The sequence below is a fragment of the Citrus sinensis genome, chromosome 2, assembly GCF_022201045.2.
Source record: "Citrus sinensis cultivar Valencia sweet orange chromosome 2, DVS_A1.0, whole genome shotgun sequence".
In the NCBI taxonomy this organism is placed as follows: domain Eukaryota; kingdom Viridiplantae; phylum Streptophyta; class Magnoliopsida; order Sapindales; family Rutaceae; genus Citrus; species Citrus sinensis.
The window spans coordinates 18507568-18578161 of record NC_068557.1 but is presented as its reverse complement, the minus strand read 5'-3'; the positions used below and the strand labels follow the sequence as shown (position 1 = coordinate 18578161).

Here is a 70594-nt window from a genome sequence, read left to right as displayed (position 1 = left end):
ACGTGAGTTCGTGCGATGGGCGCTGTCATCACGCCAATTTCATGCGATGGGCGCTCATCGCACAATTTTGTTGCGATGGGTGCTGCTATCGCGCAAAAAAATGGGTGACTCGGGAATGCACCAAAATTTGCGATGGCTGCTGCTCATCACACTATCCATCACACACACACACATTTAAAACAACACGCTCTCAAAACAACAACTACCACTACAAGGACCACCGCCACCATTATTCTCAAGCTACTACCACTATTATTCTCCAATTTCATTATTAATTAATAAAATATGAATAAAATAGCTAACCTAGGTTTTATTGAAGTTGAACAATGGATCTTGGTGATTTTCTTCGCCGTTGAAAGTGGATCAGACACCGACGATGGGTGGAGCCACCGCCAACAATGGATGTTTTTGGTTGTTGGAGAGATTTGCGTGAGAGAGATTGAATTGGGGGAGAAATGTGAGAGGGTCACTTTGGTCCGAAACTTTTGTTTTAGCTAATGGTGATAGAAATAACTTTGAGGGGTTAAAATTAAAAAAATTTAGAGTTATTTTCGTAAATTTCCCAAGGATGCCAATAATCCAACTCATCAATATGCATATTGGATCTTTTAATTCTTTAAGGTAGTGTTTACTTTTTGGAGTGGGAGTGTGGAGTGTGGATTTCTCCCACTCCAGTGTTTACTTACCTTAAAAAAGGGGGGAGTGGGAGTGGAAATCCGTAGGTCCCACCTAATTTTGGAGTGGGGAGTGGGATTCCCACTCCCATGGGGAGAGGTGGCAGTGGGAATCCACTTCCCCCTCTTCCTATTTTATCCTTATAATTAAAATAAATAAATAATATTTAATAAAATAAATAAATAAATAATATCATATTTAATAAAATAAATAATATCATATTTATTAAAAATAATAATTATATCATATTTATTAAAAATAATAATTATAACATATTTATTTTATTAAATTTAATAAAATAAAAATAAATAAATATTATATTTAAATTAATAATATTAAACATTAATTTTAATAAATATTATTTATTTATTTATTTAATAATAATAAATATTTTATTCTAAAAAATATTAATTTTGTACTATATTATCAATAATAATATTTCATTTGTGTTGCTATTATTAATAATTTTTATTCACATAATTTAAATTAAAATTAATAAAAATTATGATTTACATAATTAAGAATATTAGTAATTATTATTAATTTATAAATATAATAAAATATTTATTTTATTTTTCAAATATATTTTTTTTATTAATTTTTTAATTATAAATTATAATTCTGTACATAAGGATAAAATTGTAATTTAAAAAAATTTACTCCAAATCCAAGACAAAGTAAACAAATAATTGGAATTCTGATTGACAATCCATACTTTCATTTAGTCTAAGTAAACATCATACTCCCACTCTCACTCCACACTCCTAATCCAAGGATTCCCACTCCTCAAAATTTTCACTCCAATCCAAAAAATAAACGCAGCATAAATGTATTTGAAAGGCGAACATAATTTTTTGGACTAAGCCTGTCATTTTGGGCCAGTATGCTGGTTAGAAAAACCTCACAATCATGACTATATACACACATACACAACTGAACTGCCTTACGCACCGAATATTAGACAATTTTAGAAAAATGGGGCAATTCAGATAACGATTTTAATCGATCTCCGCTACTGTTGATGCCATTGCATTGCATACAATGAAAATGAAACAACATTACCAGTGTTTTCATTGCAACGACAAATTAGTACTTTACACATTACTCAGTTTCCATTTCCATTGTTTCATGAACGACTACAATTTATGAAGGAACCAATTGCTTCCACAAGAGTCATTTATACTGTTCCTGTGAAGAGAAAATTCACGAGTCTTGTATTTTTAGATGGCATACATTTGTAATCTTCTATTTCAAACTGCATTTTCTTTTAAATCAGTTTGATCACACTCACAGTCACTTTCATGCATGCCCTTCACGATTGGCCCTCTGCATTAATTTATTTAAAACGTTTAGACAAATTCAAAAGAAACTTGCTATAATCTGCTGGATGAAGATTCATGCATCATAATAAACTTGTATTGCATAAGTGTTACTGAAGCATACAATGGGAATGAAACAACACACACTAGTGTTTTCATAGCAAGGACAACTAGTACTTTACACATCACTCAGTTTGTGGGTTCAAATTGTCACGTCAGTTTGAAAGGAAAGATGAAATCTGGAGTCAATGAATTTCTAAATACCTGATAAAAGTTGTTTGTTTTTTAGCAGTCTTCTATGGGTTTTGTGTCCAGACAAGTACGGAAAGTGGTTGCAAATGGAGAGCCCCATGATTGATATTGGTATCAGAACTATTTTCAATTCCAATGCTTGATGAAATGACGTCAATTTAGGACTGTAGTGTGAAGTGATTGCTTCTGAAAACACGCGTCATTCAATCTCTCATTGTCTCAGGGTGATTGTACTCATGGATGAGACTGAGACTAATTTTTATTCAACGTGAAAACTGAATAATGTTTTTTTGTATATTGAACCAATAATGCACTACTTTCAGATCTGGACGACTTCAATAATCACTCGTTTTCGTTCGCGTTACAAATTACTCTGCAACAGTGTATGTTATAAGAGGTCTTGTTGGCTTCAGGATCTAATGGATACTTTTGAGCACGTGACCGATAATTTGGGAAGTATAACAAAAATTCAGAAATTGTTCTAACATACAATGGTTGTTGTAAGCTAAGCTTGTTGCTTTTCAACTATGTCTAAAGCTTATTATGTTTGTCCAGCCATGTCCATCATAGATAGATTTTACCCTTGGTTTAGTAATACTGGAGAAATGTTTATAGAAATCTGAGAAAGTAAGCTTTGTTATCTGCTAGCTATATTTAGCCAGGTATATGAACCAAGGTGTGGGGTAATGAATTAAACTGACGTGAGGGAAATATATGAATCAGTTCGATAAGAATAATGTGGTGACGAAACTTGAAACATGTAACGTAGGTGAGTTAAGATAGAAAAATTTAGCTTTGATGTATATGTTTGAAACTGATAAGGAGAGATTGAAAGTGAGATGGTCAATGCTAGAGATAGAACCTGGAACACTAATCAGAAAATTTGCTTTTATGATGTATGTGTATCTTTGGCATTTTGGTAAGAAGAAACTTGTTGAGCGACAATAATAGTAGTAGTATCTAAGAGAAGGCTTGCTTAAAATATACAATAGAGGTGCATATTACAACTATTAAATAGGTATACCATAGCTTAGTTAAAAAAATCTATAGTTGAAAAGCTCATTACATGTAGCTGCATCAAAAGCTTAATCCGAAAAATTCACAGAGAATATACTTTCATCGTTTTGTAATTAGCTTGACTTTGAATATAAAATAAGAAGGTGTCCACCTCTTAATCAAAATCATAAAAACAAATTTTGAATTGAAAACTAATAAAAATATTAGTAATTAAGTTTATTCCTACCAAAATCATCTCAGTTACCGCAGGCATCATAATCAGATTTTTTGTAAACAAAAAGAAAAAAGGTAACTAATTAAAAACATGAAATGGGTTTCCCTTTCCTTTTTTATTTATTAAATTCTTATTATTCGTGGCAAAACACAATACACAAGCATGACACAAAATGAGCATTGATGTGTGGCCAGCCATATTCAATTACTTCTTTATAATATATATATATAATGGTGGATTAAAATTCAAGGCACAAACCCTCTTTCGGAGGACAATGAAGTGGACGTCTCATTTTTGCATTGAAATGGATCTTTTAGACAATGATTATAAGCCTGTGCAAACAAACATGCACGGGTTAAATATTCATCAAACCCTCAAGCATTATTCTTTTCCCGAACAACTCAAACTATTTGAACCTGTCAATATTTAATCAGTATCTTATTGGATTCTTTATTTTTCATGTTCACCAGCTATTTTTCTCCATCTAGGACATGAAATTTCTTTTTAGACTTAGCGTTACCAATTCTGGCGAGATTAAATGTGAAAAAAATCATTTTAATTAAACAAATAATACAATCCAGGCCGGCTGAGGACTTGGTAATCTTCACAAAATCATCATCTAGAAAATGGACCACTGATTTATTATGGCCAAATCAACAGGGGTCCGTTCTAGATGTAAAAGTTTTCATTCTTACTTCTCTGAACATCTATGAGTTATAAAGAAAAGTTGAAATTGGATCCTATAATGTGCCACATGTTTCAGTTGAGATACATATAACCAATATTAGATTTAGCCTTATTATCCACAGTATTTTTAATTCGATGTTCAGATTATTATTCACTAACGCGAGACCACGTGAGATCTGACATGATTTTGACACAAATAATTTAATGGTGTTCTGGACAGGTTTATGCACCAGTCTGACAGATTGAGTGGTGATTGACTAAGCTTCATCATAGAGGTAAGTTCAGGCGAATTTGTGATGCAATTAAATTACCAATGTATTTGTAATTGATTTTTTATTCAAAAAAACTGTAAAAGTACGTGTGAGCTGGGTGAGGTCAAAAATTCCCAGAGACAGGCTTCCAGGCTTTAAGGTTAATTACCCACAAGAAAAAACCTACTCAGTTTCATGGGGCCGGTAGCTGGCAAATACCTTTGCTTCTAGTATTATTATCCAATGTCTTCTTTACTTCCAGAAAAAAAGGTTGAGAATGAAGTCAAGTAACTGCATCTGCATTTGGAGTCCGCAACTAAAGCTAGTCTGTGTTCATCTTCAAATACTAGATCTGACCTAAGGTGCATGATTGAATGAGCTCATGTTAAGGCACCTGCCACCAAGCCCATTCCCATTGTCAACTTGGGCTGGTATTTTTTCATTACAAAGACTTGAAGTCTTAGGCTGAGTATGTCAGCAGCTCGCTTTATTGAAGAAGTTGTCCAAAATTTTGTTTTTGATTTCAATAAATATTAAAGACTCATTAATTGTATTTGGTTGAGAGGTAAGTGCAAACAAAGAAAAAAAAATGGCTGCCGGAGTGAAAAATTTTTTAGAATGAAAATCTCACTTTGAACCACAAAGGTCAACTCCCCTTTACTTTTTAACAATTTGTTTTCTTCTCTGCACGTTCTCTCTCTCTCTCTCTCTCTCAATCAGCCTCTTTGCTATTTTCTGAGGCAACTGCTGATTTTTAACTTCCTCAACTTCTCCTTCATTCATGGCCCACATTGGACACACCAAGATTCTACATTATAGCTTCCCTTCAATTTCTTGCATTATTTTATCTTCTCTTTTTCTCTTATAAATAATCTCTCTTCAGAAAAAAATGCTTCTCAAACTTTTTCTTTCTTTCAATATCTTCCTAGTTAGATTATATTTCCGATCATCATATGGAGGACTCTATGTCTATGAATTCATATATGCAGCAGCAAAAAACTGTTGCTACAAAAGCAACAACAATAGGCTCAGGCTCAGGCTCTCCTCATGATGAGCCTGAAGAGGAGAGTGGCTGGACTGCTTACTTTGAAGATTTTTCAAACGATAATATTAATAGAGAAGAATATAGTTATTGCTCTAGCTTTGGTAGCCCTTCTTTGGTTTCCGACGCTGCTTCTTGTGCTGCATGGAAATTATCAAACAAACATCGTGTTGATGTTGCCACCAGCAAGATGCCAAAGAAGTTAAATTTCAAGAAACCAAGAGCCAGACAAATTTGTGATGATGATTCTTTAGAAGATACTGCTAGCTCACCTGTAAATAGCCCCAAGGTCAGGTTAACTAAAAACCAAAACAGTTTCTTGTATCTTCTTTAATTTCTTTGCCTTATAATTTTCTCTCTGGCTTTAACAATTATTGATATATCTATATACAGGTCAGTGATTTTGAACCGGTTGATCATGTAAATCCCAGGAAGCCTGATGATCATATGTATAGTTCTCTGGTATACTTAATACAGATTATTGTTATTTTTTTCTGCTAATATTATTTATTGTTGTATTGTTAATTTGGTTTGGTGTTGATGGCTAGCCTAACAAAAATTACTTGGTCTCTGATGATTTTGTAGGGGAAAGGAACCGCCTCAGAACATTACTCAGAGATGCAGCAGGAACAAAGAAGTATGAATTTCAATGTTGGGAACAATGATTGTACAGATTTGAAGGGAAGAGGGCTATGCTTGGTTCCTTTGTCCATGTTAGTTAATTACCTTGGTTAATTAGTTTTAGTTATTCCATCTCTCTCTTGATCTCTCATGTCTTGTAGAACAACTCTATTGTCAGTCTTGTATAAAGAAAGTTTCTGGCAACGTATGTTAATTATAATATATAATTAACCATATATTCATGATCCCCTCATCCTCATGTTCAAATTTCTTTCTTGTAGAAGAAAATTGAAAACGTAACCTAAACGTTTACGCAAAGCATGTGATAATCTTATAAAATAAGATCAGAATAGGAAGAACATCAAGAGTCTGATGAAATGATTGAATTAGTATAACTATTATATGTAATTTAGGGTAAGCTTTGAATAAATATATGCGAGTGATGACCTTTACATCTCATTACGTGTATGTTACAAGGGCAACCGTTTTCTTTTTGGTCAATTTTTTTTTAAATTTATTTTTGGGTGGTTTAGGGGAGACGAATGAGCCACTTCAACTGCCACTAGATACAGTGAACTTACTATTAAGGAACATTAACGAAGCGGTGAATAAATATTATATAGTTAAGGATACAACGATTGTTTTTGGTTCTTTCAAGTTCCAAACATTCCCAAAGCCAAAACATTTTATAATAATATTTAACTAATTTTATCTCTGTCGTTTCCAACTTCTTGATATAAAAAATGACAGGCATTTCTTCCAATACTAAGCCAATAACCAACTTTAATGAAATAGTCAAAAACAAACGGCTTATCATACTTTGTAAAATGCCCCCCAAAAAAAGGAAAAAGAAAATAGGGATAGTTGATATAGAAAAATGAAAGAGATACGATGTGTGGTGAAGGCGCCTAGATTTATAGATGTTTTATGATAATGAATTAATTAATTAAAGGCAAGAAAAGGTCTCACTGTATGCAAGCAACTAATCAAGCAAATCCCATTTTGTTTAATATTCATCGTCGACCCTACAAAAATAAAAATAGAAACATGCGCAAGTGATAGTGGACATGTATAAGTTAAAATACACACATACAAAATGATACATTATTCAAAAGGGAATGAGAATCACAACCGAATCCAAAGGGATTATAAGTTTCATTTGTACCCTCAAAGTAAACAATATAAAAGTGGCAATGATAAAACGGAAAAGTAGATTGATAGTTTTAAATATTAATTCATCCCCAACCTCTTGCAGGCCATTCATTTAAATTATACAGAAAGGAGCTGCCATGGAAAGACCCCTCCATGTGCAAAAGCATTAAAGACAGGTGAAGCACAGAAGAGCAATAGAGAGAGTTGTTGTTGTTAAGGACATTCATCTGAAATACCACCATTAATTCTCCAGCTGGGTTGACTCTTTCTTCTAGATTTTCTTCATTCTGATTCCTTACCATGGGACAGTAAATACTTCAATACTTTAAGGAAAGTGATTCTCTAATGCAACTGCACTATGTTGCTCTTTAATTAACAGTGTCAATTTATAGAACCAGTCCGTATAATATATAACTTTAAATTCGCATTTTAAAACATCTAAGACTTTTAAACCAAGCTAAAAGTTCTTATTTCAAAGAAATTTAAGCGTGGTTCATATCAATTGTGTTTACATATTTACTACCCTAATTATCAAGGAACTTTATTATCAAATTATTGTACAGAGATAATGTGGTAACGGAGCTACTATTTGCTACGGTCTGTCAATCTTACGAGTCAAGTTTTATTTTCCTGTTTTCTTCAAAATTATAGGTTGATATTAAATAGTAAAAGACTAAAAGAGAGCCCAAACTCGTGTTTAGCTAAAGATATGTACATAATTAAGGCGGCTTTTGACGATATACAGCTACGCAAAGTTGAAACATGCGCACACCAACTTGACATTAATTTCTTACTATTTCAGTGTCCATTAACTGAAGAAGAGGATATAACTCGCATTGTCTCACAATACACAATAAAGCTAAAACAAAGAATTAAAATAAAATAGTTTCTTAAGAAATTATACAAAGCTTAATGATTGTTCAATACAAAACACAAAAGGAAGATCTCTAAATGTCAATAAGTGCAATATAATCCAAGACTCGCAAAATGATTTTAGTTATCCGTGAAAAATTAAAAAGGAAAAATGCCAATTCAATTTGTGGGTTCTTTGTATGTAATTTTTTAAAGTCGGCATCACAATTATATGATTAGAACGTTTATTATATGAAAACGGAAACTAGACCTGTGTTGATGGTGTTTCTGTAGCCACAACGAGATAAAAATGTCACTGCCGGCATAGTTGCATCATATCAATAATACATGCAACCCAATTTAAATCGATAATAATTTGTAGTCCATCCAAAAGCGCAATTAATCTTTTTGTGAACCATTGATTTTAGATTGATTCATTCAAGTTAGGTGACCAATCAAATAATTAACAACCACTAATGATGTGATTTTGATTTTGGAATGGTAGATTGCTTGTCTAATTCAAAATCTGTTCACAACAATAACATCATTAGATTACAAAAAACTCTATTGTACGTTCTCTTTTATTATCCAAATTTATATACTAAAAATGATCTACATAATTATTTTTTAAAATATAAAGGTTACTGTGAACGTATCTCTAAAACGTGGGATGTCAGTCCTGAATACTACTTTTGAATTCGTTAATTAATCATTATTGACCTCATACTTTTAGGTAATTTAGATAGAAATGTATTCTCTAATACCATATCTAATAATCTTATCATCACAATTGTTAAAGAGGATGAGTGATTTAGGCTTTTAAGTTTTAGCTATAAAAATAGCTAGCTAGAATGACCTTTTGTTTCCATTCACTTGAGAAAAGCATGAGAAGAAGCAGATAAACTACTATATTATCGTCACATCATGATCCAATTAAGCAGTCTAAAAGTGTCCACTAAATTGTTTGATTAAAGAATAATATATAATTTTCTAACAACACTTGTCAGCTTTTGTGTTGCAACTTTAGGGTGTATTTACACTGCTTAAACAAAACTCATTGGGGCCATGTCACGCCCAATGTTTCTGCATACAATTTTTAACTCAACTCCTTCAAATTGTGTTTGAACATTTGATTTTAACTAAAATATAACATGCTAGTTAAAGAGTCACACTCCGTTCTATAACTTTGTAAAAAAAATCCCTATTCAGTTGTATACAGTGGTGTTAGTATTTGCTTTAATAATGATATTTAGGTGTTAAAGCAGCCGTAAATAGCTACTAAATAGCGGTATACAGCATCAAATTTAAATTTAAAAATTTAAAAATGTTTGTATCTCAAATGCTTAATTTGAAAGTCTAAATTATTAACAATAACTTTTTAAAATTAAAATACAATAAATATAACATACAAAGAGATATTATTGTAAACTGTCATACATCGAGCAGTCTCTTATATTATCATTTCACTTCCACAACTTTGTAAATAGGATCAATTGTTAGCATTTAAAGTCTAAAATGTCTCTTTGGCTATCACAAGTCATTAAAAAAAAAAGCCTCCAAAAATCAACAGGCTGGCGTAGACGACGGACGTTTTTGCATTATTGACCAGAAATTAAATGGCTTCTCTTTTACACTACACAAAAAATAGTTAATGCTTTCATGAGAACCCATGAGCTCCAGATCATCAATTTGCGTGATTTACGGACAATGGCAAGTCTTCTAAGGAGTGAGCAAAAGAAATTGATGAAATTATGGCCCACAAAAATAAGGTAATTTGATCAGTAATTGGTATCCATGTGCACTTTGTTGAACCTCAAATATTAGTCCATTTTGTATTGACTTTTTCTAAACACTTGATGTTTCTAATAACCCGTGATAAGTGAATTAATAAGATAAATGAATAATAATGATAGCCCATTGAATATTGCCCGTGAAGAAAGTTGGAAGCACTTTCTTGCCGAAGAAAAACTTTTTTTTTTTCGGCAACAAAAATAACCCGTGAATCTACTTTTCTTTGCTTGCAAACATTGCATAAGTATCTTTATATATATATGCCGGCCTCCAACAACCACTATATTAAACAAAATTTAATTAGAGAATAAAATCTTAAACCCTCATCTTGTATATCTATTAACATATAAAAATATTTTTTAAAAAATAAAAGAGAGAGAGGAAAGGGGTGAAGGTACTTCAAAATATTGTCTACATTCAATCATTTGTCACGCTCATTTAAATTAATTCTCTAGATATTAGTTATAGAAAATCAATTAATGTATAATGAATGGGGACTGCGCTAGTAATATGTATGTTCTTCATCTCAAATCCATGAAGATTAATTAATTTAGTTATATTTGTACTTAGTCAACCGACTTAATTTTCTTCATTTTGTTTAAGTAATTTTTATCTAATTAAATCATGACCAATTTTAGAATATTCTCAACTAAAGCAAATAGCTGAACGATTCTTCAATTTGTGAAAATTAGGCATGTAGATTCTAGAGCATTGTATTATTTTATTTCTTTACTGAGCTAAGAAGAAAGTGTGTCTATTCAACTAAATATTCTTGTCTAAAATAATCTTTAATTAATTTCTTCGTCAATAGCCTGTGAAACGTTCTTGTCACTGATGGTAACATAAACCAATTTCTATTCGTGAAAGTGAGTCCACTTAGGCACACTAATTAAAAAGCCTGCTCTATTTTGACAACAACGGAATAAAGGATGTCTCTTCAATCGTACAGCTTTGAAATACTAGAGCAAATTATGTCCAATATTGCACATGGATGTGTTACCAAATCACTCATTTAAATCCCCCACGTACGAAAAATAATTAGTACCTCCACAATTTGGGGCAGACCCCAAAAAAAATCATTTACAATATATTTATGTTTTGAAATTCTAAATTAGATTTTCTCTCACATTTGCCCCCAATAATTTAAAAGGTTTGACACTTTACTCTAAAATTAAGTATTTTTTTCTTTTAATTTGACCCCTCAAAGTTCCATATATATAATTTTTGGCCCTCAATTCCAATTTTAATTTTGCCCACTATGGAACAGTGCCACTAGTGTTTTCACCAAACAATCAATTAATTTCGTACAACCGAGCGTACATAATGTATTAGCATTACTAATTATAAAAACTATCCCAAAATTTGTACCCTGAAAGCAGTTAAAACGACAGGAAAAAAAAGTTGTGAAATTGGGTGTCGAATTTGGTTTCAGCAAAGAAACATCTTTAATGGGTAAATTGATCACTTGTGAGGCATATAAAGATGATTATAATAAATTCACTAGGGAACAGAGTTAAAATTTGAATGGTTTTCGCATTTTTATTGGATTGGTTTATAATCTCTTAATTAATGCATGTTAAGATAAAGGGGTGATGATCATTTGAGCATCACTGTTAAAATTTTCTATGAATGGAAAACGCTTTTTTTTCATTTCGCAAGTACATAGAGGCCCACCAATGACTTCCGTGTCTCCATTTTAAATGCTAGTTAACAACAAGTTACATCAGGTCCTTAATGAACAGATCTTAATTCTATTTTATTATTTTTGTCTGTAATCGAAGTAACCCTTTCAAACTTTCGTTTATTTTATTGTAGTCAAATATTTAGTTGTGAGCAATTTATTGGTTTGGAGACTTCTAATTTGTCAGCTAAGGATGTAACACTAAAAACTTGACCAGAAGGCAACATAGTGGACTATAAATGATTGTTTTCTTGTTAAATTTCTAGCAATTATGAAATAAACAAGCATAGTTTCTTCCTCATCATCATGGGGCTCTGGCAGTATCGCATCGCTTGTCACATTTGACAAAGATTTCAAATTGCTGCTTAAATACCAATCGTTTGGTTTCCTGACCAGTGAATTATATGCTCTCATTAATAATTTATCCCAACAGTAGAAACTAAGATAGCTTCTCTAGATTATTAACTTTCTTTTTTCACAAAAATATAAAAACATATATACGATACCATATTTTTTTAGTGTAGACGTTCGCAGTTTTAGATATTGAAATTTAAAGAATATCATTATACAACAAATTAAAACCAAAGAAAAAAAATTATATTGCTACAGAACACTATTGGATTGTCTAATTAAATCCGCATTTTACCACTAAAAATTTTCACGATGATACGAATAATATGAGGGATAAAAAATAACTCAGTAATGATTATAACTTGATTTTGGACTTACAGTTGGAATCCACCTTTTGGGTTTTGGTCCAAAGTGTGAAATCACAAGTGCTCATTGCCCTTGCATGTAAACTGAGAAACTTAAGCATAGTCACTTCCCCATGCAAGTTGGCTACGGAGGTCAAATTCAAGCTACCAGATTCAATATCACCCAAAAAATAAGGACTCGATAACAATTTATCAGCCATAAGATCTGCAGAAGTTGAAATGTTGATCTTGCCGCGAGCAGGCACCAGGGCTGCCTCAATCGGAACATCAGCAACAATGCCTCCGCGATAATTCACATGAGCTGTTGTGTTCCTGTACTTGAAGCTGCCATAGTTTCTATTGTCAATGGTGACAATCATGCGCAGTGTAGCATTCAATGTTACGTTCGGATAGCCGCCGCCGGTTGTGATGTTTTCAAGCGCCACAGGATGGGCGGTAATCTCAGGTTGCTTAGGCTTGAAGATGGTGAGCGATAATGTTGTGATGAGAATGACAAATATGAATAAAAAAATTGCCGTCACTCCACAACATATTTTTAGTTTTCTAGTGTCCATGTATTTCTCCGATTTGTGAATAATTATTAGCCATGAAAAAAGGTACAGTATTTAAGCATAAAACACATAGAGGAAATTAATGAACTTTGAATGCAAAATTATGCCTATCTTTTGAAGAACGTAATGTTTGTTTTGCTGGAATTGGCAAATTAAGGTTCAAATTAAATTGAGTCAATACTTTGAATGCTAGTCTAAGCAGATAGCTTATTGATACCGATACAGACCGACCCTTGTAATCCATTTTCTTATCCTGCTTTATTAAGGAACTTATTTTATAAATTAATGTGAATTATCAATGTTTATTGAGAGTGATTGCTGATTGGACGCCGATGGTTAAAAACCGAAGGCCCAAAATAATGTAATGGACAAAGACTTTACAAATGACTAAATGGGCCTGATTGTTGTCCAGCCTGTCAGATCAGCAGTAATTTGCTAGCTAGTCCTAGTAACCGTTACTTTCGCTTGCACGTAAGGATATTAAAAATGACTTTGCATTCAAAAGTTACAGTTGTATTAAAATTGAGACGAATGCAATTAAAAAAACTTATTTCTAATTTAATTATTTCTTAATCAGTTACAAAATTCATCGCCGGGAACCCATCATCAATTGGTAATGACTAATGTCCCGCAAAAATCTCACCCCCAAATACAATCAGAAACGCTAAACTTGATCTGCGTGCCAACCACGGCAAGCGATGCAGAATTCAGATTCATCAATGAATTGATCTTGTCAAAGGAAATTGTTTCTTCTTCATTTGGTACTTTTTTAATCTTCACTACTCACTTTGCATTTTCCATTTTAGCAACTTGTTTGATTATGTAACATATAAATTTACTTGGGCGCTTTGCTTGGTATTATGGTGTTACAAAGTCCATGGAAGCTCTAATGTGAAATACAAATTGAAAGTGCTTTATAAAGACATGGTAAAGATCTTGCTGTTTGGACGAACATGCATTGACAAAGGATTCATGATATATTGGTTTGTTTTAGGGCCCTTTTGGTCTTGCCCAGATTAGATTCCTTGTTAAACAAGCAACCCCCAGGCCGGTGGTTTAGTTTCAAACTTTGTTACAGACCTAGAAAGATAGAGAAGAGAGGAATCAACATGGAAGAAGAAATAGTCCTATGTTTTGATCCACATGCACTGGACATGGTAGAAGAGATAAATAAATATAATGATCTGGACACGGAGGAAGAGATAGCAATATGTATTGATGCCTCGATAAGGAAGAAGATATAAGTAGATGTATGGATGTCGTTAAATCTGTTGGTAGACCTGAGAGCATTGAGAATGAAATTGTTAGTAATCTCTCAATTTCATTTGCGACAACTATCGCCCCAAATTGGGCGAACTTGAATTTCTTTTCCCTCACGCGGTCGATTACGTCAGAGTTGTAAGAACTATTGGTCCTGAAGTCATAGAGCCTCGTCCATTTCGAGCGTGATAAGCTTTTTAAAAAAGCCAGACCAGGAAAAAAAAACCTCAAAAATGGCAAACAGTTCAACTGAAAATGGCTATTTCAAAACTTGAGCGTTCACAGTTTGAGAAGATTGTTAAATCAACATGCAGCAGCAGCTGGAAGCCACTCCCAGAGGATGTACTTCAAAAGACAGTTGATTCTTGTGACCGTATGATTGGCCTTTATTAGATTTTTTAGAAAGAAGAGTGGTATATGTGCCGCCAAATTTATGTGCTGTTGTTGGAAGTAGTATTGCAGCGAGGCTAATGGCAGGTGCTGATGTTCTCTCAACATTAGCCAAAATGCCTGCTCATGATGTTGAGGTTCTTGACCGGCATGAGAGTGATAATAATTCATTGAACGATGGTTATCAGGAATCAACAGAAATATTACGAACAGCAATCCCATGTATGAGGAAGCGTACTTGCCAACTGTTGGCAGATAAATTAAAGGAAGCAACAAGTATAGATTTGAAGAGAGAAGATCGTTCAGGGAGTTTTGGAAGACAAGAGAAGATATTCTGAAGATAATTGAGCAAGAGATTTCTCCGGAATATCGAATTCCAGTTGCTGAGCCTCGAAAGAGGACAACAGAGATATGGAAATAAAAGGAAATACTAAGAGACTGGGGGACGTAGTTTAATCAAGTAGCTCTATTTTATTTTCTTTTCAGCTGCAATCAAATTAATATTTTCCTTATTTTTGCTCACTCTTTTTTAAAATTTCTAGATTCTCCATTCTGGTCCTATCATTGATCTTTAAGAATTTTTTCAGCAATCAATCCGCAGATGTTTCTTTTCCATTTCATCAAATTACTTGAAGTAACGCTTCTGATTTCTTTCGATTTATTTTTCAGTTCCTATTGTTAATCTCCTCAAGTACATGCAACTTATTCGTTCAATAATAGTTTGTATAGTTTGCATGGTTTGCTGTGAAATTGACATCAATTTTTCCGTTTCTTTAGGTATCCATCTACTATTTTTGTCTGAGATTTTAACATATTTTAACGGAATGAATATTAGCTTTTGTTGGGATTCAAGGCCAGTTCAGGTATCTTCTCAATCTCTTCTCTTATTTCACTATTTTACAATAGAACATCAATATTTTGAGACAAACTAGTTTAACACATACAAAACTACGGTTTTATCCCTTGCTAGAAATCTTTAATAGTGGATTAAATTCTAAACTCGGTATCTTGTCCTGTGCTTACATCTCTACTTTTTTGTTTGAGTTCAAGTTGGGATTTCAACCTGAGTGTTTGTCTAACGATATGCAAGCCAAACTTTGTTTTACTTAATTATTCATATTAAGACACAAAAAAACTTTAATCAAAGATAAAAAAAAAATTAAGAAAAAAGAAAGTAAGACATGGATTTTGTTTCTTTTCTTTTCTTTTTTCTTTAAAGTATAATGAGTTTTTTTTGGCTTTCATCCAGCAAGAAGATAAAGAATTCTTGTATTAGAAACTTACAGATAAAGTTGATATTTGCATATTCTATTGAAAACTTTAGTAACTAACATGATGCATTTAATATTACTTACCATCGTATTTTTGTTTTTCATACAATGCTATATGTGTCTTAAGTTTTGACACTCATCTTGCGCATAAAAAAAAAAGAACGGTAATATTTGACCCCTTAAATTATCTCTTCAACTGCTACTTTTCAATTGAGTTCATATGTTATGAAATTACCTTTATTTATTTTTTTTTTTATTTATTTATTTATTTTCAAATCTTAAGTTCTGGAGAAAGTTCCAGAGTCATCAAGTGCAGACCAATTTTAAAGGTAAAAAAAAAGTAAGATTATTTAATTCTTAAAAAAATTATTGCAATCTACAATTGGAGATGAAGAGAAGTAAAGGCCTTTGGATGTGGAATTGTTGATGGAGTATGGCTCCTATGACTACATGATTTTTTTAAGGGTGAGGCTATTTGCACTTTAAATATTTCTTTGAACACTCTATTACTTTACACACTCATACACTAATTATAAAATATTAAGTTTTACTTTGTATACTCTTTAAAATTTCAAAATATCCTTACTTAAAATATTTAAATTACTTAACTTTATTTAATCAAAACACTAACAAAACTATTCACCACACTAATTTTAAGAGATTTAACATGTACTTACAACAATAAAATTAATTCAAGTTGTAAAAAAATTATTTAATATAATTTTAGTTGCTAATTTTTTAGTTATTTATGTTCAATATTGAATTTCACACCCAAAATAACTTGTAATGAGAATATAATAAAAAAATTATATTCCATAGATACTAAAAAAAGGAGGGAGAGAGAAGTTGTAGAGATGAAGAAGATGAGAAGAAGGGATGAAGCAAAAAAAAAAAAAAGAGAGAAGATGAAGATGTGGATATGAAGAATATGAGAAGAGGGGCGAAAGCCAAAAAAAAGTTTGTTTAGTGTACTTTTTTATTTTATTTTATAAAAATAAAATGTATCACACATACTGTGTAATTATATTTTTTTAAATATTGATTTCCTTATTATTCATCTAAATATTAATTAAGATATTGAAAATAAAAGTTTTAGAGTTTAAATTTTGACAATTAAAAATGAATAATGAGTGTATTATATGTGTGTTTAAAACAATTATATAATATTGACTTATAATAAATTGTCCTTTATACTAATTTATATTATGGGTATTTTTGTAATATATAATTTTATTAAAACTAGAGTGTTCAAAATAATTTTGTGAGTGCAAATAGCCCACCCTTTTTTTAAGCATCCTCGTCCCTCCCTCCTAGGGATGGCAAAAATCCCCACGGGGATGGGTACCCTCGGGGATTTTCCCCATTCGGGGAGGGTACGGGGATAATTTTATACCCAATTTTTTTTTCGGGGAGGGGACGGGGAAAATTTTTTACCCAACTTTTTATTCGGGGAGGGGACGGGGATGAGGTGGAATCCCCATCCCCTACCCATTTCCCCATTTTAATTTTTAATTTTATTTTTATTTTTAAAATTACTAATAAATAAATAACAAAATTATAAATATTGTTAAAAATAATAAATATCAAAATAGTTGTATGTTGGGAAAGTGGTCACCCTTTGCCGGGAATTAGTTGAAGAGTATTAATTGAAGTTTTCACCAACTGTTTATTGCTTTGATTATACTGGTAGTAGTTCTTCTACTAGATCTACAGGGGATTCTTATAAGAAAGCAACCAAATGGATGACAGGTTTTAATGATTATGTAAACAATGGAGATTGTGCAGTTGTTGCAGATGAATTAGATTCATATTTGGATGAGAAAGTTATATCTCGGATGGAAGATTTTAATATTTTGAGTTGGTGGAAGACAAATGCTAATAGGTATCCTACATTAGCTCGAATTGCTAGAGATATTTTGGCAATTCCAATTACAACAGTTGCTTCTGAATCAGCTTTTAACACTAGTGGTAGAGTTGTGAGCTCATACCATAACAAACTTCATCCAAGCACATTGGAGGCCTTAATGTGCTGTCAAAGTTGGTTACGAGCTTACAATAGCGGTATGAGTTTATTTTAATATGATTAATTTAAAATCGAAAATAAAAAATGTATTAGACTATTAATTATTCGGGGACCGGGGACCCTCGGGGATCCCCTGTTATTATTCGGGGAGGGGATGGGGATTCTCTCAAGCAATTTTGACGGGGACGGGGAGGGGACGGGGACATATGCAAAACATCGGGGATGGGTATGGGGAGATTGGTCCCCTCCCCTCCCCTCCCCATTGCCATCCCTACTCCCTCCCATTTGCTTTTCTATAAAAATATAAAAAAAACTCTGGTGAATCTCCACTAATCCTTCAAGTGAAATATTAGCATCATCGCTTTGACAAGCAGCAATCAAGCAAAAATGTTTACATTAACTTAACAGTTGACACCAAATTGTCAATACACACCAACGCCCTACAAAAAGCTCCCGCCAAGTTTCTCAATCAGTTTTCTTTATTGTGCTGCTACAAATGCTACAAAGATTTTCCCAAAGCCCGTCTCAAAAAGCTTCGCAAAGATTTTTTGCTCACTAACGCACACCTACTTGTGGGTACGATATATGATTGTAAAAAGTTCTGTTGTAATGTAATATGTAGTAGTATTACTTGTGTCAAATTGAATCTTGTTCTATATTTTATTCTCCATTGCTTAGTTAAAAATTGATACTGTTTATTAATTAGGGTAATTTGAACATGAGTTAATTGAAAAGTGAGAGCTAATAGGATAAAGTGAAGAGGTCAACTATCACTAGTAAAAAAATAATACAAATAAATTATTTTTATAAATAATGAAAAGTCCTGATAATGTCAGCTCATTATTAAGAACAAATATTCTAATATAAATTTTGAAATGTCAAACGCTATTCTTACAATAATGACTGTAATGCAAATGCAAACTGCCGTATAGAAAATTACCCTGTAGAACCACAGTTCCTTGTTAATAAAGCAATTGATTCCTTCTTAAACAAGGAACTCAACTACTCGGCGGAATTGATCCCAACACTTTTGTTGCGTAATAACAGATGTGTTCGCCATCGGCACGTACGTCTTAATATTCTTCAAGTAATTTTTTCATGCTATATTATTATTATTATTATTATAGAAAAACATTATTGTTTGTATATATACGAGTGATAAGGGCTTTCCCTGTTAATTAAGGAATAAGCTTTTCCTTTTTTTTCGATTCTTTTTGCAGTTAATAAGGAGTGAGAAGAATATTTGCTTATGAACTTTGCTTGTCGAACAAGTAACTCACTTTCCCTATATAAATACGTTAGCCCACCTAAAAGCAGCTAATCAAGGAAAAAAAAAGCCTGCCTCATGAAGAGCTTCGAGCCTACTTTCGAACCTAGGGTGGAGAAAGCAGACGACGACGTGAATGAAGAAAAATATATTGATCTGGACACGGAGGAAGACTTGGCTAAATACATTGATGCACTGAAAAATGAAGAAGATATAGCCAGATGCATTGACACTGATAGACTTATTGATCAACTTGAGAGCATCGAGAATGAAATTGTTAGTAATCACAATTTCATTCGCGACAGCTATCGCTCCAAGTTTGGCGATCTCGAATGCCTTCTCCCTCGTCCGCTCCACTATGCTTTACTTGCAAAAGCTATCAGCACTGCGGGACCTAGACTTGAAGAAGTAGTAGATATAACTAGCGCTGAATATTTTTCTCTTCCATGTCGACTAAAAGAAGACCTTTCGGATGAGACCCAGGATCGGTTAGTTAAAGTATTTAAGGAATCACCAATAAGCAGGAGCTGGGAGCCACTTCCTGAGGATGTACTTCAAATGACAATGGATGCATGTGATCGAGTGATTGCTCTTGATTCTGAAAAGAAGATGCTATTTGATGTTTTAACAAGCAAAGTGGTACACGTGGCACCAAATTTATGCGAAGTCGTTGGAAGTGGAATTATTGCAGCGAAGCTAATGGCAGCTGCTGGTGCTCTCACAAACTTAGCCAACATGCCTGCCTCTGAGATAGAGGTTCTTGGCCGGCAAAAGAGTGATAATATTTCATTTTACGAGGGTTATCTGGAATCGACAGAGATGTTTCAAGCAACAACCCTGTGTATGAGGGAGCGTGCTCGCCAACTGCTGGCTGAGAAATTGAAGGAAGCGGCAAGTGTAGATTTGAAGAGAGGAGATGTTTCGGGGAGTGCTGGAAGAGCTTTGAGAGATGAAATTCTTGGCACAATCGAGTATGAAATCAGACCTCCGAAAACCAAGTTCCAGCTGCGGAGCTCGATTCCTGAAGGAAGACTACCGGGACCTAGAATGAGGAGAACGATTGATGATGAAATGGAAGAATCATATGCTCTTTACCGAAACCGAAAGAGGAGAAGGGGTTAGAAACTTCTTTGTTATTATTGCTATGAAAGTATTTGTGAACTATCAATCCATTGAACAATTCTCTTGCAGTAAGTAATGCCTTCTGATTCATTCATTAGTAAGTTTGCTTTTGTGAAAACTGTGCAAATTAATTGATTTAATCATCTTTTAATTTGATGCCTATGCAATCTCTACTTCTCTTTTTTTGTTTCCTTTGGTGCCCATATATAGGGAAAATATTACAAATATCAAATTGGGACTTTACAGAATAATAAATATTACTGTTGAAGTAATAATTACTGTTAAGGTCATTATTTATAGAGTTGACATTTTATGGCAAGTCTAGTTAAATTGTAAGTTTATTTATTGCATATCTTGTAATAGAGATTAATTTATTAATTTCCTAATTTAATGAGATTCTAATTTATTAGGAATATTTGTTTCATAATTTAATTACATGTCTAATTTAGAAAGTCAATTAATAATGAGATTCTATAATTAGCGCATGAGATCTATTTAGAACAAGAAATTTGTTCAAATAAGAAGTTATTAAAAGCTCTAAATATTTCTGGGGAGACAAGTAAGGCAAGAAAATCATATTTATTCCTATTCATATTCATATTCATATGAATTATAAAAGGAAATAAACTCTTATTTGGAAAGAATCCAAGTCTTTTAAGACTTACTATTTTGGTGAAACTCTAGTGCCTATTTCATATTTGAAGTTTGATCGCACAACACAGAGCATAAAGCAAAGAAGCAAAATTCGGCCTCCTCCCTAGAGTTGATTTGTTTTCTTATATTCTTTTCATCTCTATGGAGAATTTATGTGGATCTTCGATCAATAGATGTTGAAGAATTAAAGAATTGTTATTGATAACTTTACGAAGTGCCTTGAGGATCGTGGATCAAGAGGGGTAGCAATTATTCAATAGAAGCAGATTCGGTTTAAGGTTGAGTAAACTATATGGTGATAAACTATAAGTGAGAGTTTTAAGTTTGGTAAATCTATAGGTTGTAACATCTCAACTTAGTAAATTGCTTTTCATCTGGGTACGGCCTCGTAGATGTAAGATTGATTAATCCGAACCACGTAAAAATCTCTGTGCCATTTATTTTCTGCATTTTATTGTGTTTTTAGAAAATTAATATTTTTTATACGGGTGAACAGTATCATGAAACAGTAATTGTAAACAGTATTTCTGAAAAATTAATTAAGTTATTAATTTTTGAATTTTTAATTACTTACATCTATTTGTAATTGATCTAAATTCCTTTCAATTACTTTAATGAGATAATAAGACGTATAATTAAGATAAAAAAATATAACAAAAATCGAGGCCCGTGTGATACTACAGTTTCCTTCAAATAAATTCTTCTCTCATTCTTGAGTGCTTTAGGATTCGAATAACGTCTGTTTCCCAAGATATAATTAACGACAATGAATGGGTCTGTTGCACCATGAGGTTATTCCAGCGAACTTCCATTCTGTTTCTTTTGGTATCCATCTTCTGTTTCTAGGCGGCCATTTCTTCTGACAACAGAGGATGGGATGTTGGCTTCTTCTATGAAAATTATGATGGTAGTAGCTGTCTTCACATCATGGATGCTTTTAATTAAATTAAGTCATTTTCACCATCGCATAATACTGTTATATATATATATATATATATATATATATATATATATATAATAATTTTCTGGTCTGAAATTTTAAAGTGTAAGAAAGTTTGAGAAAACTTTAAAACTGCATAGTTTTAAAATATTATGAAATTAACACTTTAAAACTGTAGAATTTTAAAATTTTACCGGACTTTAAAATCTTGGATTAAAAAATTTATATATATATATATACACACACACACATTGCAAGGCTATAAAATGTATTTTTTATCGTTTGTTAAAGCAAAACATTGAAAAAAATTAGACTCGTGCATGCAGATTTTGTATTTTATCATCTTCCTTCTTATTCACTTACCGCCTTGCTAGTTGGCATTCTATGCCTAAATCTTAACTGAAGAACAGAAATAAAAAAGTTGTGTACTTTTTTCATATCAATTTCACATAGTAACACGGCAGAATCAGAAACTGACAGCTAGGAAAATACAGAATTTGCAGATTAATTATGGTGAAGAAGAGGTTAGGCTGTAGAAATTAATTTATTTTCCTTGCTCGTAAGGAGAGGCGTTCTCTGAATTTAAAGACCCTTGAGACTGATCGATGTTATATCAGTAGTAACGTAGGACAAAACTTAATCTGTTATAAATACCGCATGTTTTTAAACTATGTTATAGCTAGCTGTTCATTGTAACGTCAGCCCACAGCTGTAAGGTAGATCGTCATTCTCAAATTTCAATGGGGACTTTTGTTTTGATTGACAGGCAGCTTAAGGTTTTTGTTTTGATGAAGCTGATTGAACACGGGCATGAATGAGTACGAAAGCACGATTTAGACTAATAATTTTGGCCCGGTTTGCCACGACTAAATTTCTCCTCAACCTACAGTCCTATTAGATAAATGCAAGGACTGAACACTCTATAAAAATAAAAATAATAAAAATTTGGATTGCCTAGTTATGAAAAATTTCTACAAACGGACCGATAAAATTCCAACTCTCATTCTAGAAGAAGAATATTATTATTTATTATCGTTTAACTTTTCTAGAAGCAAGATTAGGAATAGTCAAAATAGTGATACAAAAATCTAATCAAATATGATCTGCATATGTCTATTGTTTATGTTCTAATAAATATCTCATCATTAACATATTATATAAAATAACATTAGTGCAGTTATGCCATTGAAATACGAAATTTTTTTATTTTTATTATTATTTTTTTTAAAAAAGAACAGCAGCTGATTATTACAACAAATATTGTCTTTTGTAGAACCTTTGGTCTTATTAACGTAGTTTGATGAAGGGACTATCACACCGCGGCCCCTGTTGTTTGTTTCTTTGAAAAGAAAAAATTCATATACAAATGTTTCCAAATTTGAATACTTTATGCTTATTTTCATTTTTATACACTTAGGTCCATTGACGAATTTACCGTTAACTTGTGTAATGGGGAAAGGATAAAATGGTCTTTTAGGCCGAAGAGATTTCAAAATCAATCAAAGCCATACAAGTGTCATGTCATGTGTTAAAAATTGATATTATGGGCAAGCCTCGATCATATTTTGTTTGAATGCCTATTTGCATTTGAATCCATGATCGTAAAATGTGGCGCCAAAACACTATCCTCCAATTCAATGACAACACTCTCAGCCGGAATTAGAAAACCCCTTAATATTGTAATGTTGTTATAGATTTTTTTTTTTTTTGTTTTCTTACATAGATAAATAAAGTTTTAGGATTTTTCTATGATACTATATGATTTTTTACAACATTAATAATGAAGTTGTTCTAGACCCTTGGATTTAAATATTTTAATCTCTACTATTGGTTTAATTAAGTGGATAAATAATTAGTTAATTAATAAGTAATAGGTAACCTTTCAAATTAAGTTCCTGAGTTCAGATTAAATATAAATACTTATTAATTTAATTGATTTGTTAATCTATTAATTTATTTGTTAACTAGTACAATATTTCTGAAGAGCTTATATCTTTTTTGTTTAGAGAAAATGATACCTACACCTATAGTTTGGGAAATGGTAAGAAAGACCTTCAAATATTCAGTAAGGGACATTAAGATCTCCTTTTAATCATAATACCTTTTACTTCTGTTAATCTCAAAAATTGACTCTAGTAATTTTTAAAGTAAAACATAATATTAAAATTTATGTAATAAAATTTACATTTTAAAGTAATTTCAGTATTTAAAAAGCATTTTTATATTTTACAATTTATTAGATCTATTTTATTATATTGAAGAAAATTTTATAATAAATATAAACATAATATTATAAATACATATATTAAAATTTAAATTATTTCAAATATTATGTGAAATAATAATATTTATTTTAATACTATTAAAACATGAGATAATTCATTAATTGTAAAATTTATTTAACCTAAAGATTTATTTAAAATCCTTCCATAAATACATATGTTATTAAAATAAATATAATAATTTATAGATTTAAAATTATTTAAAATATTTAAAATATTTTATTATTATTTTAGTCTACTACACCAATTATATTATTAGATTATATTTGTACTACTAAAAATTTTAAAGTCAATTTTTAGTTATTATATTAAGGGCATTATAATTAAAAATGAGTCTTGGAATTTTTTTTTAAATTTAGGAATTTGTAAGATAATTTTTTCAAACCTTAGGGTGTGGTTGTCTTTTCTTTTTTTTTTCTTTTATTTATACTATTGGTCAAAATTTAAAGGTGTACATTTGTTATATTATTGGTGCCGTTAAAAAATAATGGCATCACGAAGTAACCCTAAATTGTAATATAATAACTAATTAACTATATTTATTACTTAAGCCGCTCAGTCTCTTTTTGGTATTTTCAAGGATAAAATTGATATTCAGTATTTCCGTTAACATTTCCTCGACGGTCAACTACGGTCAAATACTCAAGTGTTAAAATTTTAACAAGCATGACTTATGTGTCAAAATGTTTAAATGTTTGGTTATTTTGATTTGGCATAAAACAACAGGGACTACAGTGTAATAATGCCCATTCAAAAATGGCCGGCCAAACTTCGTATTAGTCTGGTGGTCAAGTAAACAACATAATAGGAACATAACATATAATAATAAAACCAAAAACAAAACCAAAACCTCCATTTTGGACTTTACAGTCTTCTGTCGTTCTTTTGTTTCGCTCATTTGAATTTGATCAATATGAACGACTTGCTCACGGTAATTTCAATTCAATTCAATTCTGTTCCTTTGACCATCTTCCTTTTTTGGGTATTTGCGATTTTTAGCTATAGATTCTTGTGTAATAATTTTGGATTATGGGATTTCATTTATGTTGTACTTTTTATTTCTGTGTGACGGTGAATTTGGTGATTTGAATTCTGGGTTTTGGGACCTGAAATGGGTGTTGCTTAGTAAAATTTGTTGCTTTATTTATTTATTTTTTTCGTGGTTATTTGTTAAAGTTTGAAGTTCTGGGAGGGTGTTTGTTGGTCAATTTAGAGAATTTTGTTGATTGAATTGGATCAAAGTTTGTGAAGGAGTAAAGTTTTGTGATTTTCTATTGACCTTTTTGGTTTTTCTAAAGTTTTATCAGGATTATTGCAGTCTCTTTTGTAGAAGAGTAATAGAATAACAAGTTTTTGAATTGAATTTTGTTAAAACTCTAGAGGCTTATTTGGTTAAATCAGAAAAAAAATCACTTGAATATGTCTATGAATTAGATTGGATTAGAGTGTTTTTTGTCTGAAGTTTATCTGCAACTCTGTATTTTTTTTTTGGTTGTGTTATCCTATTTTATTTTAAGAGACTGTGTTGACTTTCCACTGCATATTGATTTTTGTATTTCTTTTGCTTTGTTCTAGGATTCGTTTGTCAGTGATGCCAGAGGCCAGCCTTCTAGAGATAATGATATCGAAATGGGCACACGGGTTCCTAGGAGTAGCTCTGACATGGGAATGGAAGGTTTCAATAAGCAGGTAATTTGTTTAGTCGATTTACTATTGTTCTTAGATAATCCACATAATTGTATTTCCCCATTTGATTGTGATAGGTATTGGTTAAATTTAGTATTTATAGAGCTTTATCCCATTATTTATGTGGGTTCTTTGTCTTTTTAGAATTATGACTTAATTGGGTTAACTAAAGGAAATAAGGCATTTCCGGATTTGTTTCATGACCTCTTTATTGAGATAGGTCATATTCTTCAAAACTCACTTAGGGAACTGGACGTTGAAATTACGCCCCTATCAAGCCTTACAAGCCTTGAGTTGCAGTATTTCTTTTCACCAGCTCATTTATTATACTTTTGATAACTTGCCCTTTCTGTTTGGTCTCTATTTCCTCTAATTTTGTTTTCTTCTTCGTAAGTTAGATACAAGAGATCGAAAAGCAGGTTGACAAGCTCTCTGCGCTACTTAAGAAACTGAAGGTATGTATAAGCTTATCCCAGTCTATTCTCATTTGACTTAGATTACTGTTTTATCTCATATAGTTCTTCGAGGGAATTTTATAAGCTGTCAGATAATCCCATGATCTACTTTAAACGTTTCTTTATCTGTTTATGGTGTGCATATTTGAGCCAAAAAGAAAGGTTGAATTAGATAAGGAATCATTGTCCTGATAGTTCAGTTCCTTAATTCTAGTTTCGTGTGGCCTTCAATGGAAAAAATTTGTGACAGAAAGAGAAAAGTTGAAACAAGTGCTAGTAATCAAATTTAAACTTCAAATGATACAATATTCATTTATTGCTTTCTGTTTAGCTTGATTAGAAATGAGAACTCCGTGATTGTGGATATTGATGGACGTAGGTTGTTTTAGCACCAGCCATCCAGCTCGCAGTTGAGATGGCGGGTTTCAGATCCAATAGGTTCAATCCTCCGAACTTGATGCAACAGTGAAACAGGAAGCCTTTTTTGATACAGATTTTGTAAACTATTATTTCCATCCTTATTCAATTTTATTTGATGGTGCTTATTGCTGAAAAATAAAAAGGCAGATTATTAACCTGTTTATAAGCTCAAAAAATGTGCATTGTGCTCCAAACGACCTTCTCAAAAAGCTATTGCAAACAGTGAAACTCCAGGATAATCTGTAAATTAATTATTCTTTTGCTGCTTCTTTTTTTTTTTAATTTTATATCCCAGGTAATTTTATTGCTGATTGGCACTGTTTACTTATATCATTTTCTAATTTGATCTTTTTTCAGGATGCAAATGAGGAGTCAAAATCTGTAACAAAAGCTTCTGAAATGAAAGGTAGAAGTCTATTGCTGTATTAGTAACTTGTATGCTTTAAAACTTCACATGCCTATGGAATTTCCTGGTTGCAAGTCCATAACATTTTTTACCCAAGTCAGTTGCAACTTGCGAGCCTCTGTACTTGGCTCTGTAATTGATGGTTTAGTTAAGTGATGGTCTAGTTAAGCAGTTGAATCAAGATCTAAAGCCTTGGCAGCAACTAATTGGAGAGATCTTTTGCACTGATATGGGCAATACTTTGCAAACTTGGGTGCAACTGTGCAAGACTTAATAAATTGATCAAAAGTTTACTATATTGAGTATTTATGCACCTAGCTTGCCGTTTACATTTAGTATCCATTGTAGTCCTACATTTGTAGCAAATTGTAATGTTAAATGATTGCAGCTATCAAAAAGCGGATGGAGAAAGATGTCGATGAAGTGGGAAAGATTGCACGGAATGTCAAAGCAAAAATAGAAGCTATAAACAGAGAGGTAATACGCTAATGCTCTTGTTTCTTTTCTTTCTGTATCTTCAATTGCATATTAACCTTCGTTTTAATGGTTAGGCTTTTTTTTAAAATATTTTCTAATTGCTTTTTATTCATCATCAGAACTTGGCCAACCGGCAAAAGCCTGGATGTGAAAAGGGAACTAGTGTTGACAGATCAAGGATGAATGTCACAAAGTGCGTTGTGAAGTATATTTTGTGAACTGGTAGTATGGTTAACTTTATCTAGTTGATGCATAATTATTTGTTTGAATTGCAGTGCTTTGACAAAAAGATTCAAGGAACTAATGACAGAGTTTCAGGTAACTCTAGAAGTCATGCTATTCTTTTCTGTCGTCAGTTTCTTCTCTGACTTATCATTGTGGTATAATGTGTCAGACTCTAAGACAAAGGATCCAAGAGGAGTATCGTGAGGTTGTGGAAAGACGAGTCATTACAGGTTTGGATATTTGGCTTATAAGTTAGCAAAACTGAAAAAGTTTATGAATCCAAAGTACAAAGAGATATTGGCCTTATGATATTAGCATTAAATGGGTGATGGAATATCTATTCATTGTTCTTGTTTCAAATTTTGTGGTTGAACAGTTACTGGAACCAGACCAGATGAGGAGGTGAGCCTGAATCCTGACATTATACTTTCAGCGTTAATGTTTATGGATGCGTCATAATTGGCAAAAATTTCATGTCTGTTTTAGACAATTGACCACCTGATAGAAACTGGAAACAGTGAGCAAATCTTCCAGAAGGCAATTCAAGAGCAGGGACGAGGACAGGTATGCTGTTTAACATATCTAATATCATGTTTTTGAAGATCTCCTCTTGTTTCCAAAGTGTAACACAAGATTGGTGAGAATTGGCTGTGAAAGCTTTCTATTATTCACTGGAATTTAATATTCGTAATTGGAGTATAACTGCAGGTGCTGAACACCTTAGAAGAAATCCAGGAGAGACACGATGCCGTCAAGGAAATTGAGAAGAAGCTTCTTGACTTGCAGCAGGTATAACCGTATCAGTGCAACTAGTAACCTAGGCTACTCGGCTGACTTGTCTAATGTAGTTCTGTTACTTTCCAGATTTACATGGATATGGCAGTTCTAGTTGAGGCCCAAGGAGAAATTTTGGACAACATTGAAAGCCAGGTTTGCTTTTGTACTCTCAACCTTTTTGGTTGGGTTGTGTTTCTGCGTGCGCACATGTTTGTTGAAGGACATATTTTGTTTGGTTGTGTTAATGGAAATGTCGGTTCAGGTTTCAAATGCAGTCACTAACGTCCAGTCAGGGACAACTGCTCTACAAAATGCTAAGAAACACCAGAAGAGTTCCCGAAAATGGATGTGCATTGCCATTATAATACTCTTGATTATAGTAGCTGTCATAGTAGTCGGTGTCATCAAACCTTGGAAGAGTGGCAATTCTTGAGTCTTCCCTTTGGTCAAAATGTCTATGACTGTCTTTTAAGTATATTTTCACTTCTTTAGTGTGGGTTCTCTTCATTTTTCTCTCTCATTTTTCTTTTTTGGGTGAAATTTGGTTTGTGGATGGTTGTGTGAATAGGGATTTTGAGACACGTATGCTCAGTTGCCCTCTAATGAAAATTTCTTCTTAGGGCATTTTAATTTGATTTTCTGAAAAATAATGATAATGAAATCTTGCTGCTTTTGTTCTTTTTCACGTGTCTAAAAATGTAAATAACCACATAAAAAGTTGTAACAACCAATGAAATTGGGCTACACTGGGCTGGGGCTTCGATCCCTCGTGGGGTTCTTTCCCCATTGATAAAAAAATGGAATAGGAGTATATTTTTCTTAGCTAATAGATATTGTTAGTGGGAGTAGATTATTCTCCACGTAATATTGTTGGTAAAATTTGATTCTTGAGTTATGTTTTATAGATCTATGAGTTGTGTTATAAATGTATTTATCTAGATTCCTAATGGCCTTTGTAACAATCGGGGGGGAAAAAAAAAGAGCATCGAAATTTCTGTTGGTAAAAGCGGGGAAAATTTACCGAGTCACCATAGTCTTTCATTTGTTCTCACCCTGACGATAGCTGCACATTGGCCCTAATGGAAGGGAAGTTTATTTGCAAATTAAAGTGGAAAAGAAATAAAAATTATTTTGCATTGTAGAAGAAAATGTTTACAAATTGGGTAAATAAAACATTGCCTTTATAACTGTAATTCGTCGAATTCATTGTGTCTCAAAAAAGAAAATTCATGTTTAATTGCTAGTCTCAAACTATCACTCAACTCAAAACTATCATTCACCGGAAGCAGGGGGCTACCGATTCATTAGGAAATGTGGAGTGCATTTAGTAATAGCTATACTGTAGACAGTAGACAGTAGACAGGGTAGGCCTTTGGACTTTGGTGTTTGGGCCTGGCTGCTTCTTGTTTCTATGTTTTATGGTTTATTAGTATTCTGCCTGCACCACCTTTTTTTACTATGGGGTATTTAGAAAAAATAAGAGGGGATTTCAGTGCTTTGCATTTTCTTACCCTCTTAACCACTGCTTTGCAAGATTGGTCGAAAATATTGATGTCATTTTAAATGTAGAGTGCATTTAGCAATCGCAGGCCTCTGGACTTTAGTGTTTGGGCCTGGCTACTTCTTGTTTCTGCGTTCTGTAGTTTATTTGGTATTCTGCCTGCGGGGCTGCACCCTTTTTTTTTTAATCCTATGGGTTTTTTAGAAAAATAAGAGGGGATTTCAATGCTTTGCATTTTCTTACCCTTTTAACTATTGCTTTGCAAGATTGGTAGAAAATATTGATGTCATTTTCAGTGTTTATTTTTTTTTTATCAATTTTATGACTTAAAGGTTTGCTCTATCACTTGTGTTGTAATACTACATTGCTAATCTTTTATTACAGAAATTGATTTTAGTTGCCCCATATTGTTACTAGAAACTAAAGTGACTGTGTGAGTAAAAAATACATTCACGGCTAGCTGGGCTCCTTTCAGGGCATATTTACTATTATATTGAATTCATATTTTTCAAACAGAGGAACCACTTTTCACATAAGCAATTTTTTTGTAATTGTCATCCTAGTGAATCCCTTGATTTTCGATTTCACGGCTTTAAATTATTGTATGGCACAAGCTCATGTTCAACGATGAGGCATTAATCAATTTCCGCACAATCTCTTGGATGCAGGTGACACATGCAGTGGACCATGTTCAACTGGGCACGGATGCTCTTCGAATAGCAAAACGCTTACAGAGAAGATCAAGAAAATGCATGATGATTGCCATTATCTTGCTCCTGGTTATTGCGATTATCATCGTGCTCGCCGTTGTGAAGCCTTGGAATTAATAAAACAAAAAGGAAAGTTATTTTCAATTTTCTCAGTGTTCTGTTACATAATCCATATGTATTACAAATTTTACAGGGTTGTGCATTTTCCTTTGTCCTTGTTCAATTCGCCACGAGTGTTTAATTTTTTGCTCGCTTGTATTCTATTATTTGAGACTCAATTTTCCTAATAATACAAGGTTCCATGGTTACAACTTACAAGGCACAGTGTCCCCTCTACTGCTCTTTCGATAGCCATTATTTTCTCTTTAAAATGTTTTATATGTGAAACAACCATATGTTTACCAGTTGATTACAGGCAATAGAGAGAGCAGATACCGAAGCTGTTGTAGGCCCTGGCGCCCTGCGAACTGTTGAGGTGAGTCCTATTTTTCCCAACAAACTAACTGATGAGCATTCAAGAGGTATAAATAAAGGTTTAAGAAGTTACAATCATTATGTTTGGGATTGATGTTATGATTTTCAGTCCAAGGCAGCTATAGGATGAAATCACTGCCAAATGTGCTGGTTCTTTCGAAAAAACATTTGAAAGTGCTTTTGGAGAAGCACTTCTGAGTATTTCTTTTAGCAAAATATTTTCGCAAATAAAGCATTTTACCTTCAGACTAGAGCGTTTCTAGAAACTGAAGCACTTAGATGTATGTTAAATTTGAGAAAAAGGTTCAACTTATTATAGTGTCAAAGCAAACGCGCCATTTTAATACCTTCCAAGACTTTTAAGACTAAATTTTTCGGAATAACACTCACTAATTTGCAATAAGTATAATTGAGCTAAAGACTGTAAAGTGAACAAAAACTGGTAATTGTATTTGAAAATTATGGAATAAACCAAAATACAGCAGTAGTACTAATACATGAAAAAATAACAAAAGGCCGTAGAGAGCTTAACAGAATTCCTAATTAAGCTGGCATAATGAGGCCGAAGAATTCCCAGAACGACCCAAATTGAATTATTACAAACACATTATTACTCTCCCAGTTTCACATTACAAGATCCGGGTAAATGCTCTACAGGAATACAGGACCCTTAAACCATATACTCTCAATTGTAGCGGCTCTCTTACATTCTTGCCTTGGCAACCACCGTGCTTCCATTATTAATGTTTGTTGCTCCAGGCCTAGTCCATGTTTCTTTGAATTGATCTTCAGTTACTCCTGCAAGAACAAATATTGGACAAAAATTTATCAAAAATGTAATTACAATTTAAGGATATTGATGCAGAGAATAATGAGTGAAGGGAAAACGGCTTGCCTTTGCCCATAGCAGCAGTGGAAGAAATGCCTCCCTGTACAGTCTTGAGATACTTGTCGTAATAGTTAGCACCGGACCATTTCTGGTGAGCGAGCGTGTCAACTCCGTTGTTTCTTTCTTCCCTCTGAATCCTCTCCACATAAGCCAGCATGCCTCTTCTGGCATAGTCTTTGGCGAATGTGTCAACAACGAGTGCATCAGCATGGAAACCTGCCAGGGTTATGAACTGCCAACAGAAACCTAACTTGGCTATCCTGGGAATGAAATCTTTCATTTCTTCATCAGTCATTCCTGATGCATCCCAGTTGAATGATGGTGAAAGATTGTAGGCCAACATGATCTCTGGGTGCTTTGATTTTATGCCTCCGGCAAACTTGGTGCATTCGGCCAAGTCTGGGCTGGCAGTCTCCATCCAAATAAGATCAGCATGAGGAGCAAAAGCCCAGCCGCGGATAATTGCTGCGTCTACTGAGCCCTTGAACCTGTAGAATCCTTCTCTGGTTCTGGGCAAGTCCCAGTCCCAGAAGAGATTCTTAAGCCCCAATCTCTCGGCAATCTCACGGCATTGCTCACTGGACAAGCACTTGTCATAGCTGGAAAGATTCATCCATTCATTCAATCTCCTCCTCTTCTCATGCTCACCAGTGTTCAAGTTGTTAACTGCATCAATAACACACTCGGAGAACGTCTTGAGTCCTGCCATTGCTATCCAATTATCCTCAATGGCCTGGAGTTCAGCTCCTGTTTTACCAGCAGCCATTGCTTCGGCCAAAATAGAAGCCAGAGCTTTTCCCCTTAGATTTGGATTAGTCACACCCAAAATGAACTGATGATCTCTGGTATCCACATTGGTTTGGATCAAAGTTGCCGCTTCTGCATCAGTCCTAGCCACCAACACTGTCTCCACTCCCATAACATCAAATTGCAACCTTGCAGCCACAAGCCTGTTGATGTGTTCACTAATAGCAACCAGCACTTTACCAGCCATATGACCACATTTTTTGGTCACAGAGGACTGATCCTCAATATGAACACCAGCAGCTCCGCGCTCAACAAAGAGCTTGCAAAGTTTCACAGTGGCCGTAGTGCCCCCAAAGCCAGTGTCACCATCAGCTATAATTGGCTTCAAGTAATCAACACAAGGAGTCCTGGCTCGCTCTTCACGGCTCATGCTCATTCTAGCCTCTCTTTGTTTCCTGTCATGGTATTGTTGCGCGAAGAAAAGGTGCTCAACTTTGTTTGGGACAGTGTCATAGGGGTAATCGGCAAGGTCCGGGCCTGGTTCATTGGTGCTGGTGTGAGTGGACGAGCACTGCCAGCCAGAGACATAGATGCTGTCCAAGTGCTTGGCCATCATGGTTACTTGGACAGGGTCAAGGGCACCAAATGTTCTTGATGCGGTGCCGTTGGCCTGGTGGGTTTTCAGAGTTCTCCATAGCTTTTTGGCCATCTCATTGGAGCCATAGCTCTGTCTAAGGCTACCTCGTAGAGCCACAACGTCTCTTGCTGAATATGGTCGGCGGGTTAGCCTGAACCTCTCGCTGTTCCACCATGCTTGCACCTCTGCAACTTCTGCTTCAAACCGCCCTTCTTCTTCCAATATCTGCTCAACGAAATTCTCTCATCAATTACTCAAACTATGTGACTTTTTGACATAATTTTTGAATTTCTACTAGCATCAAAACTTTGCTCTACACTAACAAAACGATCAACGTTTTATCTAAGATCAATAATTTTAGCACTAAGTTCATTCTTAATCTATTTATTTTCTTTAATCATTGCTACATGTAGTATTATTATGTTCCATCCACCTTAAAATTAAATCTAATCGAGAAAAAGAATGTTGTTACTCATCAAATTCAATAGGAGATAGCTAGTCTTCCATAAAACATACGCATATTGAACAATATTATAAAACAGATATTTAATTGGAGAAAATGTGAAGGGAAATAGTACTTGTTGATGTGAAATAGCAAATAAATAAATAAACTGACAAATATGAGATACTATATGCCTTCATCTGAAAAATCATTTACCCTCTTTTCCTTATTCTTTTCTTTCTTTCTTTCTTTTTTTAATTAAATAATAATCTTTTACCGTTTATTAATAAAATAATTGAATGCAAAGACTAAAGAGACATTGTCCCATATGAACAATGACATATACCACCAGCATAAACCAAAGAAGAAATTAGAAACGAATTGCTCAATTGATGAAACTTGAATATGTAAAGTGGTTTTATTGATTAAAAAAAAAAGAAAAAAGGTACTCACTTGACAGCAGTGAAACTGTATTCATAGCTATGCATGCCTGTTTCATAGAACAAATATTTCTAGTGCTACAGAATTCTTGAGAACTGCTAGTAATTGAGAATTTATGATTACAGCATATTGCTAAACTAATTAAGGGTTGGAAATGTCATTTTGCAAGAGCATCTTAGTATTTAACAATAATAGTAAAAGCAAAATGGAGAAGCTTAAAGAGCTAAAGATAGAAGAAAATGCATGTGTTTGGTAAAGAGAAGAAATTAATCAAGGGGTAGGTGCATGCTCTAGAGCTTACCATTGAAGGCACTGAGTAAGATGCAGCCATGGTAGAACTTTGCTGTTTTAGAATAAAAAAATAATAAGCTTTGAATGTGTATGTACGCTTTAAACAGCTCAATGCAAAAGCTTGTCCAAAGCTCCTCAATTTATAACAAAGGTTGGGTTATGAAGATATGAAGATAACAATTACCGATGCCCAAGTGGATAAGAAAAATAAAAATTAAAAAATACCAAGAAATCGCCAATTTGCTTCTTTCATTTATATTTATCTTTTATTTCATTTTCTTAAATAAAATCAATTAATTTTGCATTATATATCTTCAGAGAGTTTGTGAAACTTGTCCCTTGGGAGACGCATTTGCAGGCACGTAAGGGATGATGGCACTTCATCTCCAACTATTCTGTGCCAACATGTTATCTTGTTTTCTTCCCTACGTGCCTGATGTCATTCATTTTGATTCATTTACAGAATTTTCAACGGATTTCAGTTTTTCTGTTTCTACTTTTATTATTTAATTTTGCTCCTTTTTTTCCCCCAGTCATCACCCGTAATCACATATGACTCGTTCACTTTTTATTTGGAATTCTGCTGTTCTTAATTGAAAATTTGAAATTAAAGGAGCAGTACTTTCCCACAAATTTAACTATAGCTTTTATGGAGGTATAATATATTTAATGTGATTTAATTTCTTGGCTTGATGATTAACAGGATGTGGATTTTATTCAGTGGCAATATTTTTTTTTTAACTGATCATTTGAGTTTAAATTCTAAAAAAAAAATTAGTGCAAACATCAATTTTTCTTACTAAAATCAATATATACTACTTACTCACCTATAATTTTGATAATATTTAAAAGTCCCTCTGACACAAAAAAAAAACATTTAAAGGAAAATAAGAGTAAATTTATCATTTGTTCTATAATTTATCTCGAAAATATAAAATATAATAAATCATATCAATAGAACTTAAAAAAAAAACTTAAGTACTAAAAATAAGAAAATATATGTTCTAGTGTGAAGAATAAAAAATTAATAATGAGATATTTTTCTTATACATTTTGTTATTTTTAATACTGTAAAATTATGCTACCAAGAGAATTATTGATTATTGTAAAAACACGAACGAGATAATTAAGATATGTTTATTTCAGTTAAAAAAAATAGAAATCTCCCAAAAATTAATTTGATTTTTTTTTCACCCACTTATTATTACATTTGAAAATATAAATAAATAAATAAAACACTTAGAGATAAAATTACTCACTTAGAGGTAAAAATACACGCCTTTGTCACTCGTAATCTTCTTCAAACTGACTTAGCTAACAATAAGTTCCACAAGCTAGTCTAGCTTTTATCTAGGGGATTTTCCACTCCATGAAGTGCATAAGATTTTCTTACGATTAGGGATGGCAATTGTACCCGCAAACCCGCAAACCCGCCCAAACCCACCCGTCAAAACCCGCCCGTTGCGGGTAATTTTATCCGTTGCGGGCGGGTTTAGTATTATAAATTAAAACCCGCATATGGATGCGGGTGGGTTTGGTATTAACCTTATACCCGGTGGATACCCGCATGGATATCCACCAAACCCGCAATAATTTTTTTCAAATATTTTTAATTTAATTTAAATATAAAAATATATAAAGAAAATAATGTAATTAATCAAATTACCAAATAGCAAAAGGCTCAAAGTTGTGTATGTGTGTATATGGCTCATCTCTTATTCTAAAGTCATAACCTAAAGAAAACTAAAGGCATTTCCCTTCGAATTAGTATTTGAAAATATTAATCTTAATTATTATTTTAGGCATTGTGTTAGATGGGTGCTTATGGTGGTGAATAAAATAAATATATTCTCTTTGATCTTGTTTTAAATGATAATATGAAATGTAATTATTATTTTTAGATATTAGTTTGTGTTTTTTAAATAGATTTGTATAATTTATACTTAAATTTGAGAATTTGTGTTGAATTGATGTGGAAATTTTAATTTTTCATTTACACTGTTTAAATATAAAATTGAATATGTTATATGGAACTTGAGGTTATTATTATAAATTTATATATTAAATATTTGTGATTTTAAATACGGAAACCCGCAAAAAATCCGCCGGATACCATTGCGGGTTTGGTAATTGTTAAAACCCGCTGCGGGTGGGTTTTTTTAAAAAAATTAAAACCTGCTGCGGGTTGCGGGTGGGTTTGGTAATTTAAATTTTGTGCGGGTTTGGGTTTGGTAATGGCAAACCCGCTGCGGGCGGTGCCCATTGCCATCCCTACTTACGATTTTGTGTGGTGCTTTTCTTGTACTCTGCATTAATTTTAACTCTCAACTGTACATTTTAGGTTATTTTTAAAAGGCTCTATAAATGAGATTTTACTTCTCATTTTAAGGGTCTCATTGATAATAAGGGTTTCAAAAAACTTCAAGTAAGGATCTATATATAAAAGTATTCTCCTCTCTTTTTAATATTGAAGAATGAATAGAGAGAAGTACTACAATTATTATTAAAAGAATGGAGGATAATTAATTTTGATGAGTGAAGAATTTGATTAAAATAATATATTTGTTTTTATTTGAAGAGCCTTAAAAAATTATTTTTTCAATCTTCTATTTACCATATAGGTAAACATATAAGTACATGAAAAGTAAGATTAGATGAGTCTTCTAGAGATACACTAAAATACTTTTCAATTAATATTTTAGATTACTCGTCTTTTGAGATTTAAATTATGTTAATTTGAACTATGCTTTTTGTAATAAAACTTATGCTTTGTGTGCATTTTATGATAGTACACAATTAGATTTAGTCACATATAAAAAAAATTTATTCAAAATTTACAAAACTCATATCAGTAATATTAAATTGAATCTTTTTTAGGGGTAATGCATTATTATCTAAATGTAATTTTTTATTTTTACATTAATAGGCTATTCAAAAAATATATAAATCCAATTGCTAAAATTCTTATGATAATGGGCTTTTCTAGTGCAGAATGTTATGAATAAATTACTAGGAAAACAATTCATTTGCATTAATTTCATTATGAATAAATCCTGGTCAAGCTTTTAAACTGAAGGGAATAAGGTCAAAGATCGCCAACCCAAACCCATTGTCATCTCATCCATATCGTCTGAATCATTCTTATTACGAAATATATGTTTCACGAAACACAATAGATATGCACATACAACTATTTTCACGTGCGAGCGCATTCATTCTTTTTAATACAGATACGTTATTAAGTCATACAGTTTAATAGAGTTATTTTTTAATATAATTTTAAAAAATTAAAACAAATTTTTTTTCTAAATCAAATTTTCAACACAGCGAAAATATTATTTTAAATGAATTAAGAAAATAAGTAAAGTCTAGATTATTATTTTTTAAATTCTTTTCAACTATCGCTGCCAGATTCGAAGGTGGAGCAATCTTTAATTTATTGAATAAAATGTGCAATATCATTGTCAAGGACTCAAAGGTAATAAAAATGATAGTTTCATTATTTTTATCACGTAAAAGAATTGGGAAATTATGATGCAATTAATGGTTCCTTTAATTGAACATAAATTTGTAAAATTTCATGTCCCCGATACCGGTGTCCCCAAGCTTCTTGCCATTTTCTGTGAAAGCCACCTTGTAATCTCTCGGCAAACTGAAACCAGTCGGTTGAAAGACCAGTCGTTGAACTTACAATGGAACACGTGGCTGCACAAGAATTCAACACGTTTTATGAATTTTCATGCAGCATTACATGTCAATACCTACGAAGCAAGATTAAAGTAAGCAATTCAGTGATTATCTGCCGCATTATTTCTTTGTATTATTTTTACAACACGAGAGGAATTGATTGGGTGGGAAGCCGCAAGCTGCTGGTTGTAGATCAAAGAGATGACGACAGAAACGGTTGAAAGAGCTTGAAATTGGGGTTCCCGAGAAAAATTAAAGATAAGCCTATCAATTTTACAAGTTGATAATTCTATCCAAATTATTTTTCCTTTTTTCGGATTTTGCAATCTGCTCAGTGATGGGCATCCGAATCGTCACTACTTCGTTGTTTAATTTTAATCAGCCAACGAGAGGTTGACAAGTGAACACCTTACAACATTTGTCTTACCGTATAATAGACTCCATGTTTGAAGAGTAGTGATACAATTTTTCTTTTATTAATGTATCCCTAATGATCGAGTTATTCCAATTAAAATGTCTTTCCTCTTCTCTAATGTGAGTGAAACAACTTGGGTGGTAAATCAGTTAAGTGCATCGATTACAAGGAAGAAAGTTGAAGATGTTGCGATCTTAGCTCCTACAATTATAGTTTAAAAGTAATCTTTACTAATAATAATTTTTATTTTATTATTACAATTTATATCTCATAACTTTTAAGCTATTCATTAGATTACTAAATAAAATCTAAGACAGTTGCCTAAAGCCCAACAAAAAGCTCCTCAACATTAAGTGATTAATAGACATTTATCATTTAAAAATAAAATTTTATACAAACAAAATTCTCATTTAAGAACAAATGAATACTAATCTTTCCCAATACAATTTTTTTGAATGCCTCTTCTCTTCGCTAGCTACTGAGGCATGGAGTATATATCTACATTTGAATTTGGTGATATCTATGGTCTATGGAGGATTGGTATTCTACGTCACGCACAAGATAAAGGAATAAGAAATAATTGTGAATGCATTGAATTTATAATTTCATCTTCAAAGTCTTTAAAATATGAAATAATTCTAGCTCGTGCTCGGACGATTCTGAATTCCTAGAAAAATTATTATAAAAAAAATGTGGTGTCTGTTGATGAGTGTAATACTTCTGAAAAATTAAATCCCGAAAAAAGAAATGATAGCGATTGCATTATATTGTTGCTTTGCCTTTGGCTATCGATACAATAATTAGAATGGGAGCTGTACATAGCTTGTAGATTGAATTGATGTGGATTTGTGGTGGTCCTCTGCTCAAATGAATGAATGTTGCTGAATATATATTGAGACGCTGGTATTGTAGCGCGGCTAAAGATGGTCAATGGGCGGTGCCGTGCCGGTCCAGACCCATTAAAGGAAGTCCACGTGTACTCGTGCTCGTGCCGTGCCGTGCCAACCCGGCACACGTGCCGTGCCCACACATGTTCGTGCTCGTGCCCACTCGTGCTGTGCCCACACGTGTTTGTGCTTGTGCCCACTCGTGCCGTGCCCACATGTGCCGTGCCATGGGCCGTGCTGTGCCGTGCCATGGGCCGTGCTGTGCCATGCCTAAGAAAAATAGCCCACTAAGCATTTTTCTTTTTTTTTTCTTTTTTTTTTCTTTTTTTAAGAGCGTATGCCAAGTTGTTGTCTTATTTTTTTCAAGCTTATGTATTTTTTTTTGGATCCATATGCCTTTATTTTAATTTAATAGAATAAAAAATTCAAAACTCAAGTCCATATTCAATAATAATAAATTAATAATAATGAGATAATTTAATATTAGTTGCTAAGTTTGACTCTATGATATTAAAATTCTTTTTTAGCACTTAACAATAACAATAATAATAATTTTTTTTAAGGGTTAACTTGCAATTACGTAGAGTCATATATCATAGTTTATAATAATATTAATACATATTTATAAAATCATTATATTTATAATTTTATTTATTAAAATCATGTTATCAATTATTTATTTAATAAATTATAAACATAATCAATTATAATTTTTTTGAAACTAAGAATTAAATAAATTTAAAAAACTTGAGCCAATAAAATATATTAAAAGATTCAATTTCAAGTTATTTATAAAATCATAAAATTTTAAGTTTACTTTCATTAAAAAATCATACACGCTAAAAATATTTAGATTTATCAATCGGCTTGCATTTGCAAATGGCCCCTAGGCCCAAAAGTTTTGAGGGCTTTCGACTTTGAGTTAGACTATAGGCAGTAGGCACCCAAAGTTAAAACTCCATTTTCAATTATACTATATTTCTTCTCAAAAAAAAAATTACACTATATTTAATGCGAAAAATACCATTCTTTCCAAATAAACGAAATTAATTTATGAATCTTTCAATTTTCTATCATTTTCTTGCTCCTAAAATTATTTTGCAGTCTCATTTACCTCAGGTGATAAACTTCTGAAAACAAAACAATGAATTAAATTGAATACCTTTAAGATTATGGTGAAAAATATTTTAGTATGAGCATAAAACAAAAATCAATTAATTTGTTAAACTGGGTTTCGTTCATAATTAGTAGATTGTGTTAATGATTGAAAAAAAAAAGAGAATTTAAGAAAAAAGTTGCCTTTATGGTTTTGATGAGAAAGAAAATAAGAGAGTTTAGACAAATATATATATATAAGATACAATAGAGTATTTGTTTTTAAATGTAATTGAAATAGAGGAGGATTTTTAAGGGGATTTTGGAGGGGTGTCAATAGTCCAACTCCTCAACATCAATTGGGTTGGTTATGATGCTTTGGGCCTCGTTGAAGAATAATGGCCAAAAGTGTTCAATTGACCCCAACTGGATTTCAATTGATCAACTATGGTGAATTTTTGTGATTGAATTGTTCTATGATACAAACATTGCTTCTTAATTAAAAAAAAAAAATGGAGCAGGTGAGTAAATTATTCTTTAACTATCTGTGCTATCAGAAGAATTTTACCTATTTCTACTAAGTTTCCTGAAATATTTTATAATTATGAACCTTTTATTAGTGTATTCAGGCTCCATTGACAGGGAAAATCTGTGGTGTAACTGCAGTACTGTGCCACAGTTGCATCCAACCGTTGGATCTCAATAGACCCCACTCATGTACCGTGCCACAATTGCATCCAACCGTTGGATCTCAATAGACCCCACTCATTTAAGTAGATCCAACGGTTGGATGCAACTGTAGCGCGATACCACAGTTGCATCATAGCTGGACCCCATTCACATGTATAAATGTCATAAATAAGCTTATCAGCCCGTCCATGTCAGTGTAATGCCAAAGGCAGTGAATAGCCGATTCTTGTTTGCTAAATTATCCGTACAAGAGAGAATGTGCAGGGAAAATTTTAGAAGGTACAAAATTTTCGAAGCCTTTGGGATTGTATGTAATATATAATTCAAGTCATTCTAAGCATTTTCACCAATTATAATTACATTTCACTCCAGATTCTGCCATCTACCTCGGAATGAATGAATAATTTATTAATACTGCACAAGTATAGTGAGGAACTAAGCAAATTTACACATTTTAATCCATATCTTTTAAGCAAATTTTTAACACTAATTCTTCTGTTTTAGTGCATTTTTTGGTAATAATGTTAAATGAAGCTTTCACATAAATCAGGCTACAAATTAAAGCATAACATACGAAGCTCGCAGGCACCCAAATTAATTTTTTTTCATTTTCCTCGTACTTAAAATACACTCCATCACAGAAGCTATCGTCTTCTCATTCATTACTCATTAGTAGAAGAATATCTTGAAGTCCAGTACTTCTTAATTTCCTCCGCCGTCCTTCCAGGAATTCTTCCAGCGATTAGAGACCACCTAAATTAATATAATTATATGCTGAATGATTTAAATGAACTAATATAATGAAAGTGAACAAAGGAGGAAAAAAATGGAATGAACCCCACCTCTTACCAACAAGATTGTACATCTTAGCGATCAGAGTTTCCTCATCCTCTGAGAATTCAAGCTTAGAATATTGATTGGGTTGTTTTGGTTCTGCATATATCAATCAAGAGTTAAAATTGATCAAAAGATCATCAATTACAGAAATTTCTTAAATAAGAAAATCAGAAAATTCAAAAAGGGTACCTCTAGAATGCACAGAGTTATTATCATCGGATGTGTGACGATGCAATTCGGCCATGAAAATATTGTAGATGGTGAAGCTAATAGGTTCAAAAGGTATCTGCAGATTGAAAAGAGTCTGTTTGTGAACTTGAAGGCGTAATGACAAGTATTAATAGAAAAGAATGGAGGGTGTGAAGTGAAACAGATCCAGAGAAAGCTAGCAAGACTGGTAGTTGATGGACTGGGATATAGTCCAACTTTGATAGGTAGTTGAACACTTACACCCGTTGGTTGGTACTTCCTATAGATTTAAAATTGGAATAATATCTTCTCATAGTTTTTCTCTTTCCACCTCTTTTCGTCTTATAATCAAATAACATGTGGCAAAATTTAAAAACTGAGCGTTCAATATTGGCTTATTTTGAATATAATATTTTATTAACTATTAAACACAAGATAAGATTATTTGAACTCGTAAAAGTATTCCTTAACCTATTTTGAAATTAAAAAAAATTGTATTACAATGATACCCTTTTATTAAATTATTATAAAAGATATGATAATTACACTTATTTATAAAAGATATGATATTTTACACATATTTATTATAAAGTACTTATTTAGTCTAGCATCCTAAATTTTACTAAAATCTGAGAAAGTTATTAAATCATATGGTGTGATAGCATTATATTATACTATTAAAATATATGGCTTAATAGCTTCTTCATACATTATACCATTAAATCATATACCTTAATAGTTTCTCCTAAATTTTAACAAATTTAGGATCATAGAATGGAATATTTTTAATTTATTATATATTCAAAATATTTTTAAATCTAAATAAAGATTAGCAGTTCATTTAAACAAATACATTAGAATTTAAAGCAATAACAATCAATGCATATTTGAAGACCCTGGGACTTACGAAAATCAGCCTCGTGTTATCATATAATCATCCATATTTCAAAGAGAACCAAAAAAGAAAAAAAATCAGAAACCCAATTGAAGAGAATTTTATGTAAAAAAAAAAAATTTACATAATATCATAATAAAGATTAAAAGTCACAGTAAAATAGGTTAAAAAAAACGCGTCATCATAAAGACTTTTAAAAACCTCACAATTCGTTCAATACCCTCCTAATCTTTAAGTTCAAGAGGGCCTACCCTTAGATTATTATTTTCTTGCTCAAGAATGTATGCCTTATAAGGTTTATCCACTTTTGCCATCCAGTCAAACATCGTATGAAATTTCAATGCAGCCATTAACATCAAATAGTTGGAATTCCATCTAATAAGACAATCCAAAACTAGAGTTCCGTTCAGACCTTTCACTTGCTCAGCATATTGTTTAAATGTCTGCAACTTCATGGTGGAGGATCTCATATAATTCATAGCATTCCAAATAGCGACAACACTAACATGCAACTCACTTAACCCTGAAACAACAATCAAATTCAAAATATGTACACAACAACGCACATGCATATACTTTCCCCCTAACACAAATGCATCATCATTCTTTCAAGCAAGTAATTGCCTATTCAAATAACTAACAGTAACATCATTTACAAAGGTATTATCAACAGTTATTGTAAATAAACTCTTTATTCCTTAGTTGTGTAAATAAGCCTCAATCTTTTTACCAATTATTTTCTCTTTATGATCTTCAACCACCCTAAAACTAATAATCCTCTTATTCAAACACCAATCAATATCAATAAAATGAGTTATGATCACCATGTAACTTATGTTTTGAACGAAAGTCTGCATATTAGTTGTAAGAGACATTCACTACTTGCTCTTACAAATCAAATTCTTCAACATTGTCTTTTGTTTAAAAACATATCCATAACACCCCTGCTAATAATTCTTTGAGATGGCATAATAAACTATAGAAATGCCTATTCATGTTACTCTTAATCCATCTTTTTAACCAAAACCATGTCGCTTGTATTTCTTTCACCACCTTTAACTGTCAACTTCTATTAATTTGCATCTTGTTGTTTCTTAAATGTCTTGTATGCATTATAGACATTTATATGATTTCTCATATTGGTAATCCCAACATGCCTTAAATGACGTTGATATTGTTTACCATAATAGTTGCATTTGCATTTATTTGGATTATCCTTGAGTAAAGTTTAATCATTTCCACGTTACAAATCTTTTTTTTTAGTAATGGTCTTTTTAACTTTGTCTTTCCTTTCTTTTTTGATTTCCTTCATTTGTACACTTTGTTCTTCATCGTCACTTGTTAAATTTAATTCTAAGTGTCTAGTCATCTGAACATACAAAACAGTAATTATCAATCATTAATTAAAAAATCAAAACATAAAATTATCCTTTACATAATAAAATGTTGTCTGATTAATAAAAGCAAAAAAGTTTACCATACTATTGTTGGTTCTCCATCAAGCTTTTAATCTAATTGCTATTACAAATCAATTTAAATATTTATTAATGTAATTTTATAAAACTTGTTTAATTTGAAATTTTATTCTTAATATTTTTATATGATTAGGTATATGTATAAAAACTGCTCATACTTCATAAAGGAAAAGCAAGATATTAATGATTAATTAATTCATAACATCCTTTGCCCATAATATAATTTGCAGATCTATATCTTATTATAAATCCCTAAATTTCATGCCCATGTTACACATATTTAATTACTTAATGTATGCTTAACATATAGTTAATTGAATTAGTTAATTTTTGTTGAACTATTACATGCATCATATACAGCAGAATATTTGATTTTATTGTTTAAGTAGTCTTAGTCTACCTAATCTATTCATACTAAATAAAAAGAAAAATCAATTCATACTTTTCATTTAAGCTTACTATCTGCATACATGGATTTAATCAATCAAGGCATCAAGCTCTAAATTTTCAATATTGCATTGGTGAGTGCAGGCTATGTCTGCATATGCATCTGTCGTGCGATCTCCGATCAATGCTTCGTGATTGTTGCCACTTTGGTGATATGTTTCTGGCTAGCTGCCGTTTTTCTTTTGTGTTTTGTGTGTGATGTGAAAAGAATAAGAGAGTGAGACAATGAGATGAGGCACGGTTTGTGTGTTTCAATTTCAATTAAGTTTTTTTTTTGTTTTTTAGTTTTCAATTAACTTTTTTTTAAACCAACCTAATTGAATTTTTGGATCGGATTGGTTATACTATCATTCAATCGGATTGGGGAAATAACCTGATCCAATTCGAACTTGATGTTTTTCAGATTAGGTCGGGTCAGATCGGGTTATTTTCTTGCCCCCTACGTTCTACACGTCCTTTAAGATGTCATGTTGAGCTTAAGCTTTGCTAGGACTTCTTTTTAAGAGGTGTGATATCTCTGGTCTTACCAACTGATTAAGTTATTACCATCCCATTGTAACTTACTGAAAGGTGAAATATTTGTAGCATTTTGAACTTATTTATGTTGGGGATCATCCTCATGCGTTCATTAGTTTTGTATAAAATTGAGAGGACATATTTTGCTCAAGTAATAGAGGAAAACTTAGTAATTTAAATGATGTTAAAATAATAAATTAACTCAATTAAATAAAAGAGAACATGTAATGCTAATTTTCATTGTTTGTCAAATTTTCTTTTTGTTCTGTCTCTGTTGTCTTTTTATCTCTTTTCCTTTGTCTCCATCCCATTGGTCAGCTCATCAGCATTAGTGTATTTTAGTAATCTTGATAACAACACTAAAAGTCCTTATTGTACTTTTGCAGGTGAATAATAGAACATTTTTTTGTCACGAGCTTGCCATAGTAGCAGTTAGAGCTACTGTGTTTGTGTAATTTTACACTTTCACTGCTTCTTTATTAAAATGGTCAATATAATCTTTCAATGATGCATCATTCCTTTTTTTAACTAACAAAAGTGAATCAGAAGAAGATGATGGTCCCTAGCTCCTGTAAATCGATTAGCAAATATCTGACTTAGCTATGTAAACAAAGTTATTGAGCAAGGTTTTAAATTTCAATTGTATCACCTATGCATTGTTCTTGTGAACGTTAATGACAAAGACCTACAATTGGTTGCTTCTATTACACACTGTAGCTCCATCCTTGACCTATAGGACTCCAAGTGCTCAGCCATGTCTCCTTCCCCTCTGTATAATTTTATTTAGGTATTTTGAACTTTGGAGGAAGTGGTATCTCTAATACTTCTCTAATGAAAGGAGGTTCCGCTTCTTCCAAGAATAGTTTTCCAAGACTTTTTTTTTGCCATCTATCCATTTTTTGAGTTTTCGTAATTATGATTCAAGACTTGTTGAGTCAACACTAGACTCTTCTTCCTGATGTTTTTTTGGATTGGCATCTTTTATTTAACCTCTAATGCAAGTCCTGTCTAGGCTCTAACAATGGTTAGTATTGTTTGCATGGTTATAGCTCTCCTAGCAAAGTTGTCATCCTAAGAAGGCCTTTGCCAACCACCATGAGACATTTCTCTTTTATTTCCCTACTATTGCTTCCTAACTTGTGAAGCAGGCTGACTGCACATTTGATTTTCTATGTATTGAAACATTATATTCATATTTAGCGTCAAATCAACCATTTATTGTGCAAGTGTTGGTTATGGGCCAGTATTGCTATCTTGCCTCTTAGGTGGGCTTAGGACCTGTGGCAACTCATGACTTCGACAACTTCATTGGCTTTATTGACTCATGATTTTGTAGTACTTGATTTTGGCGACTAACTATGCCATCTCCACATATAAATATGGCATTAAACTATTGACATAGAAATCTGTTCAATTTGAAAAACAAATAAGTGGGTACAATATAATAAATGAGACATAAATAATTAACATAGTTCAATTTGGCCTACACCTACGAATAGAGAAAGAATAATTTTTTCTATTGAATAATGATTACATAGAGTTTTCCTTCTTTTTTGTTTTTGGTTATTCATTAGTATATGTCCTCATGTATAGAGAAAAATCCATTTAATTGTGACTCGAACTACTTATAATAACTTTTTATCAGTGAATTCAAAACTTTATCAGGAGTTAACACTTATCTCTTTCTTAAATTCAAATTGTGCTTATAGATTCTTCTCATTTTAATGGGCATAGATAAAACTTTTTGGCTTAAACAAGGCTTCTAATAGCTAGGCTCTCTAGTAGTTGACCTTATTTAATTTCTTAATAACCCTTTTAAAAATTAAAAATAAATTATCTTTTTCAGTCTCGTATGCATTTCCTATTCCAAATTTATCCTTATTTTTACCCACATAATGCATTAATAAGTATGACACATTATTTAAAACTACAAAAATCAATTCATTTTCATCAAATCTAGTCCTAGCTGGGTATATTGTATCTGTTAGACCAAAAATAAGATAGGTTTAGTCAGGGGCCAAATAACTATAAAGCCCATGAAAATGTGGACAAACTGCCTAGGATAAACCATCTAGGTGGCAAGGCTTCAAAGCCCAAAAAGTGCCAAGGTCCTAGACTCCTACCCTAAGACAAACCACCTAGGATAAATGATCTAAGTGGCAAGGCTTCAAAGCCTAAAAAGATTTTAAGGTCCTAAGATCTTGTCCGAAGACAAACCACCTAGGATAATCTTCCTAAGTGGTAACGCCCTAAGGCCCAAAAGGTTCTAAGGTCTTAGGCTCCTATCCTAAGATAAACCATCTAGGATGAACCACCTAGGTGGTAAGGCTTCAAAGCCCAAAATGTTCCAAGGTCCTAGAGTCTTATCCTAGGACAAACCACTTAGGATAAACTCTTCTTCCATTAACCCATAGACAAGCTTGCATATTCATATGTCAATCAACATAGGCACAAGAATATAAGTTCTACTAGATGTCACAAGAATAATGACACTTGTAATCAAAGTAATTGGGAACTAAGTCAAGTCAACTTCGCCTATAAATAAACATTCCATTCTTACTAAAATGTTAAAAACAAAAAATTGGACTTAAGAGAGGAAACACTAATTTTCTCTCTCAAAATTTATATTTTCAAATATTCAAAAAATGACTTGATAATCAGAGGATTTACGTAGGTAAAATTGGCCCTCTGATCATTCTGTTGTGTTTGTAGAGTATTATTGGACAATGACACTCTAATCTTCTAAAAAAGTGGACTTATAGGAGGAGATTCAAAGGCCCATTAAAATCAGCCAAAAGGTAAACTCATTATCGTCAAATCCAACAGATAGGAACCTAAATCCTAAAAGGGGTCATCCTTAGTTGGAATTACCACCTAGTAAATTGAGATAACATTTGCACCAATAAATTGGCACTATCTTTAGGGGCTTTTGATTAAAAGTCTTCGAAGCCCTACTATGAGCATGGATGCAAACCGTGAATACTATAATCTTGAGGTTGATTATCAAAGTTCCAATATAGATGAGGAAGTTCACTTTCGATGAAAGAGACGACAATGAGATCTAGAGAATGATGATACGATGCTTATTCACTTTTGATAAAGGAGATGGCAATGAGATCTGAAGGATGATGATACGATGCCTATCTATCCTCCTCAAAATCTTAGCTGAATCCAAGTCACCATGTTATATGCTAAGGACAACCTTGTGTTGTTTGACTTCAATAACAAGTAGATTAGTTGGCTTATAACTTAAATAGAATGTTCGACTAATTCCAGGCTCAAGCTAAGGAAGGAGATAACTCAAGTGGAGGTAATGTAGTTGATTCCAGCTTCTCTAGAATGAGGTTTAGAGAAGAATCAAGTGAAGATGATCTTAAACATTCTCTGAACCAGCGAAGAATTATAAAGAGAATGGCTACAGAAGATTTAGACTAAGGAGAGGAAGTCGAAGAAGGATTACAAAAGAGGATGTAGAGACTTGAGAAAATGGTTCGAGAAATTTGATTCCTTGATGGCACAACTGCAGAACCTGAGCTACCATTTACTCTAGATATAATGATAGCAAAATATCCATGTAGGTTCCATTTACCTTAGATAAAACCTTATGATGGACAAATGGATCATACTGAGCAATATAGAATTGTGTTGTACTATTGTAGAAGTGCAAGGTGTATCATAAGTAATTCTTTGTCGAGCTTTAGTAGGAGTGCTAAAAGATGGTTTCAATGTTGAGACCACACTCCATCTCATTCTTTCGAGATTTGAGTACAGAATTTATGTCCTATTTCCAAAGTGATCAACAAAAAAGAAAACCAGTGATTTACCTCTTGATTGTCAAACAATAGGGGGAGTCCTTAAAATACCACATTAAAAGATACAATAAAGATATCACCCAAGTAGATGATTATGATGATGACATAGCACTTTTTTAATATTATTGATAGGCTTAAGATGGGAAAACTGTAGTGGTTGGTTTAAAAAAAGCTACCAACGTCTTACTCTGATATGCTTGCAAAAGCTAAAAGTACGTCAATACTAAAGAAAGATTTCAAAATGAAAATTGAGAAAAAGGAGAATCAAGTAAAGAAAAAGAAAGAAAGATAATCAATAAGAAAGAAAGGTTGGTAGACCCGATCAATTACTAAGAATAGATCAATTTCATCATAAAAAGTGCTCTGAAGTTTGGGAAACTCATCCTCGTTTAGCCTTTCAATTCACAAGCTTTATGGAGTTTAATACTCCCCAAGAGCAAATTCTTATACCGGTAAGAAATTTAAGTTTATTTAGAACCCACCTTTTAAAAGGACATATCATCCCAAAAGAATCCAAATAAGTATTGCGAGGTCCATAAAGATCATGGGCATCACACCTTTTGAACTCAGGACGGTCGAAAACCTTAGGAGGAGCATAAAAGGAAAAATGACATTATTCATATGTACGGTACTATTCACGTGTACGGTACTGTATACGTTACTGTTCACGACACTGTTCACATAGACGGATCGATGACGTGGTATTGACCGATGATGTGGCATTGACTGATGAGGTGTCACGATCTTATTGGACTAAAATTCTTATGTACTGTTGATGGTGACGTGGCAGCATATTAGTGTACGAAAAATATCGCGTACAGTACATGCATCACACAGGATTATTTTCAACCAAACTGCGTTACTGTTCAACCCAGGTCAAACCGTGTTACTGTTCATCCGCGTGGTCAAACCGCGTACTGTTGATTGATGACGTGGCGCAATCCTGAGCGTCCAAACTGTTTTTAATCCGATAGCCATGATTTACTCTATGTATCTATAAAAAGGGGGCCTCCCCCCCTAATTTGATATCTCTGAAACCATTTTTGGACTCCATTTTCTGTAATTCCTTCTCCATTTTGTATTTTCTACGTATTTCAATAAATTTTCATTTTGCCCCTAGTTCAATTATGAGTGGCTAATTTTCTTTCAAGCTTGGGTTGAAAGTAAAGTCTCAACATGTGTCATGGGCTTTATTTGGTAAATTTACTTTCTCTTCCTCTCTAATTTTTTGTAGATGTTTTGACTTCTCGTCGACAAATAATACTAATCTTGTCTAGTACCGCCTTGGTTTCATCGGCCCCCTAGTACAAGGTTATTATTATTTGGCACGATAAGCCCTTAGCACCATATTGATTAGAGTGTGGTTCATGAGGTGTGAATTCCCCCCTCATGATTTAATTGGTATTAATAAGGATTATTTAGCCCATGGTGCATGTTGATACGGATCCAGATACCCAAGTACGTCATTTCAATAAAATTCTCTTCAATTTATTCTCGCCATTTCAATTCCAATTTTAGAATTTATTCTCGCCATTTTAATTTAAGTTTTAGCATATTCCAAATCATTTCCACCACAAATCCAATCACCCATTTACAAAATTAATTTTACACACAATTAAAATCCACCTCCTCGTGGGATCGACACTCGTCACCATTGATCTATATTACAATAGATTTGTGCACTTGCGAGTTCAATAAAATTTGAACAATAGTTTACGACTGCTAAATCAATAGAGCTAAATGACCATGACTCATACTCAGATCAAGCCAATGCCATAGGTGTAATGAGAAAACCATCAAATTACAACCCATACTCCAACACAAATAACCCTGGATGGAGAGACCACCCCAATTTTTCATGGTCTCAAGAATTCCAACAAAATGGACCAACAACTCCAGCTCCACCAATGCAACCAATTCCTCAAATTCCTCAATCCTCTCAGCCACCATTTAGACCATACAATCAGAATCAGAACTACTCTCAAACCAGACCATGGGAGGATGCATTCCAAAATTTCAAGAATGTTACTCACTCTACGATTAAGCAACAAAACTGCACCATTGATGGACTACGAAATGAGATGAGAGCATGTTTCAGCTTACAAGCCCAATCAGTTTCAAGTCTTGAGAAGATGGTGGGACAACTTGCTTCTTCAGTTCAAACCTTGGCAATGACTGTTGAGAAAGGTAAATTTCAAAGTCAACCAGTGTCTAATCCTAAAGGAGTACATGAAGCAAGTACCAGTTCACCACAGCAGCATGGAAAGGTCAAAGCAGTCATGACCTTGCGAAAAGGAAAAGAAGCCGACAACAAAGTGGAGATGCCGGTGACAAAAGAAAATCAAATTGTACCTATGAATGTTGAGGACTCACCATCGGAAGAGAAAGAATAAACCAACCCACGAGAATATGTTCCCAAAGCTCCATTTCCTCATAGGTTAGCTGAAGGAAAGAAGGGAAAATCCATACGCCAAGTTTCTTAAAGACCTTTGTGCTAAAAAGATAAATATTCACGTTCAAAAAAAGACATTTTTAACAGAAAATGTTAGTTCTATACTTCAACACAAAATTCCTCTAAAATGCAAAGTATCAGGCTCCCTCATTATTTCATGTAGTATAAGGAACCACATAATTGAGAATGCTTTGTTGGATTTAGGAGTTAATGTAAATCTGTTGCCTTATTCAGTATTTGTAAAACTTGGACTTGGAAAATTACACTCAGCTCCAGTGGTGTTATAACTTACAGATCGGTCCACGAAAATACCTCATGGTATTGTAGAGGACGTGCTTATACAGGTAGACAAGTTTTATTTTCCTATTGATTTCATTGTAATTGACACTCAACCAATACAGGATTCAAGGAAGCACATCCCCATTATCCTAGGCCGACCTTTCTTGGCAACTGCGGATGCTCACATTCAATGTAGGACTGGAAATATGCAGTTGTCCTTTGGCAACATCCAGTTGAAGCTTGAGGTAAATTCAATAAGAGGACAATTGTAATTTTCTTTATGTGTTTTAGTTTGTTTTTCTTTGTTTGTGTACTTTAGTTTGTTACCCCGGTGAAGTGGCGGATAACAATAATCCGTGACAATCAAGTCGGTTACTTCAGTTTCCCATAATAACTGATATTCTGAGACGAAGGTATGGACAGAAACGAGATTCTAGCAAAGCTTCACAATCGATTCCCTTCACTTCCTTAGAATGCCCTCCTTACAATCTACAAAGCTCGGTCCGAACGCATGCGATTGCTCATGAGGAATAACATACTTGCTGACATCCGTTGGTTAATCAATGCTAAAGTATGATTGGCAGGTGAGTTACCTCTAAAATTTATTACATACATGCTTGGTTGTGGTAAAGGAAATTATACAAGAAAACGAAGAGCTCGAAAAATTTCTATTGCTTGTCATAAGTGTGCCAGAATGAGTTGCGATGAAAAACCATGTTATTTAGGAATGGTGTCTGATAACAGGGAAGATAAGATTCAATTCATTAGGGATGGCTTGAATAAAGAGTCATTGGATGATATCATTTTTGTCTCTTGAAACGCATCCTAGTGGATATATGCAAGGAGCGATTCTCCAGTTATGACCATTATTCCAGAAAGAGCATGCACGATACAGTCTCGGGAATCTGACTATAAACGACCATGTTTGCCAGTTTATAAGAAAACTGGATGGGAAGCCTATCCTCGACCCATAGAGGGCGTTCAAGCCGTTTCTGAACGTAAAACCAGAGAAATATGTGAGCCACAGTCGCAACTACTTGTAAATATCCTTTTACTTTATTGTTATTTTATTTCATTGTTATTTTATCATTTGCATTATTGTCTTTAATAATTTTATTTTATCATTGTTTCTTTTTCTTTTTACTGTTTTCTTTTTGACTCACAAGCCATGTGTTTTACACGTTATTTGACACTGACATGCTACCTCATACACAGCTGTGACCCACTGTCACCAAGATTTTTAAATATGATTTTTGTTACGCATTCATAAATTATTTTTGAAAAGTATCCCAATGGCAGCTACTCCCAATAGACAATTCAAGAACATTTGTGTGCTTTATGGTTTTAACTATGGCAAACATAAAGAGTTCGTTAAGGCAGCCATAGATCTTGGTCGAAGTATAGTATAGAGAAAATTACACTTGGTGTATGAAGGAGGTAATCAAGGGTTATCAAAATTGGTCTCAGAAGCTGCTTTTGTCCGAGGAAGCCAAGTGTTAGGCATCATTCCAAGGGCCCTAAAAACTTTGGGCAGTTTGTCTGACTCATCTACTGGAGAAGAGCTAGTCGTCTCAGGTATACAAGAAAGAATAACTGAAATGCGTAATCATGCTAATGCTTTTATTTTCCTACCAGGAGATCTTGCAACTCTAGAGGCACTTATCACACTAGCATCCTGGGCCCATCTGCACATTCACCAGAAACTCATCGGTTTGTTAAATGTCAATAACTTTTATGATGGCTTTATCGCATTTCTTAACCATACAATAAAAAACTATTTCACTTTTTCCACAGCGAAAAAATTTTTTATTTGTGCTCACACTGCTAATGAGCTACTTGATTTGTTACAAGCTTATAGACCGGAGCCAGACCCCTGAACCTTTGTGTTGGAGCGTCCAAATAATAATGGTAACAGTAGCTGCAGTAAGAAGTACAAATTAGATTTAACTCTCCGCCTGTAAATATTTTCTTTTGTGTTGCACCAGCCAGGTGATGTCTTCTAAACTCTACTTCTTTCCTTTAAAACATTAAGGACAATGTTTTGTTCTGGTTGGGGGGAGGGAATAGTCGACAATTGTGGAATCTTGGTTAAGTTTTTACTGATTTTTTTATTGTAGAAACTAACTGTTGCTAACTTTTTGTGTTGAAGATGACTGTATATGGAGTGTAGTGACTCTAGAAACGTATCTTCATTGTTTGAAAAAAAAATTATAAAAAAACAAAAAAAAAATTCAGACATTTTCTTTTTCTTTATTAAGTTTTTATGTTCATTTTTCTTCTTCTTTTTAATTTCTCCTTTATAAATATACATTTTCAAATTTTTGAGTCGAAGATGGCTGAATATGGAGTGTAGTGCCTCTAGAAACGCATCTTCTTAATTAAAAAAAAAACTATTTTCTTTTTCTATCATTTTAAGTGTAACTTTTTAATTTTTCTGCATCATTTTCACATTTCTGCATGTATATTTTCCTTTCATGCTTAGAATAGGTTGGGGGGAAGAATGTTGTTTGAAAAAAAAAATTGTGTGATTTGTTTTAACATTGGATGACATGATGAATTTTAAATTTTAGTATTTGTATTATCTTTGGTCTTAAATGATGTTACGCCATGTTTGCTACTCTACATGTTGATGTCGGAGACAAATATGAGTTGCTTGAAGGAATGAACATGTCATAATAAATACCAAGTGAGTTTTTGAGCCTATCATTTTTCTTGGAGAGTAACAATTTTGCCTATTCTTCATACAGCTTAGCAATTTATTATTTTATACACGATCTCTAGATTTCTTTTGAGTTAACCCTTAAAAAAAATTGTTGTAAAATTAAAAAAAAAAAGAGAAAAAAAATAATAATGTGTGTTGCTACATTTGGAGGCCCATCTAACTAGTAGATATAGAAGATTATTGAGAGCCCTAAAAAATGATGGAAAGACCATCTTTAATTCGTTTGAGCCTTTCTAGCCATCCCTTTTGTGAAATATTCATAGTTAATCTTTTTGAGCCTTTAAAAAAAAATATTTTCTTTGTCAACTTATCATCTTGACCTACTCCGATTTAGAGTATTACCCGATGTCTTATAAGTTCTATCACCTATTTATGTTTGAGAAAAATGTAAATAATTATTTTGTTCAGTGACGTTGTGCCAAACAAAAGCAAAAAAAAAAAAAATTGTTGTTTCAAAAAGAAAAAAAAATTACAATAATAGGTGAAATCTACCTTGCAACTTCCAAAAAAATATTCTCTACATTTTTCTCAAACATACACTTTGTTTTCCTTATTTCCCTTCTTTGTTAGCCATGTCCCTAATCTACGTTACGTCCTAATAAAAGTCCTTCTTGATTTTAGGAACTATAGTCTGAAGTAGAAGCTAGTTATATGAGCTAAAAAGATGTAGCGGTGCATAATAAAAAAATAAAAAAAGATAAATAAATTGGGTTGACTAGCATTTTTGTTTGACTTGAGATCGTATTATTTCTAAGCTGAGAGCATATTTCTTTCATCTTGGTGAGAGCATGTGATATCACTTCTTTATTATTTTCTCTCTCAATTACCATTTATTGGAGTGACTATTTTTATTGAGTTTAATTTCTTTGTGAGTGAATCACTATTTCTAGTGAGATTTTGGGGGTTAACATGTCATTCTTGAAAGTAGTTGTGACAAAGTCTACTGGGCTGATTCATGTGGATGGTTGATGTGGGTGTGTTGTTTCTTTAGACTGGAGATAATGCTTATACTTTTATTTGATTACTATTATTTGTCTGATTGAATAAACATGATTATTTAAAAAAAAATCATTTTGGATTTGAATTTTGTTTTCGTTTTATTTGTTAGGGACTAGCAATAAGCTGGTTGAGGGGTGTGTTGAGTGTTAGAAAATATATATTTATAAAGGAGAAAATCGTCATTTTACATTTCAAGTCTTACTAACACCCTTACTTTTATGTATTTAACCTTCTTGTAATTTAATTACATGTGTTTTATTTTAATTAAGTATTTTATGTATTTTAGAGGCATCATGGTCATTTCACAATGAACGAGAAATCATATGGCAAAACGGACATCATTTTTTAACTCAGGACAGTCAAAAACCTTAGGAGGAGCATAAAAGAAAAAATGTCACTGTTCACATGTATAGTACTATTCACATGTACAGTATTGTCTATGTTACTGTTCACATAGACGGAATGATGACGTGGCATTGAACGATGATATGGCATTGACTGATGACGTGGCAGCATATCAGTGGACTAAAAATCTCGCGTACGGTACATGCATGTGGTCAAACCGCGTACTGTTGACTGATGATGTGGCGATATCCTGAGCGTCCAAACTGTTTTTAATCCGATGGCCATGATTTACTCAATGTATCTATAAAAAGGGGACCTCTCCCCCTAATTTGGCATCTCTGAAACCATTTTTGGGCTCTATTTTCTATAATTCCTTCTCCATATTGTATTTTCTACATATTTTAATAAATTTTCATTTTGCCCCTAGTTCAATTATAAGTAGCTAATTTTCTTTCAAGCTTGGGTTGAAAGTAAAGTCTCAACATGTGTCATGGGCTTTAATTGGTAAATTTATTTTCTCTTCCCTTCTAGTTTTTGTGGATGTTTTGACTTCTCGTCGACAAATAATAATAATCTTGTCTAGATACCGCCCTGGTTTTACCGGCTCCCTAGTACAAGGTTATTATTATTTGTCACGATAAGCCCTTAGCACCATATTGATTAAAGTTTGGTTCATGAGGTGTGGATTCCCCCCTTATGATTTAATTGGCAATAATAAGGAATATTTAGCCCATGGTGCATGTTGATACGGATCCAGATACCCAAGTGTTTCATTTCAATAGATTTCTCTTCAATTTATTCTCGCCATTTCAATTCCAATTTTAAGATAATCTAAGTCACTTTCACCACAAATCCAAACATCCATTTAGAAAAATTAATTTTACACACAATTAGAATCAACCTTCTCGTGGGATCGACACTCGTCACCATTAATCTATTCTACAATAGATTGTGCACTTGCGAGTTCAATAAAATTTGAACAACATGTGTGATGTAAAATTATAAATGCCCTTCTTAGATGAAAGAGGAGGAGGAATAAAGGGTGCAATATGCTCATATTGGGATATAATCTAAAAAGATGATTCACCTTGTTTCTTTTGTTTCTCCTGAACTATGTTCGAAATCACCAACCTCTTCCTCCTCTCACCTTTAAGACTAACATTATGAGAACCATTCGCAGTCATCGCTAAAGCTTCCTTCTCAAAAAATGAGATGTTTGGAATAATACCACGCTCAATTAAGGTTTCTTCAGAACAAGCAGTTGAGATGCTGTGCTTACTCAAGCTTAGGCTTAAAGCTTTTGCTATATTTCTTTCCTCGTCTACTGAAAGGCGAAGGTAAATCCACTCATCGGCAAAACCAAGGAAGAAAAAGTAGTTTTGAGTTATGGAAAGAACTTATAATAAAAAATAATAAATTATTATAAGAAAATGAAATTCTATTAGGTTGATAAGATCGAGTCTAGATCCTAACTTTAGAATGTTCTGTACTTGCCCCGAACTCCTAATTGCCTCTAACAAAAAATTGGTAAGGTTTCCAAGTCTTGTCTTGATGACTAGGTTCATCATAAAGAAGAATCTTGTCCGAATTAGGATGGGTAGACAAACACAAAAAACCTTCATCCTTAGGACATCTCTGTGGATGAAAAAGACTCTAAAATTCAGCCACAGTAAGATCCTCAAATCCTAATAACACCAAAGAGACTATGTTCCAATGATACAACACTACGCTTTAGGAGATAGCTGAGCTGGAGCAAGTCCTAAGGCATATAATATCTTTCGAACATAAAGTTGAAATGAAAGTCATACTCTAGAATTTAAGTGAAGCACGATGAAATATTATTGATCTAGGAATGTTATATCTCATCATTAGTATCTCAAAGAACGTTTCACCTAATCCATATTTAATCGTCTTTATCTACCATGGATAGGTATCTTTAACTACTGGTTCGTCCTCATCCTCAAAATTAACCTTCTTTCTTCTTATTATTTCATCTACATATGCACTACTATCCTCATCTATCTCCTATTTTAACTCACAACTACCTACGTCACTCGTAATAGCATGAATAGTTGTTAAAGAAATAACATCCACAACTATATTCTTATCCTTGGTCATTTCGATAATAGGTCTTCTTGAACTAAGAAAAGCCTACAAAGTCAGAATGACCTATGATTACTCTCCTAAGTATAGTAAATAATAAATAATAAAAAGTAATAGATAAATAAAAACTCACTAAAAATTGTCGGAAGGTCGCCAGAAAATCACTAGAAGGTCGTTAGAAAATCATTAGGAAGTTGTAGGAGGGTTTACGCAACATTTCTCTCTCTAGTTTTTCTTTCTTTAAATTTATATTTCCAAAGATCTGGTAACTGACTTAACCATCGGAGGGTCCATGTGGTAAAGGCAGCGCTCTGATCCTTTTGCTATGTTTACATAGTATCATTGGAAAAGGACACTCTCATCTCCTAAGGAAATGGACTCATAGAAGGAGATTAAAAGACCTATTAAGATCTGCGTAAAGGGTAAACTCATCATTGTCATATCTGACAAAGAGGAACCCCAGTCCTAAAGCCATCCTCAATTGGAATTATCACCTAATAAATTGGGATAAAATTTGCAACAACAGTATTCATTTTCATCAAATCTAGTCCGAGCTAGGTATATAGTATTCTCTAATTGCCCAAATTAAACTACATATTAATATAGTTTCAAATAAGACGTTTCAGAAGTACAAATAAATCCGTAAAGAAAACCACTTACTCGACCCGAAAAAACATAATTGCTCAACCTTTTTTCTATTGCTAATTGGGCAGTCTCTCTAATTTTGTTTTCTTATGTTCTCTTGTTAAAAGCTTAGACGATGTATCCAAAAAGCAATTGCGGCAATCGGTCATGGAAGCGAAGCAACCTTTTTCCAACTTGCTGGCATTTTTGTTTTTATGCTCTAAACTTGATGTTATTGGCAAGAGCTCATTTATTTTTCTTTTTTTGATAATTATTGGCAAGAGATTTTGATCTAATCGTTTTAAAAGATACGAATTATCATTTTTTTTTAACTTTTAAGACGATTTAATCTACTTGCATAAAATTCATTAAGATATTAGTTTGCAGTTTAGAAAGATAAAACTATTACTACTTCTAATAATATTATATAGAGATAATATATTGAAATTATAATAAAGTAGTTATTGGGTATTGGGGGAGAGTGAGATAAATAAGGGATCAAGTATCCCCATCTTATTCTAGCTTGGCTTTACTCTACAACAACTGGAGCTATTCACTTAATTAAGATTTCAGTGGCTATGCTCTCAAATAACAGTACTCTCCAGCAGTTACGCTCTCTAGTAGTTGGGTCCATTCATTTATTCAAGCTTCTAGTAGCTGGGCTCTCCAACTGCTATGCTGTCTGCTACCGGACTTGTTTATCTAAGCTTCCAGTTATTGTACTTTCTAACAAGTACACCAGACTTCTTCTTCTTATCTAAACTTCTAGTTATTATACTTTCCAACAACTACATTACCGTGCTTTCCAACAGTTGATCTATCCCTTTTGACTAATTTATGATCTTACTGCAAATTAATAATTCTACTACATGATTCATGACACCAGCATTCTTCTTTCACCTTTCACATTTCTAATAACAATAGCATTTATCATCTTTGTAATGGACATAAACTTAAGACTTTCATAAACTAATTTCTTCTAATATTTTTGTAGTAAAAAAATTTCCATTTTCACAAACATGAATTAGTATGGCTTCATGTGATACTTCAAAAATAATTAATAAACATGCGATGGCAACAAGCAGAGTTTAGCATGACTTCACATATTCCAAACCGGCATCCATTAAATAAATCCTGCTCACAAGTCACATCTATTGTGGAATTTTACATTTATCAATCTCAATCCCACTACTCGATGGATATTTAGTGTATTCTCAAATTCCAAGAATAATGACCAAAAATACATTTGATCACATCTAATAATATATTAAAAGGTATAAATTCCTAATATCAGCTTAAGATAAAAACACAGGAAAGACTTTAATTTCCATCCAAGAAATGTGAAATTGAAGTTCAAGCAAGCATCAATGAGAAGAAAAAAGATATGGCTATTTGCACTCTAAATATTACTTTAAACACTATATTATTTTGACTTTTATTTTGTACACTCTTTAAAATTTTAAAAATATCCTTACGTCAACTATGTAAGTTTTATTTACTTAAAACACTAATAAGACTATTCAACACATTATTTTAAAGAAATTTAACATATATTTACAATAATATAATTAAATCAAGTTGTAAATAAATTTTTTAACATAATTTTAGTTATTATTTTTTTTTGTCAATATTGAATTTTGCACCAAAAATAACAGAATAATAGAAAACATTCCATAAATACTCCAAAAAAACAAAGAAAGAAAGAAAGGGTAAGAGATGAAGAGGATGAAGAGACTAAGAAGATGAAGAAGAATGGCCAAATCCCCCCCCAAAAAAAAGACAATTTTTTTTAAACAATGCTTAGGTTTTATTTTATTTTTTGAAAATAAAAAGTATTACCCATATTTTGTAGTCAAAATTTTTCTTAAAATTATTTTTTTATTATTTATCAAAATATTAATTAAGATGTTGGCAATAAAAATTTTAGAGTTTAAAATATGAAAATTATAAATTGAATAATGAGTATGTTTATAATACTTCACATTCTGAGTATTTTTGTAATGCATATTTTTATTAAAATTAGTGTGAAGAAAAATTTTAGAATCCAAACAACCAAAGAAAAGAGAGAAACAGCGCTCAAAAGTACTTAGTTGTAGGGTTTAACCAGAACGACATGTAGTTACTCTCATTGGTGGAAACTCTCAATAACTTAGTTACTGTCATAAGGGTATCTGCTTGCCCCATTTACATGTTACCCACAGTAATACTTCAAGAACCCACAATTAGGAAACAAGCTCATCAGCACAAGGGCCTCAAATCCCTGACATCAAGAACCATTACAAAACAAGAGTACCCATCATGTTCTAAATATAATTTTATCAAACAAGAGTACCCATCATGTTCTAAATATAATTTTATCAAACAAGAGTACCCATCATGTTCTAAATATAATTTTATCATGAGCATTTGATTGGGAACTAAAAACACAAAGCAGTTTACACTGGTTCTGTTGCTTCCTGTATGACAGTATTCCATGATTTTGGCTAACAGTAATTTTTTCACCTGCTCAAATATAGAAATTAACTTCACCAGCAACTTAAAGGAGGGCGGAAACAAACAACTATTCATATGAATTGAAAGCAGGAATACATTTTATTTTGCTTAAAATAAGTCTTGGAAGAAACCATAATATTCCCAAACAAAAGAACACTACTACAAACTAAAAAGTTTAAACGCACAAGCAAGCTTGCATCAAACTTTTTGTTTGGACAGCGTTACATAACACAACAGTCAATAATAAATTAATATATAGATCATATACTTCTTGCTACCAATAGTTGGAGATGGATAAACAACATATAGCAACTTGGCTCCCACTATTTAGAAACCATGAATCTTGATGAATTCCTTCTTCACAATACCAGCCTGTTCAATCAAAGATTTGGGGGAAAAAAAAAATAATAAGAAGAAGAATGATTGAATAAAGGCTCCTGCAAATATACCTTCTACATAATAACTGCTTAATGAAAACATTGGTTTACCTGAACGAGGAAGGTGGACACATTCTTCCTCTGGTCACCCTGAAGCTGTATGACCTGAACACAAGAGGATTCATTACATAAGACTTTGCCGCTATTTCCCAAAAAACAGATATTTGTCTAATGCAGCATGCAAATTACAAAAATTGTTAACATCTCCTAATAAAGAGCATTGAGAAAAAGACAATAAACCATCTTAAAGTCATCAAGTGAAGGGTCAGGAGGCAAACCTGGCCTAACTCAGGGTCCTGTACAACAGTACCATTACAGCAGAACTCTTTCTTGAGGTCCTTGAGAATCTTGTTGTAGCTGAATTCTTTCTTCAACCCTTGCACAGTTGTCAGGCTTTTCCTCCCATTACGTTGCTGCACGCGAATATGCACATAATCTTTTGAACCAGCACCTGAGTCCTCAGCATTTGCCTCAGCAAAGGGATCTGCCGTACAACAAAACAAACCGAAACACACAAACCGATACTCATCAGAAACACATGCTACTCTCCTGGATGATCGAATCGAGAAACTCTGGCAGTCACAGATATCACCAAACCATTCTAAAGACGGTAAACATTACATACCAAAGGCAGATGGAATCTGGGTGTCAAATTCAGACATGAAACTTGGTTGTTGGAGTGTCAAAGAGTCCGTAACCAGCAAGAAATTGGCTTCAATTCACTTAAATTGCTCTTAGCTGGAAGAGAGGATAGGAAGAAACTATCAGACAAAGTTCAAAACAATAACGAGTGAAATCTTAACCGCAACAGTCCATGAATTTCCTAACTACTCTAAATTATTAGAAAACACATTTAAGCTACTAGCAATCAAATATCACATGCTATATACATAGATGATCGTCTTTGGTTACTACTCTTCTCAGCAGATTAATTGCAAGTACCCAATCGATAATACCCACTCGATGATCATCTTAAATTATGTTCAGTGCCCTGACTTCTATCAGCCAATGAACTATTGTACTTTTTAACCCGATTAATCTACATACACATGAGATTCAAAAAGCCCTAATCATTCCTCACCCAAATATTCAAAGAGAACCAAACACGGACACCAACATGTATACACACACATGCAGACACCAAAATAGAACTGATCATAAGCAAAAATGACCATATATACACACAAGCTCATACCAAATAAAAACATGATCATTCAGAATTGATCCTACACACAATCCAAAAACCCTAGGTTAGGGCAACTACCAAGATTCGGCACAATCAATAATCCGATCGAATAAAATAAAAATTTTGCTCAAAAGAAAACACATCAAGCAACCGAAGAGAACTCAGATTCGTTTACCTACCCAGATAATAACAATAATAATAATAATAACCAAAGATTAATTGATAAATAACATAAAATCACGAGGTGAAGATCGATTGTTACCTTAAGAGGAAGATTGCGAATCAAACTGCCTTACGAGAGCGGAAACAAGAGAAGCCAGAGAGAGAGAGAGAGAGAGAGACAGAGATAAGGACTGTGTTTGGGTTATAAGGTCGTTATATAAGTGCAGACGGGCTTCTCTTGACCACACAACCCCGTTTGCGGTTTGCCTTGGTGTTTGTTTATGTTAGACGCTTTGCGTTATAATCGTACGTACCTTCAAGTCGGTTCCCCCTTTTGGGTGCTTCTACGGTTCTGATTTCAATGACCGCTCAACGGGACGTCTTAGATCTCCTCTCACGTGCTCCTGCTTTCGGGATTGGTAGGAATATGATTCTTTACTTTACCGCGCGTATTATCTACGCTTTCCTTTCGGTTTCTCTACGGGTGGGCCCCACGCGTCATTTCCTTATGCCGTTTTTTGTAAGATTCATTGTTCTCTTTAACTATGGCCAATGGCCGTGCCGGCACCAATTATCGGCCCATAAGGACTTGTGGGCCGGCACGGCACGGCTCACCAATTTGGTGGGCCGTGCCGTGCCGGCCCACAAGTCTTTATGGGCCGATAATTGGTGCAATTTGGTGGGTTGTGTCGTGTCGTGCCGTGCCCATATTTTTTTCAGTTGAGTCCGGCACGGTCCACGGCACGAGCCTTCTCGTGCTGTGGGCCGTGTCCAAAAAAAGTCCATTAATTTTTTTTTTTTTGCGTGTTTAAAAAAATCCACGTGTCTAACGTGCTTTATTCAAGTTCACGTGCCTGACGTGCTTTTTTAAGCCCACCAACATAATAATAATAATAATATTCAAAATCATAATCATATTAATTTTTATTAAGAGAGCAATTAACATTTTTCTTATATATAAAATGAAAAATATTTCATTCACAAATGAAACATATCTCTATTAAATATTAATTAAGTTATGATTTAATATTAATATGAAAAATATTTTATTATTAATTTTGTAAAAAAAATTATTTTTTATTTATAATATATAAATTTATGATATTTATAATCTTATTTATTAAAATCATGATATTTACTTATTTACTTATTCATTTAATAAATTATAAACGTAAATAAATAATTAAATAAATATCATAAATAAAATTAAATAACATTATTCATTTAATAAATATCATAAATAAAATTATGATATTTATAATTTTATTTATTAAAATCATGATATTTACTTATTCATTTAATAAATTATAAACATAAAAGATTAGAATATTTATTTAAACTAAGATTTAATGATTTAAATTAATTTTTAAAAGTCTATGCTAAAAAATATATTAAAACATTTAATTTCAAGATATTGTACTTTAATTTCATAACATTTTATATTTACTTTTTGTTAAAAAAATTTACTTAGATATATTTTGGCCCACGTGCTATTAATGGCTCACGGGCCGCGTGCTAGCCTACTAATAAACCGTGCTTATTACGTACTTTTTCGCGTGCCGTGCTTTGGCCCATCTCTTATCGTGCCGTGCTTTAAGGCCCGCGTACCTAAAATTCTAAGCCCGGCACGGCCCACGTGCGTGCCGTACTGTGCCTCGTGCCTCACCGAAACGTGCTCGTGCCGTGCCGTGCCACGTGCCGCCCGGCCCATTGGCCATCTTTGGTTCTCTTCTATCTTCTCTAGGTAAAAAAATGGGATTAAAATTTAAAAGTGGTTTTACGAAGTACTCCTCGTACGCGGACCATTAATTACAATATTGTCCCTTGAATTTTGAATGGTTAGCTGTGACACCTTGATTAGCAAAAATATCACCAAATGTCTCTCTCTGCGGTCTGCTCTCTCATCATTTTGTCGAAACCCTAAAATACCCTCACTTTTAATTCTCTTCTTTGAGCTTCTCCGATTTAGGATCATTGCTCGAATTGACGGGGGTTTTCACGTTTGATAAATGTTTTGATGCTCATGAAGTGTTTGATGTAAGTTCTCAGAGGTCTGTTTATATTTCAATACAGAGCTTTAATATTTTGATGGCCTTGAGGAGGAAACTATGGGTAGATTTTTGGGGAGAGTTATCAAACGGGCAGAGATTTTACAGTTCGAAATTTGACTTGAAGAAACTGAGGCCAATGATTATGAAAAGAATCGAAAACCGAGCGAAGGATTATCCGATTCGCGACATGGTTCCTGTAGCTCGTGAAGTTCTTAAAGCCAGAGCTCTGTTGATCCGAGGCGTCTCCACGCTAATTAAAGTTTTCCCAGTCCAGGCCTGTAAGTAAGTCTATTAGCTTCACTTCACAGATTAATTATGAAAACACAACAGAATATTGTGATACCATTGAATTTCATCTACGCTACATATAAATGCATTGGAGATTTGGACTGTGTTATTTGAAAGAAAATTTATGGAAATGGTCTTTGGTTTTCCACCTTGGCTGAGCATAAGTTGTGTATATCTTCTAGAATAAAGAACTGTTTTTATTGTAAAGTTTGAAATTGTTTTGATGCAGGTTTTGCCCTGAAGTGTTTATTGGGGAGAAAGGTCATTTAATTCAAACTTGTCGTGGGTTTAGGCGCAGAGCTAAGAATCGAGTTCATGAATGGATTAGTGGTAGTTTGGATGATATACTTGTCCCTGTGGAAGCATTTCACTTGCGTAAAATGTTTCAACCTGTGATTGAACATAACCAAAGATTTGACTTTGAGCGTGTTCCTGCTGTTGTTGAGCTATGCTGGCAGGCTGGTGCTGATCCGACTGATCAAGATCTGCATCTCAACACTCGGAATTCTGATGGTATTGTTGGTGGTGTTCATGGAGTTGAGTCTTTGTCACCTGAGGACCTGACAGTGATAGCTAATGGAACTTTGAAAGCATGGGAGACCCTCAGATCGGGTGTTCAAAGATTGACATTAGTTTATCCAGTAAAAGTTTGTGAGCATTGTTCAGAAGTTCATGTTGGGCCATCTGGGCATAAGGCTCGGCTTTGTGGAGTGTTTAAATATGAGAGCTGGCGAGGAACCCACTTTTGGAAGAAGGCTGGGGTAGATGATTTGGTACCTCCAAAGATTGTTTGGCATCGACGCCCTCAGGACCCTCCTGTGCTTTTGGATGAAGGACGGGGTTATTATGGGCATGCACCAGCAGTAGTGGATTTGTGCACAAAGGCTGGTGTTGTCCCTCCAACCAAGTATTTTACAATGATCAAAGTTCTAGGTCGATCAGAACCTGTTGGCTCTGAGCATTGAGGACATCTGCAAGTTACATTGTTAGATAGGTTTGAATTGTGATGCATTTAAGGCTTAGATCTGTAACAAAACCATTTCTATTAGCCAAGATTTTATTTACTTCCAAGCTCTGGTAGTTCATCAGGTATGCCTCTGCAGTCTGCACAGATCTATATGCTTCCAGCTAGAATTTTGTTAGTAAATTTAATGTTCTTGTAGCTGAATATATTCATTCAAGCATGAATCAGTAGGAGACACTGACTTTATGTATACATTTTAGTTGATAAATTTTTTAATGAAGCAGCATCAACGCTGCCCTTAGCCAACGGGTTAAGATCCTTGATAACTTGCTCTTTCTGTAAGATTCAAGTTCATAGACAAGTGCACATTTATGATTGGATGCTGCATTAATTTGTTTTTCTAAGTTCACCATTAAGGTAGTGATTTTCAGTCGCCTCAGTGTAATTGCAATTGCTTTAACAGCAGTTTTATAATGTCAATCCAGGCAATACTTCTGTTTCTACAGTAAAAATGGTGAATGCATTTAGTTTAGCCATATACAGTATCAGTACATATTCTGCAAAGTTTTTCCCTGCAATTGTGACCTGTCATCTGTGCCCTTGAATGATTTTTTTTTTTTTTTGAATTACATGAAACTATTGATAAGATTACAACTTATATTATATGATACCATAATTGATATTTACAATCAGACAATTATTGAGACTAGTAGTTTACATAAAATCTTATTTGAGGGATGTTAACTCTACTCACATTTTGAAATGAAGAAGACTTCCTTCACTCAAATTTGAGAAATGAAATTAAACCCCCATAATATTTTTGTGGGTGATCAAACTACTAGCCTCACAGTTGTAAGGGAGTGGTTTTTGGCCCAGTGGTTGCCCTTGAATGAGTTAAGAAAGTGCACGATAAAATATATGAAAAAAAAAACACTGCACAAAATTAATGCAACCATGAAATGAATAGATTATTCAAATTTTGCTTAGTTTATGGAGAATTTTTTTTAGCATACAATATGTATGATAAAATGCTTGTAAGACTGTTACATAAGATTAATTATTGTTTGATGGACATCCTCTGTAGGCTGTCATTCTGCTTTCTTCTCAATCTTACATAATTTTGTATTAAACTCGGTTTGGATTAATAATATATCGTCACTAAAATCGCACACGCCGATGAATTCCTTCGGACTTTTGGTTGAAAGCATAGAAGCATTATTGCAAAACCTTGTTAACTTAACCAAAGGCATAATGTCGTGTATCGCTTGCATTTAAAATCAAATCACAAAATAAGCATTGAATTTTCTGTAATGATTATACATTGTTACCAAATTATTGTCCTTAATTATCACAAAATGAGACATGGGTTTTTCCAGTTCCATATGCATTTTAAAATACATGAGCAGATGTGCTAATTAACATATGGCAAAAGTTCAATTAGCTTACTCATTAGAACTCAAATAAAAATCCCCACACCAAAAGCATGCTGCTAGAATGCCGCAAACGTGACCACCTTGAATTCTTCAAAATTTGATCTCTCCATCTGCCTTAAATTTCTCTCTTTAACTTTTATATTATTTGTAATATAATTTATTTAACAATGAAGGTGGCTGTGGAGATACTAACTGGAACACTATTTTACATTCAAGTGGAAAATAATGCCAGTGTTGCTGATCTAAAGAGAGAAATTGGAGCCCAGCAGAAGCTCCCTTGTGACCGTCTGATTTTGCTTCTCAGCAGTGATCACAGCTGTCCGATGACCCAAGATCATGATGAAGTCCCTTTGGCTGATTGTGGGGTGAAAGATGGGTCCCATATCTACCTCTTTTTCAAACCCCTTGATGATGGTTCTACTCAACATTCTGTGTTCACTATTCCTGAATGGCTGAATCCTAATACCCTTCTTGGGTAGCAAAGAAGTTCCTCTGCTTATTTGCTTGATTATGTATTGTAGGTCATAACTTATTTTTAGTGTTTTGTAGATTTACCTAGATGAAATTCTAAAGATTATGGGTGATCTTGTGTTGTGTTATGACATAAATTAAACTTGATCTAGTCTTAAACCGGTGATTTGTTGTTTTCACCGTTACGAATAATTTCTCTTTGTATTTAATTTGGATGGATATTAAAAAATTTTGGATAACTTTGGAAACAGCTTGCTATATCACAACGAGTAAATCCTGGTTGTGATTCATTTTCTTGAAATCATATACTTAACTTGATTGATTTTCTAAAACCCTTTGGGCAACTGCTAAAGTTACAACAACCCAAAAGTAGTTATCTAATATTACAAAATAATTATATGTGAAACAAATTGAATTTTATGGGTAACTACTTTTGAATTTACTGTAAGTTACATATGATGTAACTTATCTATGTAGAGGATTCAATTACCTCTTGTAATTCGTTATACTATTAATCAAAATTAAGGCTGCTTTTTGTAAATAAAACAGAGAACATAGAAAACAATTTAGCAGATACTACTCATAGGAATATTAATAACAAGTTAAATTGTTGAATTTTGTCAATAACATGGCAATGATTCATTGTTGCAAAAGTACTGATGGTATCTTGGACACCTACACGTTATTCAACCAGAAATAATAATAAACTTAAGATGATAATAATAATAATTAATCTTCCCTCTAGATGTGGTGATATAAAATTTCAAGCATCTAAACAGTTAGTACCCACCACGGCTCACGGTTCCTTTGAACACATAAAGAATGTCCCCATATTCGACCCCGTGCCAACGGAGGCTGCAATTGTCACGCATGATCCTCTGCTTGTGAATAAAAATATAATCCTCTCGTGGCAGAATTTTTGAGCTCAATAGTAGGTGCCTCAACTCATTAACGGTACTTGAATCTTGCATTTCTAAAGGAATGCTAGCTCCGTTAAGCAAGCTAGAAGATGTTTGCACCTTAAAACTAAGCCTTCTAATCGGAGGATTGTCCCTTAATCGATTCATAGTTTTCAAGAACACGATGATTTCAGAGAATTCACGGATTCCGTATTCAGAAAGATTACGAAACTCATCATCTAATTCGATCCCAGAGAAGAAAAGTAACATTCTCTTGATGGGGGTACCATCGATAATGTGGATTTTTTCTTTAAGGCTACGCACAGTGTCGGTTCTATCAACATCAATGTTAAATTTTCTTGAAGGAAATTTGATTATGATATGAATTTTTTCATGCTGGTTGAATGAAGATTGGAGAAATGGATTGATAGTGAGGTCGATTTTTGTACCTTCTTTGACAATGGGATAATCTTCCATGTCCAGTCCGTCGACGAGCTCCCAGCCAGATACAGCTAGGGTTTGTGAAGTAGCTGGGACGTTGAAGATTTGTTCTATCTTCCTTTTGATTTCCAGGACAGGTTCCTGGAGACCAACTTCTAGGACAAATTCGTGTCCGTTGGCTACGATGATGATCCTCATTAATTCTGTGGATATTATCAAATTGAAAATTAAGATTAAAGATTAGATAAATTAATGAAAGCACTCAATTTTGAAATTTAGAGTTTTAATTAACCAGTTACTTGAATTTCTTTTTTGGATTGATGAAATTAAGATTGGAATTGTTTAAAATTCGGATCAAAAGAAAACGAGTGAAGTTTAAGTAATTAACTTTGATAGTCATGTTATTTGAATGGGTGGTGGTAGTATATATTGCATGTAAAATTCATTTTCCAGGCATTTTGAATTTGTTTTCTCAGCATGTTTCATACATGCTGAGTTTTATCTAATTAATTTTTTTTAATGGACTTTATGGCTCTTGAAATTCAACTTTATGTTTACATTATAGATGTGGTTTTGATAACAAAATTTCAGGATCAAAGGGATTGGTAAAATAATAAGAATAATAATTGATAATAAAAAGAATAAATTGTATTTATTAATTTATCTATTAATAACATTACTATTGATTTTAC

General features: G+C 33.1%; 9 protein-coding genes across 12 annotated transcripts; 4 read left to right on the top strand and 5 right to left on the bottom strand.

Annotated features, from left to right (window-relative positions):
• The first annotated feature begins 5046 nt into the window (after positions 1-5046).
• Positions 5047-6323, top strand: LOC102614405 (vascular-related unknown protein 1). Of its 2 annotated transcripts, none has more exons than XM_052435201.1 (3): positions 5047-5751; positions 5856-5906; positions 6043-6323. In XM_052435201.1, exons 1-3 carry the CDS (start codon positions 5369-5371, stop codon positions 6098-6100), a joined length of 492 nt encoding a protein of 163 aa, XP_052291161.1. In that variant the 5' UTR covers positions 5047-5368; the 3' UTR covers positions 6101-6323. The 2 variants fall into 2 exon arrangements, with proteins under 2 accessions (XP_052291161.1, XP_052291160.1); XM_052435200.1 differs by having other exon boundaries at positions 5059-5751; positions 5856-5919.
• A 5937-nt stretch (positions 6324-12260) lies between these two features.
• LOC107175763 (uncharacterized) lies at positions 12261-12824 on the bottom strand. The gene has a single exon (XM_015527493.1). It carries the CDS (start codon positions 12822-12824, stop codon positions 12261-12263), a length of 564 nt encoding a protein of 187 aa, XP_015382979.1.
• A 6286-nt stretch (positions 12825-19110) lies between these two features.
• LOC107175764 (U4/U6 small nuclear ribonucleoprotein Prp31 homolog) lies at positions 19111-20154 on the top strand. Its single transcript, XM_015527494.1, has one exon. The coding sequence runs from the start codon at positions 19111-19113 to the stop codon at positions 20152-20154; it is 1044 nt and encodes a 347-aa protein (XP_015382980.1).
• Positions 20155-24794: 4640 nt separating this feature from the next.
• On the top strand, positions 24795-31005 carry LOC102614892 (syntaxin-132). Of its 2 annotated transcripts, none has more exons than XM_006469638.4 (13): positions 24795-24961; positions 25606-25719; positions 26115-26171; positions 26949-26997; positions 27386-27474; positions 27594-27667; positions 27750-27792; positions 27869-27929; positions 28076-28101; positions 28186-28263; positions 28408-28488; positions 28564-28629; positions 28739-29154. In XM_006469638.4, exons 1-13 carry the CDS (start codon positions 24944-24946, stop codon positions 28907-28909), a joined length of 927 nt encoding a protein of 308 aa, XP_006469701.1. In that variant the 5' UTR covers positions 24795-24943; the 3' UTR covers positions 28910-29154. The 2 variants fall into 2 exon arrangements, with proteins under 2 accessions (XP_006469701.1, XP_006469702.1); XM_006469639.4 differs by lacking the exon at positions 28739-29154 and adding an exon at positions 30646-31005 and having other exon boundaries at positions 24796-24961.
• A 585-nt stretch (positions 31006-31590) lies between these two features.
• LOC102615372 (isocitrate lyase) lies at positions 31591-34769 on the bottom strand. Of its 2 annotated transcripts, none has more exons than XM_006469640.3 (3): positions 34619-34769; positions 32057-33659; positions 31591-31959 (listed from the first exon to the last, which is right to left on the bottom strand). In XM_006469640.3, the coding sequence occupies exons 1-3, from the start codon at positions 34646-34648 to the stop codon at positions 31865-31867; spliced, it is 1728 nt and encodes a 575-aa protein (XP_006469703.1). In that variant the 5' UTR covers positions 34649-34769; the 3' UTR covers positions 31591-31864. The 2 variants fall into 2 exon arrangements, with proteins under 2 accessions (XP_006469703.1, XP_024950949.1); XM_025095181.2 differs by lacking the exon at positions 34619-34769 and adding an exon at positions 34330-34612.
• A 7197-nt stretch (positions 34770-41966) lies between these two features.
• LOC102615663 (transcription factor CPC-like) lies at positions 41967-42576 on the bottom strand. Its single transcript, XM_006469641.4, has 3 exons — positions 42409-42576; positions 42225-42315; positions 41967-42135 (listed from the first exon to the last, which is right to left on the bottom strand). Exons 1-3 carry the CDS (start codon positions 42461-42463, stop codon positions 42045-42047), a joined length of 237 nt encoding a protein of 78 aa, XP_006469704.1. The 5' UTR covers positions 42464-42576; the 3' UTR covers positions 41967-42044.
• A 19070-nt stretch (positions 42577-61646) lies between these two features.
• Positions 61647-63676, bottom strand: LOC102616070 (protein translation factor SUI1 homolog). Its single transcript, XM_006469642.4, has 5 exons — positions 63456-63676; positions 62633-62745; positions 62286-62491; positions 62059-62112; positions 61647-61942 (listed from the first exon to the last, which is right to left on the bottom strand). Exons 2-5 carry the CDS (start codon positions 62667-62669, stop codon positions 61898-61900), a joined length of 342 nt encoding a protein of 113 aa, XP_006469705.1. The 5' UTR covers positions 62670-62745; positions 63456-63676; the 3' UTR covers positions 61647-61897.
• Positions 63677-65213: 1537 nt separating this feature from the next.
• Positions 65214-66984, top strand: LOC102616356 (APO protein 4, mitochondrial). The gene is made up of 2 exons (XM_015527442.3): positions 65214-65688; positions 65924-66984. Exons 1-2 carry the CDS (start codon positions 65444-65446, stop codon positions 66657-66659), a joined length of 981 nt encoding a protein of 326 aa, XP_015382928.1. The 5' UTR covers positions 65214-65443; the 3' UTR covers positions 66660-66984.
• Positions 66985-69200: 2216 nt separating this feature from the next.
• On the bottom strand, positions 69201-70100 carry LOC102616646 (uncharacterized). The gene has a single exon (XM_006469644.2). The coding sequence runs from the start codon at positions 70098-70100 to the stop codon at positions 69342-69344; it is 759 nt and encodes a 252-aa protein (XP_006469707.1). The 3' UTR covers positions 69201-69341.
• Positions 70101-70594: the final 494 nt, after the last annotated feature.

What these genes read in the sequence shown, in the direction of transcription:
- LOC102614405 (XM_052435200.1), top strand. Translation starts at nt 5,369, where the DNA reads ATGGAGGACTCTATGTCTATGAATTCATATATGCAGCAGCAAAAAACT. An exon ending in GTAAATAGCCCCAAGGTCAG is followed by an intron (nt 5,752 to 5,855) that starts GTTAACTAAAAA and finishes TATACAGGTCAG; the next exon opens with TGATTTTGAACCGGTTGATC. An exon ending in ATCATATGTATAGTTCTCTG is followed by an intron (nt 5,920 to 6,042) that starts GTATACTTAATA and finishes ATGATTTTGTAG; the next exon opens with GGGAAAGGAACCGCCTCAGA.
- LOC107175763 (XM_015527493.1), bottom strand. Translation starts at nt 12,824, where the DNA reads ATGGACACTAGAAAACTAAAAATATGTTGTGGAGTGACGGCAATTTTT.
- LOC107175764 (XM_015527494.1), top strand. Translation starts at nt 19,111, where the DNA reads ATGAAGAGCTTCGAGCCTACTTTCGAACCTAGGGTGGAGAAAGCAGAC.
- LOC102614892 (XM_006469638.4), top strand. An exon ending in CGCTACTTAAGAAACTGAAG is followed by an intron (nt 26,172 to 26,948) that starts GTATGTATAAGC and finishes ATCTTTTTTCAG; the next exon opens with GATGCAAATGAGGAGTCAAA. An exon ending in GGAAAGACGAGTCATTACAG is followed by an intron (nt 27,930 to 28,075) that starts GTTTGGATATTT and finishes GTGGTTGAACAG; the next exon opens with TTACTGGAACCAGACCAGAT.
- LOC102615372 (XM_006469640.3), bottom strand. Translation starts at nt 34,648, where the DNA reads ATGGCTGCATCTTACTCAGTGCCTTCAATG. An exon ending in CTTACTCAGTGCCTTCAATG is followed by an intron (nt 33,660 to 34,618) that starts GTAAGCTCTAGA and finishes TTCGTTGAGCAG; the next exon opens with ATATTGGAAGAAGAAGGGCG. An exon ending in CACTGCTGCTATGGGCAAAG is followed by an intron (nt 31,960 to 32,056) that starts GCAAGCCGTTTT and finishes TTGTTCTTGCAG; the next exon opens with GAGTAACTGAAGATCAATTC.
- LOC102615663 (XM_006469641.4), bottom strand. Translation starts at nt 42,463, where the DNA reads ATGGCCGAATTGCATCGTCACACATCCGATGATAATAACTCTGTGCAT. An exon ending in TAACTCTGTGCATTCTAGAG is followed by an intron (nt 42,316 to 42,408) that starts GTACCCTTTTTG and finishes TGATATATGCAG; the next exon opens with AACCAAAACAACCCAATCAA. An exon ending in TACAATCTTGTTGGTAAGAG is followed by an intron (nt 42,136 to 42,224) that starts GTGGGGTTCATT and finishes ATATTAATTTAG; the next exon opens with GTGGTCTCTAATCGCTGGAA.
- LOC102616070 (XM_006469642.4), bottom strand. Translation starts at nt 62,669, where the DNA reads ATGTCTGAATTTGACACCCAGATTCCATCTGCCTTTG. An exon ending in CCAGATTCCATCTGCCTTTG is followed by an intron (nt 62,492 to 62,632) that starts GTATGTAATGTT and finishes GTTGTACGGCAG; the next exon opens with ATCCCTTTGCTGAGGCAAAT. An exon ending in AGGACCCTGAGTTAGGCCAG is followed by an intron (nt 62,113 to 62,285) that starts GTTTGCCTCCTG and finishes TCTTGTGTTCAG; the next exon opens with GTCATACAGCTTCAGGGTGA.
- LOC102616356 (XM_015527442.3), top strand. Translation starts at nt 65,444, where the DNA reads ATGGCCTTGAGGAGGAAACTATGGGTAGATTTTTGGGGAGAGTTATCA. An exon ending in TTCCCAGTCCAGGCCTGTAA is followed by an intron (nt 65,689 to 65,923) that starts GTAAGTCTATTA and finishes GTTTTGATGCAG; the next exon opens with GTTTTGCCCTGAAGTGTTTA.
- LOC102616646 (XM_006469644.2), bottom strand. Translation starts at nt 70,100, where the DNA reads ATGAGGATCATCATCGTAGCCAACGGACACGAATTTGTCCTAGAAGTT.